This window comes from Sebastes umbrosus, chromosome 9, assembly GCF_015220745.1.
Source record: "Sebastes umbrosus isolate fSebUmb1 chromosome 9, fSebUmb1.pri, whole genome shotgun sequence".
NCBI classification, from domain to species: Eukaryota; Metazoa; Chordata; class Actinopteri; order Perciformes; family Sebastidae; genus Sebastes; species Sebastes umbrosus.
Genome location: NC_051277.1, coordinates 29,459,507 through 29,531,595, shown reverse-complemented (window position 1 = coordinate 29,531,595; position 72,089 = coordinate 29,459,507). Strand labels below are relative to the sequence as shown.

Genomic DNA, 72,089 nt, shown 5'->3' with positions numbered 1-72,089 from the left:
TGTGTGTGTGTGTGTGCGTGTGTGTGTGCATGTGCGTGTGCGTGTGTGTGTGTGTGTGTGTGCGTGGGAGTACATGATGCATCACAAAATATTCACAATATATGCATCCATTTTTGACATATGGATTGTCCATGTTATATTTTCATTATATTGTTACTCTGTACACACACAACATCTATTGCATGTCTGTTCATCCTGGTAGGGGATCCCTCCTCTGCTGCTCTTCCTGAGGTTTCTTACATGTTTTTCCCTGTTCAAATGTTTTTTTTCCTCATTCAAATGACAGGGTCGCACTGTAAAGGACAGAGGGTGTCGGATCCTGTACAGATTGTAAAGCCCCCAGAAGCAAATTTGTCATTTTGGGCTATACAAATTGAATTGATTTGATCTCTGCTGAACCTTCTTAGTGACACTACTGATATTCTGCTCTGACTTGAGGGTGATGATTGAGCCCAGGAAGCAGAAGGATTACTGGGACAAAACCATTTAACATGGTGTACAGGCCGGACACAAAAAGTCTTCATGCCTGTTTGGTTTTGCCACACACACCCAGTGATACCATCGGCGGCATGATGTGCATTCAATCTGAAAGTAGATAGATAAATTAGATTTGTCATAAATTAAGAATGCACTCTCCATGTAAAAAACTTTAAAGCCTTCCTACCCAATGATCAACAGGTTCCTTTGAGGGCTCTCTTTCCCCAGGGTCCTTTTCGCCACATGCCCTGCACAGGTCTGTCAGGTCGTCTATTAAGATATTAAAATTTCACAGTGGGTTAAGTATAGGCAAATGTTACAACAACTACACAACTATAACAACTGTTTGAAAGTTACCAGAATCATCCATCAGTCTTCTGGCTATTTCTGTTCTCAAAGTGTTTATGCTGTCCTCATCCACGTCAAAGTCCATGCTCCCGCCGGTTAATAGACACTCGGCAACCTTAAAATACAGCCGGTGTTATTTGAGTCCTTTTTAAAAAGTGTTTAAAGGCTTACTAGGGTACATAATCTTACTTTACAAACTAAAACTCCACAAGATGTGGAATCTTGCTGACATGGATGAGAGACTGTGTCAGACATCCATCTTGATAAATTGACTCCCTTTTTCCGCATGAAAGCCCTAAAGCAAAAAATAAAATATTTTGTTGAAAATCAGAAACTAAATGAAACACATGAGAATAAATCATGGATTTACTTACCTTGTTGAATCTCTACATTGTTTTAATTGATTAGGGGTCGCTCCAAATGGGTCGATCACAAGGGCCCGTCCTTCATTTGAATACATGGCCTTTTACAGATAGGATACGTTAACATACAAGATTCTCAGAGTTATACATTTAGTTGCATACATTTCATTAATTTAAGTGCACTTACTACTAAAGTCCAATGATGATTTTTCCAGACAGCCCCGACCAGGGTGTCCCACTCCCTTACATCGAGCTGCAAGTGATAATTTTTGTTTTTAAGATTGCATAATTGTAACTAACACCTTTAAAAGCAACCATTATCCTTACCTTTCTCATCCCCCTTGATTCACCATTCCAAATCGCCGTCATCTCGAAAGTGTCGATGACTCTGACTCTTACTGGCCTCCCAATCTGTTTTGTTACCCATAGCAGGTAAGCATTGACAATCTACACACAAAAGCTAAAGGGGACTTGCTATTCTTTGCCAGCTTCGCAGGAATCCTTTCCTCTGGCTCGGTAAATGAAATGATTTGGTCCAGGTTGGCGATGGTTTTGGTGGTATTGTTGCTCAAGCTGACTACTTTTCCCTGTATTGAGTTTATTTTGAATGGTCCAAGCATATCCGTTTCCAGCTTTCCTCCTTTTCTCTGTTGTTGTCTTATATTCTTTTTCAGGACAACATCACCCACTTGAAAATTGTCCTGCTGTCCTTTTTCCTGCTTACGCTTTCGGATTTTGTTTTGGGATTTTAGAATATTATCCTGGACTGCCTTGTAGACAGTTTTTTGTTTTTCAAGTCCCTGGTATAGCTCCTCCCTGAAGATGAAATCCTCCACTTTCTCGGTTGTCACCTAAAGTACAAAAATGCCAAGTAGTGTTAGTGTCCGAGCTATTTATCCAAGTAATCATGACCATAACCGCTTTACTCCAAACAAAATAGAGCCACTTACCTCGTACTCTTTTGGCACCTCAGATGGGTATCTGGCTTCTCTGCCAAACATCAGATAGTAAGGACTGTATTGTGTTGTTAGCTGCTTTTTTGTCCTTAGACCAAACATCGTGGCCTGAAGGTACTCGTCCCATTTTTTTGATCTGTTTCTGGCAAGTTTACCGAGAGACCTGAAAAATAACAGCAGGCATTTTTATATCAGTAATTTATTCAATAGCATTCATGTTGTGTAAGTGTATGATCTGGCAATTTAAAAATATGAATTGGCATTGGCAGAGCATTTTGGCCAATTTTTCTTGGGCGCTACCCACATAATCAGCTGTGCTGCTCATCCCACAAATGCATGATCCTTACAAGTTGGACATCATTGCAAAGGTAAATAAACATGCTTTCCAACGATGTAAAATACAATGACCATTAGCATTGGAACAACAGAGAAATAATCCACCAAACACAAGTTTCCAAACTTTGTTTTTCCAGTATATATATAAAAATATATATATACTGTAAGTCTCAGAACTTAACATTAGACTCAATGCAGGACACCACCCGATTTTGGAAAAACAGGGAAAACTTCAAAATGTGATATTAATCAATTAAGTCTTGTAATCTCAGGGTTGCTACAGAGTTCTTGGGCATAGTGTACAGTGATTTAAGTTGTGTTATGAATGAATGAATCTTGGTCAATATGCTCTAAAATACAAAGGAACGTCACTTTGGCATACCAGTCTCCTCTCTTTCAAAACCTGTCCATCACTGTCAGTATTAAAGTTTAATATGAAAACACACCTGTGCCATAGTTAATGTGCCCAGTATGTGTTTACGTTTGTTTTATTTATTATTATTATTAATGCCATTACTACTAACTTGTTTTTTAATTTTGATTTGTCTCCTATAGATATGCGAAGGACAGACAGACAAAGATTCCTTGCTTTATAGTTTGACTAGTGCAGTGCCCATTCGAGACGTGGCCATTCAAGACGTGGCCGTTCGGAGCGCGTGCCCTTTCGAAACTGGCCATTTGGCTCCCTGTATCACTGCTTGCAGCGTTGTCGGGAGGCGTGGCCATTTGGAGTGCTTGCCCGTTCAGAACTGGCCATTTGGTGTGGTTGTTCCAACAGCCCAATAGTCCGAAAAATGCACCATTGGACCAAAAGCCCATTAGTCTGACAGCCTGTTATTCCGAAAACAAACACCCATTGTTCCGAAGTCCCGTTGTTCCGAAAATACACACTCTCCCTGGCCCACCATCTTAATTCACAGGATATGGGGGCTCAAACCCCTGGGCCCGATGACGTAAAATGGTCCATGGTTGTTTGTTTGTTTGTATTTATTTATTGTATGTTTGTATGTAATATAAAAATATCCGACCCAAGGTCCAACAGCAAGGTCCGATGACATCATTCTGCATAATAAGTAGCCATGTGCTTCTGTTTGTCTGAGAAATTATGGAAGATTCAGTGAGAACAATGGACAGATGGAGAAAGATAAATCTGCTTTAGAGTAGATTCATTCCATTGTAATTAGTATTGTGAATGTTTGTTGAAATGATAGTTAACCTAATTTGTTAACTTGTTTCACATAATAATGATGTGAGGACAAATGATGGGATTTATTTAATTTTTACTTTACTTTACTTCTTTACTTTAGGATATTTCCTTGTTATTCATCTACTTTTTCTGTTTATCTCCAGCACATCAGAATGAATTGTAAATAAATGGCATGACTGCCGGCCCTGTCCATGGTGATGAATCAGCAGGGGTTTTGCCTTTGGCTGTCTTTCTGGCCTTACACCAAACAACATTTCAAGCAATCTTACTGTCGCAGACAAATTTCCAATCTTTGAATAAAATCATGAGAGTTTCACCTCAGTTGGTGCGCGCTCCCGTCACCTGAGTTGTTAGATGTAAGCTGATCTAAAAACAGCAATATAACACACTGATGGAAACGTTGATAGAATCTAGGCTATTGGAGAATGAACTTGTGAGATAAAAAAACCACCTTAGACATTAGGCCACTCTCATTCTGGCCATCATTCAGTAACCACTTTATCCTAGGCTAATGCACAAAAACGCAAAACATGTTTTATTTCATCTTTTTATTTATTAGCTATTCAAATAACATTTTCGACCCGAACATAATTAGCTGTAGCCACCTGTGTTATTTTGTGGGCTTACACTTAGAACACACCCTGACGATGAAAAGGCCTAGTGTTTTATTGATGATTATAACAAAAAAAAGCATGATATGCAAACTATGAAAGGGTCTAATGAAATGAATCTACTCTAAAACAGATTTGTCTTTCTCCATCTGTCCATTGTTCTCACTGTTCTCTCTTCCATCGTTTCTCAGACAAACAGAAGCACATGGCTACTTATTATGCAGAATGATGTAATCGGACCTTCCCAGTGCAACTGCTGTCAGACCTTGCCATAGAATATTTAATATAATAATCCTTCTTGGATGGCATCATGTAGCGTTCCATGCAGCAGTGATATTAGTGGGGGCTCTTCTCCATATTACTCAATAACATAATATCCTTAACATTCTTTAAGGCCCTCTGGCTATGGACATTTTGAAAGCCATTCCTTCCCTTCACAATATGCCACAATTAATTCAGCAGCCCCAGCTCCGCCAGCCAAATATTCCCTATCAACCGTCAGTCACCTCTCACCGTCACTCACTCAGTCAGTCAGGCAGTCAGAAAGACAAACAGATCTCAGATATACAGCTGCTAGAAAAAGTTATATTTCTCTCCTGGCAGGTTGGGTCGGAGTAAAAAACACTGCCGCCATTGCGTCTTTATGCGCAGAGCATCCCGTTGCGTGCCTGGTAACGCCTTTCCCTGTGAATTTAATTAAATTTTTTCCCACCGGAGCCTCGTGGGCCATTTTACGTTGTCGGGCCCTTGGGGTTGAGCCCCAATAAAGCCTGTGCATTAAAACAACGGTGCAGGGAAAGTGTGTATTTTGAAAACTACGGGACTTCGAAACAATGGCTGTTTGTTTTCGGAATAACGGGCAGTCGGACTAATGGGTTCAGGTCCAATGGTGCATTTTTCGGACTGTTGGGCTGTCGTAATAATGGGCTGTTGGAACAATGGCATGGCACTGGATTGGCCCCGGCAGTGCTGCTTGCACGATTGTCGAGAACCGCTCATCGCTCGTTGACTCCAGGGAAGTGAAGAAGAGTTCGGTTGCAGCGCTAATATGCAGCATCCAACGGCAAAAGTGAACAGCGGTCAATGAGCCGCGACTTGTAAAGGCCCACTGCGGACAACGTGCTCGACTCAGTCTGCAGAACCCTGAAGCCCCGCCCCTTTTGCTGCACAGAGCGCTGTTGCTAGTTTATTCAAAGTTTATTAATATTGAACGTGGACACCTGTGCAAATTGCACCAAATTCAACACAGCAGCACTCTCTGGACTCTGGGTCCACAGCATACACCTGCCAAGGGTGAAGTAGATCGGGTGAACGGTTCATGAGATATGCGAAAGACAGACAGACAGAGATTCCTTGCTTTATAGTTAGATGTGGCTGAGACACTTTAACAGCCCTGGGACTGTTCTGTGCCTATGTTCCTGTTTCAGAGCCAGAGCTAATCTGTCACCTCTGTCACTGCAGGAGCCCTGTCCTACGCTGAACTGGGGACTTGTATTAAGAAGTCTGGTGGACACTACACATATATACTGGAAGCCTTTGGACCTCAGATGGCTTTCATAAAGCTATGGGCTGATCTCATTGCTATAAGGTAATGTCTGCCTCCTTACCTCAAGTTTAGTGTTACTAACCTTAAAACTGCATTAATCAATATTTTTTTATATTAAGCCCAATAGACCTGGTACTGGGTTAAACGGGTCGTACATAGTTACAAACAAGTAGTGATGGAAGATGCTCTATTTACAGACGTACCAGTTATCTTAGCGTTAGTTGCATTCTGGTTAATTTAAGGCTAAACATCAACATTTCTGTTTGCTATCAAGTAAAGAACTAACGTTGTGTACCAGTGTCCTCTCTCCCTATTGTGTCTTTTTTGTAAAATGTTATAATTGTAGTGTTTAGTACTCATAGCTGTAGTGTTGGTTATAGATGTGTATGTAACTAAAAGAGAACTTGTTGGTGTTTTCTTGTGCTTGCATCACCTCTCTTGTGTGGCCCACAAGGAGGACTATTTCCCCTATTATTGTACGTATGTGAGTTATGTCGCTGGACGAAGAATTATATGTCTGAGTTGTGTACAATAATTCATAATTTCTTTAAACTTGAAGTATGCTAGTATTGATATGTTTGTGTGTCTGTATGTGTGTGTCCTCGAGGCCAGAAGGCGAGTCACCTCTCTGACCTTTGGTCAGTACATCCTGGAGCCTCTGTTCATGCCCTATGGCTGTCAAACTGGCCACCGCCATTGGCTTAAGTACGTATGGCGGGACTACTTTTACTGCATGTCGTCCCCTCTCTCTCCCCTGCCTTTACTGTCTGTTTTTTTATATGATTTTTTTCCATTTCTGCTTTATTTGATAGACAAAAGAAAATGTGTGTCCATTCATGAACGCTATAGCAGACGTGAGCTTGTGACGGATGGGGTTCCATCCATGGCAGGAAAATGATTGGTTTGGCAGCACGTTGGTCCGCTGTTGCACCTCAGATGATATCCTTACACTGCATTGTGCATCAGACGGTGTTGAGCTAAACTAAAACTAAGCGGAGCGCTCAAAACGACAATGGACAGCTTGATGGCTACAATTAATTTTATTCGCTCCACATCAAGCCTCCAACACCGCTTATTCCGCATGCTGCTGTCAGAAATGTCTTCAGAGCATTATGACCTGCTTTTGCACAATGACAATAACTTGTTTTTTATGCACTTTGAGTTGTGTCTAGGTCAGATATGACCAAAATGTTTTTGTTTTTTCATTTCAAAAGTGGAATTAAGTATTGCTACTACCTCAGATTCTGTTCAGTTATGGCTTTTTTTTTTTTTTTATGCACTTTTTGATGTGCCTGTGTCAGATGTGATCACATTTTAAAGGGAAACAATGAATAAACATTACTTGTTTATTAATTTAACATTACTGGAAATGTCTGGCCCAGCTAAATTTCTTGGTTTGAAAATCTGGCCCAACTGAATTTGTAATTGAGTAGCCCTTCTCTAGACCCAGACGCACACACACACACAAACCATACACATACACATAAACAGACAAGCTCACACTCCTGTGATGACTGTTATTGTTCTGCAGAATGGTTTGTCCCAGGGACAGCCTGGACCTCTGCCTCTGTGGTTCACACACTACTGTGCCAATTTAATTTTATTGTTTTTTAAATGAATTGTTGTCATAAACATCATGCACACACACTTTAATTTATATTGTTTTGAAATGTCTTTCTCAGGGTTCCCCTTGTTGAACGCACGTTTTTGTTGCTTTGAGCTCTGTTTTTGTTTCGGGTCTTTGTTGAGCTTGAGCTGCAGAACTAGGCGACAGTATGTAGGCTGGCCTACACCATGCCATTATTATTTTAATTTGACAATTGTTAAAAGCTGATGTGGACCTTGGAGGGAACAGCACTTGAAGAAGTAGAAGCCTTTACATACCTTGGCAGTGTCATCGATAAGCAGGGCGGAACGGATGCAGATGTCAGAGCCAGAATCGGCAGGGCAATACAACTTAAGAACATCTGGTGCTCCAAAGAAATCAGCCAGTGGACAGAGCTCAGACTCCTCAACTCCAACATGGAACCAATACTCTATGGTTCAGAGACATGGAGGACAACCAAGACCACAATAACAAAAGTACAAACATTCATAAACAACTGCCTGAGGTGGATCTTAAACATCCACTGGCCAGATATCATCAGCAACAATAATCTCTGGAAGAGAACAAGTCAGACACCTGTGAAAGAAGAGATCAGGAGAAGAAGATGGGGATGGGTTGGCCACACACTCCGGAAACCAAGTACCAGCATCACCAGGCAGGCACTTAGATGGAACCCACAAGGCCAAAACTATAGAGCTGGTGGTCAACTTTCGGAGAGATGGGAAGGTTCTCCCGTCACTGACCATTAATGGAATAATGGTGGAAAGAGTGGACAGTCTTAAATTCCTCGGAGCAACAATATCCTCCTCTCTGAAATGGGATGACGACTCGATCTGCATCATCAAAAAAGCCCACCAAAGACTCTTTCCTGCACCAGTGATAAAAGTTTAGGGTGTCCAGAGAGGGGATGCTGCAGTTCTACAGAGCTGCGATAGAAAGTGTTCTCATCTTTTCTATAGCTGTGGGGTATGGCAACTCCACAGCTCAGCAAAGAAAGCAGCTAGAAAGAATTGTTTGCTCCGCCTCAAAAATCATCAGCTGAAAATTCACCCCCATCTTTGACATCTCTGAGACCCACATTAAGCGCAAAGGTCTAAAAATACTACGGAACTCCACTCACCACGGATGTATGTAATGTTTTCTGGGGTATTACGTGTTACATGTTTTTATTTCTCATTAAGTGTCTTGACTGTTATGCTGTGACTGTCTGTTGTCATGAGCACGCTGAGACAAATTCTTAACATAAATTGTGTGCTATAAAATCGCCCAATAGCAACTTAATTCCTGTTTCTTTTTCTCTGTCCCTGTAGCTTCTGTTATGTACCTGAACAGTATGAGCGTGACATGGACAAATAGGATTCAAATCTTCCTCACCTTCAGCAAGCTGCTGGCCATCGGCATCATCATAGTGCCTGGAATGTACCAGCTCTTTAAGGGTAAGACACCTTCATCATCACCTCTAATAGCCTCTATTATTATGAACTATTATTATGAACTGTTCTTCCTGAGGAGGCTCAGGTCCTTCAACGTGTGCAATAGGCTGCTGCAGATGTTTTACCAGTCTGTAGTAGCCAGTGTCCTCTTCTTTGCCGTGGCATGTTGGTGGGGGGAACACCAACACAAAGGATGCCAACAAACTAAACAGGCTGGTGAGGAAGGCTGGCTCTGTGGTTGGATCTGAACTGGAAGATCTGGAGGTGGTGGCAGAGGGGAGGATGAGGAGGAAGCTGGACGCTATCCTGGATAACCCCTCCCACCACCTCCATGATGAGCTAGTCAAGATGAGGAGCACCTTCAGCCACAGACTCATCCCCCCTCGGCACAACACAAAGCACCCGGGTCAGTCCTTCATGCTGGTAGCCATCAGGCTCCGCAACCTAGGCTGACCCCCATATGAGAACTATGAGGATTTTAATAACTTTAAACATGCACTATCTACCTTTTAACATGCACTATCTGCAACAATCTTGGACTCTAACCACTGGCGCACTTTACACTAACTTTACACTATACATCTTACACACACTTACTTACACTATACATCCTAGGATGTGCTGGTGTTGTCAGAGTTTGCTGTGTTGGAGTACAGAAAGCGTAGCTTAGTGTTATCTAAAAGATTTTAGATGTCATGGATGAATATTTAGATCATTTCGACAATGTGGATGCAACATGAGATTTCAAAAAGAGACGTTTCCAGATGAGAATTGGTTAGACATTGCAGCCCGTTTCACAGCTGTCGGATGCAGCGCTCTCGCCACTCAACATGGTGGTTGAGCCATTGAACCCAGTTTCCCAGGATCCTTGAGCCCTGGACTCCACCCATGGACTCATTGTTTACAGTAACTATAGGCTAATGTATCACATGATGTCACAAGGTGAAGAAAACCCAGCGCAGCGGTTATGTTCCCTCTCTTTTCACATCGCCTCGGCTCTGCTCTCCACGCCGGTGGAGCTCTGACCACCGTGCAGTCTGCTTGGAGCAGACGCACCAAACTCTCAACTCTCTTCAGCCTGCCTGAAAATGTCATTTTCAGTAGCGGCTACAATAAAGCCTGCCAACTGTCTTTTTCAAGCAACAAGGAACAACAAGCAAGTTAGCATCGAGCTTCAAACTCAAGGAGAACAAAGTCTGGAACAACTACTTTTCCCAGCCTGGCTTTCCCAACACAGACGGAACCTCTGGCTAACAAAGGAATCCTTTTTCCCCTATGGACTTGGTAATGCAGGGATGCAAACACGCAGGCTATGGTGAAAAAAGAGAGAGCTATCCGAAGTCGGTAAAAAAATGCGGAAGCGTAACATCATACATCCGTGTGACGAAGGCCTGTGATATACAGGTATGTAAGGGATAATGTACAGCGTACAATCCGTCTTCATTTAGAAGCTTCAAAATGTCAACAAGAAGAAATGTGTGTGTGTGTGTGTGTGTGTGTGTGTGTGTGCGTGTGCATGTTTGTGTTTGCAGGAGAGACCAAGAATTTTGAGAATGCCTTTGAGCTGAGCCGTGTGAAGCTGTCTGGTATGCCACTGGCTTTCTACTCTGGGATGTATGCATACGCTGGATGGTAGGTATGGTCCTCACACACACACACACACACACACACACACACACACAAAGACTGTGGCTCGGGAGGTAGAACGGTCGTCCACTAATCAGAAGGTCGTGGTTTGATCCCTGGCCCCTGCAGTCTACATGTCGAAGTGTCATGCTTATTGCTCCTGATGAGCAGGTAGCACCTTGATTGTAGCCTCTGCCACCATTGTGTGTGAATGTACAACAGGTTCTCGCCATCACTCACTCTGACAAAACACTCAGTACAGAGTGAGAAACATGGAGAAACGGGAGAGATCCCGCAGTTAGAAATGCACAAAGGAGCAGGGGCAAGACCAGGATGCCGACAGTTCAAATGTCCTCCACTCTCATTCCTCTGTGCAAAGCCGTTGAGAATGAAATCCCCCTGATGGAGTGCACTCTGATGCTCTCTGGGGGATCCACGCCAGAGGAGAGATATGCCTGTGAGACAGCCTCACGCATCCAGTGTGACAGGCGCTGTGTGTGCAGACAGAGGAAGCCCCTGAGATTGCTCTCTGCAGCGCACAAACGGGCGCTAGGAACGATGCATGGCGGCGACTGCAGTGTGTAGCCTCTGCTGATCAACCCGCTCATCCAGCTGTCCATTAGACATACGCGCCGCCACTCTGACTTAAATGCTCTGAAAGCGGGCGGTTGTTATAGAGGCAAGCCAAGCCAGAGCCCTCGCCACCGTTGCTTGTGTCGGAGTGGTCTCCAATGCAACCCATGAGGAGCTCCGGAGCTCGGGCCTAAAGGGTATCCGTTACGCATGAGCTCACAGCCGGGGTACGGATTTGTAACGGGCGGGGGCATCAGTCTCATAAAGCCGCCGTTTAGAGAGGTGAGGTCCGTAAACGTGGCTTTGGGGTGCATCTACATTCACACATGCAGAGGAATGAGCAGGGGAGACATAGAACACATTCAAAGAAGTGTGGCTGTCCGCACGAGGTGTAAAAAACAGCACTCGTGGACTTACACTGACACATTTCTTTCGGGAACACGTGTAAGAGAAGCCTCTGGCTGTGTGTCAGAAGAGATGCACACTTTCTCCAAGTGTTTACTATTGCCGTGAATGGTTTTACATTGTAGTTAATGGAAAGCCCGGTGCTTCTCAAACATGCGCTAAAGGGTACCTTGTTCGGCGGTACCACATGCCGATGGCAAAGCCTCTGTATTTGACACCCTGGGAATGAGAATGACTTTTGTTATTAAGTGCTTTGAGTGGTCGCTAAGGCTAGAAAAACGCTATATAAATGCAGTCCATCTACACGTGTAGAGGAACATGCATATTTGCACATTATTTACCATTCATTAATCATTGGAGGTTATATAACAGTTGTTTCCTTTTGCAGGTTCAATTTGAACTTTCTGACAGAGGAGGTAGATAACCCTGAGCGGTAAGTTTAATTCATGTGTCTTCTGTATCAGCATAGTTGATCTCTATTTGCTGAATTTAAAACCCTAATGCTGGGCACACACTACTCGAGAATCAAGCACTTAGTTTCCTGCATTCTGGTGATTTTTTTTTATGCACCAATTTATGGTTGGAAATGTCTTTATTTATGTAAAGTAAAAATTCAGGTGGCAGGTGACAATTCAAAATGTAAAAATATAATGGAATATAGTGCAGTAAGGCGCTCAGGCATTCTGTATTGCTTGAAAATAAGTAGGCTTTTCTCCTGTAGTATCCAATTTTGTAATTTAATGTTATCTCAGCTGAGTCAACACACATGTGGGCATTATTACTCTTCTCTCATCTTTTGTGTCTTTTGTTTGGGGAAGTAACCTCTTGAAATGAGCATGTGGCACCTATTCACCTCCATAAAAGCCTACATCAATTAATTATACCCTCGCGTCAATTGAGTACAACTTGAAAATTATTTAACTTAGGAACTTAAAATTTGGTATGATGGTTGACAGTGTGGACTAGTTGTGCATTTTGGGAGTTAGAAGTCCAGGGTGCCCAAAATTTTTGACATTTTGGCCAATTTTTTTTCGACTTCAATTTCGTTTCCAGAGTTGAACTCGTTCCATTAGTTCCAAAAGGCCAAAACCTTTGGCAATGAGCGGGAGTATGTGAGCCATGCTCACTTTTGCCTTGTTTTAATTAATTTATAAACCCCTGTATTTTAATAGCTCATGTGTGTTTCAGCAAACGTTCTGCTTATTTTCAAATCTTTCTGCGCATTCAAAACATATTCCACACAGCCTATCCGTGTTCTCTGATGTTGAGAATAAAGTTGTAATATTTTGAGGAAAAGGTTATAATATTCTGAGAGTAAAGTCTCAATATACTGAGAATAAATTCATAATATTTTAAGAAATATCGACCTGCCCCATATGTTGCTGTGGATTAGCCCACTTCATCACTCTGCTGATAGTACAGTATCCCCTTCAGACCGCCTGACAGACACACAACCCCCGTTTGGGACTCTGGTCTCTGGATGAGATAAAGTTTAGGGAGGCGTCTGTGCGCACTGATGAAATTGTAGTCGGTTGTAGAAATCAAAGATAGATAGCATCAAATAGCATTAAAGAATTGCAGAACAGAGCATCAATAGTTTTCAATAAAACTGTAATCTGTATTCCTAGCGCTCAAAAATGCAAAACTGATCAAACAAACCAAATGCCAACTACACAATCATCTGTACAAAGACAAGCTAGCTAATGCTATCCTAATTGCATGCTAACAAAACCAGTCGTTCATAATTAATCTACCGATAGCCGATCTTACAAAATGAAACCCAAAACGTTGGCCTATGTAAGGGACCAAGCAGTGAAGCAACGAGGAAACAGGAGTTGTGAAATAATTTGGGCTTTTTATTCAGCCAAAAAAATAACAAAACATTATTAACCAATAATTGAATACCTAGGTCTAACAAAAAAGAGGTTAAAGTAATATAACAATACTTATTCCCACTATTAAACCAGATGTTAACTGAACAAAACTAACCTAAACAATGAACCATGAGGGCAGATATATATAGGGCTTAGCCAAACCAAAATAGAACACAAAGGGGTAAACAAGATGGACACCAAATATAATTAAATACCAAGCAGAACTAACTACAACCAAATCCCCCCCATAACATTGCAGCACTTGGTCTGGCCCAGTTTGAGTCCTCATGGCAGCACTTGGTTTGAGTCCTCAGCCACGCCCCTATCTCCACCAGGAAGTCAGCTCCCCCAACAGCCAACTCAAACAAAGAAACAAATGATTAATATAACAAATAATAATATGTGTAACCTCACAGTGTTAATGTGTGAATCTAAACTATATAAGGTTAAACACAAATAAGTGATGTTAATTGTAAAGATATAGTTGGCTGCAAATTAAATGAACCTGTGTAGGTAGTAAACTAATGAGATGAGAGAGTGTGAATCGGAATGATATTACCCTGTGTGGCTGTGACCATCACCTTTGTGTCTGACTGTATACTATATATACTACATTTCATGTTTTGAATCTTATTCACTGTGTAGTGTTTTGTGTTAGTTCGGCAGTTCTTTTTGACACTTACAGTAAACAGCAAGTGGATGGGACTTTTACCCTTACCCTCCGAAAATGGCCGATTTGCTGTCTGCACCAAACTACAGACAGACACAGTTGGGGACGAGCTGGTGAACATAGTGAAGCATTTAGTAGCTAAAGAGTCAGATATTTTTCCCAGGAGTTCATGGAGACCAAAAAGACACACAGTTGCTTGACAGTGTACTGCTTCTGTTATTATCCCTCCTGCCATCAGGACTGTGCCATTAGCTATCTGTATCTCAATGGCGATTGTGACTTCCTGCTTACTGATGACCAATGTGGCATACTACACTGTAATGTCAGCAGAGGAGCTCCTGGCCTCGGAGGCAGTTGCTGTGGTAAGTAATACTAATAGGTTATTACCTTATTTATAAAGCACGTTTAAAACAAAACGAAGTTGACCAAAGTGCTGAACATGTACATTATACCACTTCCTGAATACACACACTAATTACACATCATGATGGTTTATATCATGTGTAGACCACACCATGTACTGTAAATCTCATGTAAATCAGATGATCTTTGTCACCAAAGGCTGACTTCCTGTTGTCAGTAGGTGGCGCTATGATTGTAACTCAACATGGACATGTAGATGTCTTCAGGTTTAGCGTCTTATCAAGCATGTGAAATTTGGGGCAGAATGAAAGCAAATGGGAAATGTCCGAAATGATGAGAGCAATGTTTTGTGCGTGTTTGAGTATACCAAGGACATCAAAAATGCGTTCAATAGCTAAAAGTAATTATGGGGCACTATAGAGCCGACGTGTCACACCCTAGCCCAATTGCGACATCAGATCGAAATAATTACTAGTTTACACATGGGTGCAAAGTTTCATGAGTTTTTGTGCATCCCAAAGTCCTCAAACATGGGTTTGTAAAATGAAAATGAATGTACAAAATCCAAAATGGCTGACTTCCTGACGGTTGAAAAAAATAAAAAAGTATACGTTCTTATAGGTGAGAACAATGATCCCACCATGAACATCAAAGGAACTTTTCGCAACTCTGACTTGCGTTTGGGGGAGCTATGGAGCACTTAGGCCACGTCCAAGCCCAATCACTGCAGAACTATGCACTTTTCAGCAGTTCTGAAGCGTGTGCCAATTTTCGTGCATACCAAGCCCCTCAAAAATGTGATTCTGCAACATCTTTACAAAAATGATAGGTTTCCTCTCACTTCGTGCCAGGGACTCCACTGGGCCATTGGCACTTTTGTGCTCGGGCCCTAATAATGAGCACGTAATAGCAGTAAAAGAGTTGCAGTATAACAGAAAATAAACTTAATCAAACGCCAGCAAGAAGAGATGAGTCTTAAGCAGCGACGTAAATGATTCTGTGGTCTGAGCTATGAGTCTAGTTCTGGGGACATCCAGGAGCATCTGATTGATCGATCTCAGCGCTCTAACTGGAGTATGAAGATGCAAGAGTTCTGACAGATAAGGTGGTGCCAGCCCATTTAGAAACTTAGAAACCAGCAATAAAATCTTAAAATCAATCTGGACACGGACCCGGACAGGAAGCCAGTGGAGGGAGGCCAAAACTGGTGATATGTGATCACATTTTCTTTATCCGCTGAGAAGAAGAAAAGCTGCATCTTGGCAGCCGGCAAAGAGACGACTGTTGTACACCCACATACAAAGAGTTACAGTAGTCTAACCGAGAGGTGATAAAAGCATAGATCCTATTTCTTCCGCCAATGCCCTTTTAAACATCTTCTTATTCATCGTTCTTTTTTACTGATCTATCTATTTATTTATTTACATTTATTTATTTTTAATCTTGCCTTAATTTGATTTGCACCCTGACTGCCAGCCACCCACAAACCCCCGTCAAGCACACACACTGTACACAATCACATGTACACACCTTGATATTGATCTTTGCCCAGATCTGTTCTTCTTCTTTAATTTTGTTTTTAATTCATATATTTTTTATCTGGTTTCACTTTGCTTTATTTTACTCATATTTTATTTGTTATAAGAAAAAAAAAGAAAAAAGAAAACGAGTGGGTTCCTCCTCCATCTCTTCTCTCCTCCCTCCATCGATGACTGCTTATGGATAGAAAAAGAGCAAACGCCCTGAGCTATCTACCAGGCTCACGATCTACTCCTCCTCCTACTACTACTACTACTATTAAAAACTTCTTTTAGTAGCCAGGAAGGGATACTATTCAAGGCGATGAGACCCCGACGCGTAAAACCAACCACCAACTAGATGTCAACAGTTTTGATTTTGAGTTATTCACATGTGAAGCCAGGCTTAGATCTCCTACAGTGGTGTGTGCTCCTTGAAAGCATTTAGTTGTGGTCTCACCTCTGCTGTCAGTGACGTTTACTCCTAATATGAGCACCACAGTTACCTTCGTGCACTTTGCATGTAATTATTAGCGAAGCGTCTCCAATAGCCTGGCTTCCCAGCAGCTGGTAATGTGATTGTTCCACATCCCATAATAACAGCCACTGTAATCCTATAGCTGGGGAAGACTCATTCACTAAGAGATCTCTGATCTTTTATAATGCAGTTAGTTTTAATCCCGTGTACGAAGAGTGATAGGAGAGCTTTAAGAAAGGTGTTAAGAGCATTTATCTGTTCTTAGAAGGCTGTGATGTGATAAAATAATTACACTCTGTTCTTCCTTCCTCAGACAGCTAGCTAAAGTTTACATCTCAAGCTTAATTTGTCTAGACGTTGTCTTAAGGAAGCTGGACTCAAGGCACAATTAGTAATATTAGACCACATAAATTAGGGTAATAGGTGGTCGCGGAACCTGTTGTTTTTTATTTCGGCGTCCATGTTAACAGGTTAGAGCAGCCTACACAGCATCACGCGCGGTTTTACAGCAACAACAGACAGTGAAAGTGATCTTTTGACAGTATATTGACATCATAACAGCAACATTACTACACTTTCAATGTCTGTATCTGTAGAATATGTCACGGACATGAAAAAAAGTCAAGATTTATTTTCAAATCAACACTTCCCGCGTTCATTTCAAAATAAAAGCCCTCAAGCGTTTTTTCCCCCCCCCTGTGGACAGAATTCCTTCATTTGTTAACATTTTTTAAATTCTGAAATATGTAGAGGACGGTGTTGTAGAACATGCAGTGACTTTCAGAGCTCCATGTATGAATATAGTACGGGGTTTTAACTGTGGATTATTACTATTATTTACAAACGAGCACACATTTCTTAACCTTTTCTGAAATAAGTGAATAATGTACCTTGTCATGAGTTTGTGAGCAGATATAGTGCTGGTCACTAATTACATTCTTGAAGCAACAAATACTCTTGCTCACTTTGCTTCCTCTCTGTTTCTTCCTGTCAGACTTTTGCAGAGAAGCTGTTAGGGAGATTCTCGATAGCGGTGCCGGTGGTAGTTGCCTTGTCCTGCTATGGCTCCATGAACGGCTCGCTCTTCTCCATATCAAGGTACATTCACACACACTCACATGCCGATAGGCTTCGGGAGCAATTTGGGTTTCAGTATCTTGCTCAAGGACACGTCGACATGCGGACTGTTTAAGTTTGCAACAAAGGATGGGAGAGGCCGGACAAGTATGGGATTTGGAAGACATACTAGGAACAAATGGAAATATGGTAAACTCAGAGAGGGGTAATAGATTTCTTAAGAAACACCTCTACATACTCCCATACAGTAGGTGGCAGTATGCACCTAAAAGTTGGAATTGCAATCTCCCAAAAAACACAAAGAACAAGCAGAAAAAGAAGAGGAAGAAGACGAAACATGACAAACGAACGAAGATACTTGGCTGGTATTCACCTTATGTTCCAGTGTAACCCGGGTGTCAGCGGAGCACTTCCGATTGTGTTTTACAATCACAGGAAGTTTAAGAGCATGGATGTATAATAACTTTTATTACACGGCTCTGTTGAATACTTGTTTCTGACTGGTCAATCACGGCGTTTTACGATCTGTTATTTCTTTCTAGCAGACCGTTGCTATGTATAACAGACCGTTGCTAACAGACGGTCTGATCATAGAATCTGGAGGACCACGTCCGATCATGTCAATGTGCAGAAAAGAGTCTGGTAAATTAAACAACGATAGCTGTGGCAAAAAATAGATGTTGGGTTTCCGTTACTCCATCAGAAAACACAATGGAGTATTTTTCTTAAATTAATTTTAATATATTTGGAGAGCACGGAGCTTTAGATTCGTGGCTAATGGCAGAAGAGTCCCCAGTGAAGAAAAAAAAGAGGGAAGAAGAAAACAGCGTGGAAAAAGCGAGAGGGGTTAAAAGACACAAAGAGCTGGGCGACAGAGAAATCAACACAATTGAAGAAGACAGATGTGAAGTAAACACTAAACGGAATACGGTATGGGATATTGCAGTGTTTAAAGACTGGTTAATCGGAGAGACCTTGTCAACAGATATTTTATGCATCTTGTCCGACAAGAAGGACACGTACAGATGAGTGAGGACAGAAACGTCAACATTAATATTTTTGGAGTCCCTGCGTCACCCTGTCGGGGTTCATTTCGCAATAACGACTGACTCGCTGTACATTATCCCTTACATAATACATCCATGAGTAAGAGTTTGTTAGATGTGAGTCTGTTAATGATGGGCAGGGCAGCATAAGGAACTTGCAACCCTGAGAGTATAGGTTTCATGCTTTACCGACTGAGCTAGCCGAGATTTTCTGTTTAGGCTTTCCAAAACTAGGGTTTCTCAAGATGGGTGCCGTTATGTTAAGGATGGCTCCACTGCGTCATCGAGCAATGATTTCAGCCCCGCCTAAAAGAATCCTGAACACAAAACTGGCAAAAAACAGTTTAACGGTCTAACTCCACAATCCAGTACTACAATGTTCACAGTCTTTGCACATGTTTTCAGTAATTATTTTCCAACATTTATAATGTGTTTAGAGACAAATCTCAGAATTTCCTTTACACAGCCTTTAACAAATAGGCCTGCTTCACATAAAGCCCTGCACTAAGCCACTATTTGAGACTTTGCAGTGTGTACAGTGATTCGAGCGAGTCAAACAAGTAGAGGCAGTGAACTAGTGCAAAACCTGTCTGGAGTTTGTACCCTCAATGTGCAGGTTCCTCATAGTCTTTGTTAGTGTTTGAACCTATGCACGTGAGTTTCTCTGTTAAGACAGCAAATAATCACATCACATCAGTGTGGAGTGAATGTGATCCAAGATTCAAATGAGCTAGTTTTAACTATACAATCAATTAAAATTTTTGCATGTGTATACAGTATATACAGTATGTGCTTGTGTGTTCACCAGAACGTTCTACGTGGCATCCCGTGAAGGACATCTCCCTGAGGTTTTGTCTATGATCCACGTCCGCAGACACACTCCACTGGCTGCTGTCCTCATACTGGTCAGTTTACTGCAATATGAACAATAATGACAACGATCAATAACTGTTCATTATTATACAAAACAGACAACACTAAATATCCCTAATACCCCTAACTGAAATAACAGCCATTGACAACAATGGCAATTAGCATTTAACAAAAAATCTATAATGACAGGATCAATTCTAATATTGAAACAAATAACACTCACCATATCACGTCAGTTATCATCTACTGTTGACGTATCATGAAGCATAATATTGTTGCTATGGTTACCTGCATATATATAGCATGCTGACACATGGGTAAAGGGACTATATGTAAGTTTTTACACGTATAAACGTTTTTCAATTGTTTTTTATTGCCAATGTGTGAACGGGCTGTAAACTAACCTAAAAAATGAGACCTTCCTTGAATCTCTGGGTTTCCTCCATCACCCTGTAGACTGCTTTTAATGTGAAGAATGTGGGCCGGGAAAATCAAACGGATCTGACGTCATGCACGCTCACCAAGTGCCTTTATTTTCAGCTCCGCCACAGGGCTAACAGCGTGCAGCCATAGCCAATGTTCGGTTAGAAACAGAGTCCCATGGAGTAAGTTTGTGCGGAAATAAATGCTGCAGCTCCTCCAGACCAACAGAGGTTTCCCGTGTCTTGTTTCCCCGCTGCTGAGTGGAGTGACGGAGCTCCGAAATGAGTAATGTTATCGACTCCGGCCCAGGAGACCAAAACTCCGGTGTCTCCTCTGTGCCTTTTGACCACGGTCGAGAGGCTGAAGCAGGAAAAGTTAACACTAGGATCAGCATTGATTCATGGAGAGACCTTCATCTGGTCAGCTAACATTACTGCCAAGCATGTTAAATATATAGGGATATCGTGGTTTTAGCTGGCTAATGTTGCTAACGTCAGTCACGTTCGGTCTTGTGTGCGTCACAGCACTGTTTTGACCGATGCTCGCTTGCGTCTACGTAGTGCGAGCAACAGGATGCGTTGACTTAACGGCCACAGGTGTCACTGTTAACAAGCTGTTTCTGATTCTTCCGCAGAGTCCTTTTAATCAATTGACTTATGTTTGACATAGTAATGGACACCTGCCAGCCAATCACAAACTGAGTTAAATATTTTAACCAATTCAGTCCTGATCATAACTACATAATTAACTTTAGAATTGTAACCTTTTAAATGACAGTTTGTTTACATAATGCCACTGTTGTTTTTTATGAAAAAAAAACAAGAACACAAAAATGAAAATATGTTGTGTATACTAAATGCTAGGCAGACTTGACAGTCTGGGATATGTCAATGATTAGCAAAAACACTGATTTTGATGCATTTTTAAAACTCCCACTTGTTACCTTAGATAACACAAATGTCCCCTTCCTAAAACTGCTATATGTGTGTGTGTATGTGTGTGTGTGTGTGTGTGTGCAGTACCCTATGACCATGCTCCAGCTGTTTTTAGGAGACATCTACAGCATGTTGAACTTCATGAGCTTCCTGCAGTGGCTGTTCATCGGTGTGGTGGAGCTGGGTTTAATTTACCTTCCGATATACCGCCCCTTTAGGGTGAGTGCTTCCACACCTGTATACACCTGTAGCTGCACTGAATCCTACCGGAATCTGTGCCACAATATTGTATTGTATTCCACAGTAACTCATCTTGTTCTTGTAGCTATGTTTCATTTTGCTTCATATCTAATTATAGATAGTAATAACAGATGTCTTTTCTGACTTGTCCAAAGGTCCCGCTCTTCATCCCAGTGATGTTCTGCCTCACATGTTTCTTCATGGTCTTCCTGTCTCTGTACTCGGACCCGGTCAACACAGCGATTGGATTTGCCATTTCCCTCACTGGCATCCCCGCCTACTATATCTTCATTTACTTCAACCGCAGACTAAAGTGGCTTCAGAGAGCTCTAGGTAAGTTGTTGCTAATACAATGGAACTTCACATTCAACCACACATATGACTAGGAGAGATGTTTTGGATACATGGTCATGCTAAACCTTTATGTCATGTAGCACGGATTTAAAGGAGCACTCCACTCATTTTTCACATAAAAGTCAGTTCACTCATCATGGAGAGCACCACACAGCTGTAGAATATCTTCTGTGGTTTTAATGTCTGAGAAAGTCTAGTGCATGATGAATTGTAGGATCCAGGATATTTGAAGTTTGATTCATATTAGGGACTAAAAGTCAGGAATTTCTTGATAAAAGTCCCCCGACTTGTGCAACACAAAATCCCCTTTACATTATATTGTTTGACAAAATTGTACACTAAACATACATATATATAAGGAAAGCTTACTTTCAGAAGTAACACTGTCCTAAGTTTAAAAAAAAAAAAAGTTTACCCCCGATGGTTATGCAAAGATATAAGTTCCATTATTTCTTCTTGAAATATTTTAGTCTATTTGTTAGATGCGTTCTGGAGATAGGATCCTAAGAATTTCACTACAAGTTGTATTGTGTAAAATTGTTTATGTGACAACTAAATTTTATTAGAGTTTTAAACATACTGTAGGCCTAGTGTTAGAGAGCGTTATGGTTTATGTCCTAAGTCTGTATAAGCCAATATACAAGTCTATATATAGTCAATATACAAACTTGAAACCTATTTGGTTCTTTGCTTGTCCCCACTAAAGACACTTTTAGTCCCTTAATCCTTTCCACTCAAAAGTGAAACCATGTCTGAGGCTTCCACCTAAAACTCTCACTGAAATGGATCTAAGTAGAATATCTGTGGAACATCATTAGACAACCATTTACTACCAGTGACAAGAAGAAACATTTTTATCAAAAATAGTTACTGAGTTATATAAAGAACCATTATTCAGGCGGTCAGTGTGGGACCCTTCAGGGCCAGATCCCCTTGATATGCTAGATGCTCTCATTGTGGAAGGTCAGGGTCAAATCCAGTAAGCTACCCACATTAGCCAAAAGCTAAAATTGGCTTGCAAATATCACAAATATTTTTGCAAAAAAATATAGCTGAAAAACGACACAAAAATACTTTACGTCCTCTACCAAAGTTCCAATGACTGAAAGGTCAGAACCAGCTACCATTTATTTATTTGATTTGCAGTAACATTTCAATTTAAAAAAAAAAAGAAAGAAAGTTATTTACGGGTTCCTGATGTTTGCCTTTCAACCAGCATTTGTCAGAAAAGCTGATTAATAGAAAGGGGTTTCCCTGAAGTCAGAAGTTTATAAGTTGGAACTAGGGATGTTAATAATTAACCGTTAACCAACATTAAGAATTATAACCGATTAATGCTATCGGTTAAAAGAAATATTAAAAATGAAATAAAAAGCTGAGCAAAACTCAGAGGAGTGGCTTGCCACTCTGAGCCAGAGTTGTTGCTAACGCCAGGGCTAACCGCATTCACTGTAATCAGCAGGCGGCTGGCAAGCAAGACACTGGAGCTTGGCTTGGGTCTTGAGGAGTTGTAGCATTTATTCACACACAAATACTGTAAACTGTACACACACTGCACTGCTACGTTCACAGCTATAACAGCTATACGTTACTGATCACTTCATACTCACCATCACACACACGGACTGTCGGACACTCGCTATCATCATCGAGCACACCGTCGTCACACACACGCTCTGGCTCTCGGCTGGACATTAAAGTCCTGTCGTGCTCACAGAGTAGCCAGGCAGACAAACAGCTGACAACCTTGCAACTAAACTAAATAATGTGGTGGAGACTAAAGTGGCTGCACGTTTCCTCGACAATGCACGCAGCTTCCTGGTCGCTAACTCTCCCGGACGGGTGAACTGGGGACTCACTTGTCTGCTGTGCTCAAACACTGCAGCTGGTGATTAATGATGGATTTACTCTGTTTGTGCATCGGCTTATCGTTGCACTTGGGCGGCTTTTTAGGCACTAAAACCACAGCAACGCTGCATGAAATGCACTAATCATGTCGGTTAACGGTTAATAATCGGCTAACGAGGGTCGGTTATCGATTAGAAAAAAAATCAAAATTAGCATCCCTAGTTGGAACTCTTCTTTTTAAAGTCACTCGAAAAACACATTGTTCTGAATTTTATCCTATTTGATTACTTTGTTAAATAGTTAATAGTTTGCCCTGCCTAAGAACTCAAATATAATCAGGAATTGAAGTGAATCAAACCCTCAGGTAGCAACAAAATCGTGAACAAAGCATGTTCATTTAGCAATGCTAATAAGCTCTTGCTAATGTGCTAATAGAACATTTTTGTTAATGGTATTGTAACCTTTATTATGGAGTGGACTGTTTGTGAAACACCTCAAGTTGGACTTCGTTCCTATTAGCAAATACAAGGGAGTGCTGAGCTTTTATTGTGAAGGGATAGAGGAAGTGTAATGTGTATAATGTGATGCTATTGTGACTATCACAGGGGATGTGCAGATGTGTATGGGGAACATGAATGCAACCGCATGTATGTCTAAGGGCTACGTGTATCAGCTACCTCTGGTGTATGAAAATAGTGTGACATACCTTGTTGAGATTGTGCAGTTATGTAAGGGGTACATGGAAATTGTTCACTGTTGTAATTTTTTTGTTTTAATGCTGGCAGGTTGATATAAGTCTGTACACATGGGTTTATTGCACTTACCCTGTTCCTGTTTATAAACGGGGACGTTTCTCTTTGGAGGAGGGGAGGTATGTAACCTTTATTATGGAGTGGACTGTTTGTGAAACACCTCAAGTTGGACTTCTTTCCTATTAGCAAATACAAGGGAGTGCTGAGCTTTTATTGTGAAGGGAAAAAGGAAGTGTAATGTGTATAATGTGATGCTACTGTGACTATCACAGGGGGAGTCTGGAGATGGGAATGAGTAAAGACGCCAGCATGTTCAAGCCTCCGTCTCATCGTGTCCTTATTTCACATAATAAATAAGTATAAACGCACATAAAAGACTGCTCGGTTACAGTATCTTATTCGCATGTTGTTACAATCTTGTAAATGTTTTATGAATTTAAAACACCATCATTTTTTCCACCAATTATTTTCATTAGGTTAGTATGAGTTAAATATTTACCTTCTATATAACATGAGAGATGAAGTCATACTATGGTTTACTTTGTGTCCCCAGATTCCTTCAACAGAACCTTGCAGATCATCCTGGTTGTCGTCCCTGCTGAGCAATAACAACTCACAACATCACCTCACACATATACATACTGTAGCGTCCCTGGTCAATGAAGCTACGAGGCAGGAACTCGTTTCACTGGTACTTTATTCCTCAGCTTGAACACAGGTTACTATGGGCCGTAACCAATGCCAAAACAACAAAACTATCTCCTTTACAGTGTGCTATCTGCATTAGCAACTCACTTCGACATCTCCCGCTTCTGGTCTCTCACACCCACCCACAAACTAACCGGAACAACAACAACAACCCTCCCTCCTAAAGCCTCGGCCAATCACAGGTGGCTATCTCCACAAATCACTGTCAATGCTACGTTCGCTGACATCATGTAAACCTTCCTAACTACAATAACAGAACTTTTAACTTTAGCTGAATATAACAGTTTAACAGTCATAGTATAACATAACAGCTGACCCCGCGTCACCCAGTCCGTTACACTACCCCGATTTTTACCCAGATTTCTCTGCCTAACATGAGGAGGGCAGGGGAGCACGAAGTGGAGTCCTGGGCAGCAGAGCGGTACGCCATTAACACGAGGGGTTACATGTGTATCCCAGTCACGTTGGTGTTTAGCCGTCACAATGGCCAGCTGCTGTGCCAGTGTGTGGTTAAATCTCTCCACAAGGCCGTCGCTCTGGGGGTGGAGGAGGTGGGTCTTTCGGAGCCGAGTTTTTCACACATTGCTGCAAACACACGGGACACAAAGTTTCTACCTTGTCAGTGTGAATGACTTCAGGCACCCAGAACCTGCTGAACATTCCCCCTACCAACGCATCCACAATGGTCTCTGCCTCCTGGTCAGGCAGGCTGTATGCCTCGGGCCACTTGGTGAAATAGTCCAAAGCAGTGAGAATGTAGCGGTTACCCTTGTCTGTGCGGGGAAAAACGGGCCGAGGACATCGATTCCCACCCGCACCATGGGGCACACTGCCGGAAACTGCTGGAGCTGAGCATGAGATCTCTCTGTGGGGCCCTTGCGTGTAGTGCAGCTGTCGCAGCGGCGGCAATAGTCCTCCACGTTTCGCCTATGTTGGCCCCAATAGAACCGTTGGAGGCGGCGGAGGGTCTTGGCTAACCAAAAGTGATCAGATCCGGGCGCTCCGTGCACTGCTTGGAGCACCGTCTCCCTCAGGGCCTTTGGCACCACCACCTGCCGGCTTGAGCTAACAGTTCAAACTGTGCATGAAAAGCTTCCCTGTTAGCTTTGCCATCATACCTTGGGGTCTTGATTGTGGGTGGGAGGGCTCCTACATGCGGCTCTACATGTCTGTTCATGACCGTACATTTGGCTGCCCCTGTTTTCCCGCGTTTGGTATTTCCCTCGCCGCAGCGGCTAGGTGAGCCTAAGCCAGCCTCCGCAGCCATCCTCAGTGCCATCTCTCTCACCCGCTCTCTGTGTCCAGTCGCACTCAAAGCAGTGTCCGAGCCATAACCTCTCTGTTCGTTGGATCCCTCCTCCCGTTCAATCTTGATAAGTTCCCGCGGTAACATGTTACTTGCCAGCAGAGACCCTTGCAGCAGGAGTCAGAACGTTGTCAACAAGCTAGCGAGCGGTGCAGGAACCGCGGTGGCGAAATCCGTTCACTTCTGACACCAATTGTAGCGACCCCGGTCAATGAAGCTACGAGGCAGGAACTCATTTCGCTGGTATTTTATTCGTCAGCTTGAACACATGTTACTATGGGCCGTAACCAACGCCAAAACAACAAAACTATCTCCTTTACAGCGTGCTATCTGCATTAGCAACTCACTTCGACATCTCCCGCTTCTCGTCTCTCACACAACCCACAAACTAACCCTTACAACAACAACCCTCCCTCCTAAAGCCTCGGCCAATCACAGGCTGTCACGATATCAATTTTTTTCAATATGATTATCATGCCAAAAAATATCACGATAACGATATTATCGCAATCACTTAAAATACATCTTTAACTTAATTTGGTCCAACGTTTGTTTGTCTTCTTTCCAAAACAATGCATACCAGTGTATTTCATATGTCAGTGAGTGTGTCTTAACTGAATAAACAAATAGAATATAATGAATAGGCTGAGCTGACCTGCTCCTTTTTCTCTCCCTGATGATTTCTCATGTTTCTTGGATGCTGCTGCCTGACCACAAGAAAAGTACAATCTGTCACTGTCTTGTTGATCAGACCTCAATTAAGTTAGCCAACTTTACTTAGCACATAAATTAGCTAGCTAGCTAACATAGTCATTCACTATCATGGTTGAAGCCGTTCAGTGCCGGACAGCCGGGACCCGCCGGTGGTGACGGGTGGCTCGGCTGATTGGAGCCGGGTGGTGTTGACCAGCCGGAGCCCGCCAGTGATAGCGAACGACACAGCCAGCTAAAGCCAAGCGATGCCAGCCGACCGGTTCACTATCGCTGGCGGGTCTCGGTTGGCTAGTATTGCTTGGCTTCAACTTAGCTACGTGAGCTAGCCAGCTCTTGTAGTCATTCACTAACCAAGATATGCTAACGTTATACTCATATAACTCAACTGACATGTTTATAGCTATGCTAACATTACAACTTACTCGCTCTACGGTGGCAAAATGTTCGGCATGATGATTGTGAAGGTGACTATTCAGCTTGTTTTACGTATTACCTCCTTTAGCTAATACTGTAGCTCCACATTCCCTGCACACTGGAGCAGTATCAAGAAGGACTTCATTTTTCTTGGCCGACCCAAAGCATTCCCACACTGCAGAGTTTATGTTTTTAGCAGGGCGATAAAGTATCTCCTCTTCATTCTTCGTCATTTTGACAGAATCACGTAGACAAGACGTGCGCTTGCTTGTGGTGTGTTTACTTTATAGTCTGTTTGTGGCGCGCGTGTATGATGTCATGTCTGCAACAAGCTTTTATTTACTGCGTGCGGGAGAACTCAAAAGAGAAATAGCTAAACCAAGGGCTGAATTGAGTTAAACACAATATATTGTGGCTGGATTATTTACACGATATTACTATTTTCATGTTCAAATACCGCGATTACCGCAAAACCAGTATACCGCGACACCCCTACTATACATACTATGTATACGACATATACTGAGCTAAACTGTAACTCAGAGTAAAGTTTTGATTAGTTCTTAATTGTCTCTCTATGTGTCGGTATGATTAGTTGTATCTGTTTACCTAACACATGAACAAATAAATAAAGAAAGAAAGAAATACACTTTTCACCCATGTAACTCCTGTAAGACTTTATCATCTGCCCAGCCGCTATTTGTTAATAAAAGTGTAAATTGTGGTGAAACTGACTAATTCATGTAATGATGTCTGATGTGTGTTGCAGTTTACAGGGCTAGGGTTAAGGTTCTGGGGAATTTCATCAAGGGCACCAAAAGTGCTAGAGCCGGCCCTGGTCGCCTCACTGTTTTGACCGATGCTCGCTCGCATCTCAGTAGTGCGAGCACGATCAACAGGACGCCGACTGTCGTTGAATTAACGGCCACAGGTGTCACTATTAACAAGCAATTTCTGATTCATACGTAGAGCCCCTTTAATTTGCTTATTTAGTTTATGTGGTCATTGCTAATATCAGCTAACTTTAATGTAAAGGAAAATAAGGCTGAACTGGTGCTTCCCAACATAATGCCGCGGGCATTTAATATGGGAAGGAAGGTAACGTTAAAGGCCTTTCACAAAGGATGCAACAACGACACCACAGCTGCGTCGAGCAAAGTGTGGGTTGACCTGGTTGATCTTCGGGCGCAGTGCACTGTGATGTGCGCTGAAACCAGTGGCGAGCGCAGCGAAAAGTTGACATGGCACCGTGCAAGCCATTGGAAATAATGGGTTTCAAAGCGCAGTGGTGCCATCATTGCAGTTGCGTTCTGTGTGAACTCTATGTAGTTTGCTAAAATTTAGAGTTTAGAGTTTAGAGGCCAACCAATATTACAAATTAAATAGTTAATACTAAATATTTCTGAAGTGGTTTTCTGCTACGCATCCTTGGGGTAGCTCTGTTCTCTTTGCCATCTAATTGATGTAACATTATCTTACCTCTTAATATTAAACCTAGTTGAGATTGATGGACATCACTGGATGATTATGTACAGTATGTAGGCTACATACTGTATATAGATGTCTATATAGGCTACGATATAGACGGCAAATTGATGCTTTAAAAACTGTAAAATTAGGCCTATAATCTAGGCTACAATGGCAGCAGTGAATGTTTTGGTGTTATGAGGGTTATTGGCAGTGTATCACTGAACAGTTTCTCGCAGGCGGCCTGCGGAGAGAAACTGTATAGCCTACTTGAGGTGTAACATTATTTCTATAAGTCTAACAAAACTATATTGACATGGAGGATAGCTTGCTATAACCAAAGCAACCATATAGCTATAACATTGTTGGGCTATTTAGTGATAACTGGCAAAATAAAGTTACTGCAGACGACACATCGCAGACGTCACAAATCTTCTCCTGTAGTTTCTCGGCTGAGAGGGGCGACGACGAGAGTGTCACGCTTCTTTATTGGTCACGGTGTCAGTTCACGGCAAGGTAGGCGACGCTCGACACGATTGTCTGCTCAGTTAGATAATCTCTGGTATAAATAACGCCCCACATTGCTGCAAGCTAACAAACACACATACACATTTACACACACTAGCACTGATGCAGAGAAAATGCCAGGAGGTGGCGCAGTACCAAAGGCTAAGGCTCACTCTCACACACACACACACACACACACGCACACACACAAGTGAATCCAGGCTGCAGGCCAGGAGAGGCAGAGACAGAAAGAGAGAGATAGGAGGCAGAAAAAAGAGCTGGATTGCATTCTGAGGAGGCATCCGAGGAAGCACACCGACCTGCATTCACAGTGAAAGTCGGCCAGTATACAGCCTGTGGTGTGACTGAGGTGTCTAACTGAGACACCACACACACCCAGCTGATACTCTGTTGATCAGAAAGCATCAAAGAGCAGAAAAAAACAGCATCTGATCACCAATTCAAAAAAGAATTTAAAGGATAATTCAGCTTTCATACAACTTATTAGCAGCCTCAACAGCTTACTTTCACAATTGTGGGCATCATTCCTATCTGTGATGTAACACTGTACTCAAATTGGAGGGATGTGTGAACACGGCAACATCACTTAAAATAACTGGTAAGTCTGGAAACAGGTTAGTCAAAAGTCTGATCTGACATGTCTATGGTTAAGTTTTAGTTAGGTTTAACACTAGGACCACCATAGATCATACCATTTAACGTTGTGTTCCAAAATTTGAATTATTCCCTCAATGTATAGGCCTGTGACATGTTTACTTCCTGCCCTTACTTTTACAAAATTCGTATTCTGCACATACCTTTATGTAATCTAGACTGTTCTGTGAGGTGTCCTATAACTGCCGTATTTATGCCTAAATGACGTTATGTTGAGTGTTGATGGCATTGATCAATCCGAACTCCGTTCAGAAAACAAGCATTTTAAAAGTTGTTTGCTTGTTGTGTGAGGCGAAAACTTGCTTTGCGCTTGGTGTGAATGCCGATAACACAATACGAAGCAAAACATAACGTAACTTAAACGAACATAAACAATAGCACATGCACAACAACAGCACTATGTAATGATACATTGAACCGCTGACGCTGACGCTCCCCAGAAAACATAAACACGGAACTGTTCCAACCCCCTTTTCATTTAGAAAGAGCAACGGCCAATGAGGACACTCCAACAGTCGGCCGACCAATCCTGTAACTTCATCACTCAGTCAGTCAGTCACTCACTCAGTGACAGACTTTTGCGTTTCTAGGGCTGGCCCTCTGCGGTCCAGCTAAAAAAGTATCAATTACCATTTATAAATGATGGTCATTATAAAGTGTTGCTATTACACTTGTCTGACAGTTAGAGTTAATTTGCATATTAAAGGGGCACTCTCTCGGTTAACACACAAAGTTCAGTTTACTCGTGACAGGAAGTTCTTCTCAGTCTGTTGTGTAATGTCTTATGAGCTTTCCAAAGTTACAAAAAAAATAACCCTGATGATGTCAGAATCAGAATCAGCTTTATTTGCCAAGTACATACATAGAAGGAATTAGACTCTGGTTATATGCAGCTCTCTAAATGTACTTACACAGAAATATGAAAAATATAACAGCTAGGGACAAGAAAAACAAAGCTGGACAAATAAAGGCAAGGAATAGACGGCACTGTTATGTACACGAGTGGCGATAATGTAGCTGTATATATAAATATTATATGTACATATTTTGACAGTGACAGATGATATGTACATATTAAAAAAAAAAGTAAAAACAGAGTGCATTAAAGAATGTAAATTATAATCTATAACAGCAGCGGATATTTTGGTGTAACAGGGTAAGAAACTTGCGTGACAAACTGGAGGTGATGTGTTTTAAAAAGGTGGGAATTGGTATACATATCCTATACAATGAGTACTTTAATTTTTGTATATTTAAGGGCATTTTGCTGGTAATATTTCTATAAAGTTTAACTTTGATAAAACTTTAAATTCAGGACTGGTAATGGCACATTTTTATGTTGTAGTGTCGCTATTTAACTGAAGTAAAGGATCTGAATACACATTTACAATGATGATGTAGCACTTTTAGTGCATTATTACAAGCAATATATATCATATATACATATTATACAGTATCTAAACATTATACTATATTTATAGCTACTAAGGCCTCTCTTAGCTGGGGGCTCCAACCAGTTCCCTTCTTTGCCAAATGATAAAGCCCCCACCTGCAAAGTCAACCATGAAAGTAAGGTAACACTTCATTTTACAGGTTCGCAAATTTCAAGGTAATTAGGTGATAATTATCAAGTAACCTATATGAAATTTCTTTGGAATAACTGTCAAATTACCCCAATATTGACCTAAAAAATTACTTTATCATAAACATTATTTAATAATAATTATATTCCGCTATTTCCCAACAGCTATTAATTTATCTAATACATTTCCAGGAAAAGAATACAAAGTTAATTGATATGCTTTATTTCCATGTCTGCTGATAAATAGATAATAATGAGTAAATAACTTATTTGAAATTTCTTAAAAACACTCCCTGAATCATTACATTAGCTACCAGGTTACAGTTTCACATCCAAGATGGCGCTAACTACGGCAGCCTCGGCGAGTTGGTGCGCTCTGTTTTTCTTGTTTTTTTGTGTTTCATTAGTTTTTGGCGAAAGTTCACGGATTGTCTTCCCTAGAGAAGACATCCTTAACCTCAGGGAATCCACCCCAGCAGATCTTTTCCCCAACTTTCTGGCACCTTCAGCAGATTTAATGCACTTTTTACTGGGAGCTGTGACCCTCGGCCAAGCGGTGAAGCGCAGGAGAGGAAAGTGCTCTGGAGCGCTGGTTCGCTTCAGACAGAGAGGACTAAAAACTCTGCTGCCCGCGATATTCCTCTCCAATGTGCGCTCACTGTGCAACAAAGTGGACGAGTTGCTGCTGATGGTCAGTACCAACAGAGACTTTTCCCTCTCTTCTGTCTTGTGTTTTACTGAGTCGTGGCTGTGTGGAACTATACCGGACTCTGCGCTGCAGCTGCCTGGCTTCCAGCTGTTCCGAGCCGACCGCGACCCGGAATTATCTACGTTAACGACGGCTGGTGCAAAGACGTGACAGTGCTTCAGCGGACATGTTCTCCGGATCTGAAATCCTTTATTATCAACTGTAAACCCTTTTATTCCCCCCGTGAATTCTCCTCCTTCATTCTGGTCGGTGTTTACATCCCGCCGCAGGCTCACGTGGAGCTCGCGCAGCGGCAGCTTGCCGACCAGATACGGGAGGTGGAGAGGAAAAACCCGGACTCTCTAGTTATCGTTCTTGGGGACTTTAACAAAGGGAACTTATCACAGGAGCTCCCAAAATACAAACAGTTTGTTAAATGTCCGACCAGAGAGGAGAACATGCTGGACAAATGCTACTGTAACATCAGTAAGGCATATCACACGGTTCCCCGCGCTGCGCTGGGAAACTCCGACCACGTCTTGGTCCACCTCATTCCCTCTTACAGGCAGAGGGTCAAACTGGCTAGACCGGTTGTGAGGACGACCAAGAAGTGGAGCAGCGAAGCAGTGGAGGATCTGCGTGAGTGCCTGGACTGCACGGACTGGGAGATGTTTAGGACCGCCACTGACAGTCTGGACGAATATGCAGAGGCTGTGACGTCGTATATCAGCTTCTGTGAGGACAGCTGTATACCGACGCGCACCAGGGTTCACTATAACAATGAGAAGCCCTGGTTCACAGCCAAACTCAAACAGCTTCGTTTGGTTAAGGAGGAGGCATTTAGGAGTGGTGACAGAGAGGGCTTTAAAGAGGCTAAATACGCGTTTGGCAAGGCGGTGAGGGAGGCCAAACGTCAGTATTCAGAGAAACTCGAAGAGCAATTCTCAGCCAATGATTCTGCATCAGTCTGGAAAGGGCTGAAGCAGATCACAAACTATAAGCCCAAACTGTCCCACTCCATGAATGACCTCCGACTGGCAAATGAGCTGAATGAGTTCTACTGCAGATTCGACAGACGTAGTTCCGGCCCTGACTGCATCTCCTCACCCCCCCGCCATCAGCCATCAGCAGCTAACACCAGCACCCCCCAGCTTTCTCCACAAGCACCGAGCCTGTGCGAACCCCTCCCCCCCTTCACACCTCTTTCCATCCAGGAGGGGGAGGTCAACAGGCTCTTCAAAGGACAAAACTCCCGCAAGGCAGCCGGCCCAGACGCTGATTCAACTGCAACCCTCAAACACTGTGCAGACCAGTTGTCTCCAGTGTTTACAGGGATTTTCAACAACTCCCTGGAAACCCGCAGGGGGCCTGCCTGTTTCAAAGCCTCCACCATCATCCCGGTCCCCAAGAAGCCAAGGATTACAGGTCTTCAGGATTACAGACCTGTCGCTCTGACCTCTGTTATAATGAAGACTTTTGAACTCCTTGTGCTCCACCACCTAAAGACAATAACCAGCCCCCTGCTGGACCCACTGCAGTTCGCCTACAGAGCCAACAGATCTGTAGACGACGCAGTAAATTTAGCCCTCCACTACATTCTCCAGCACCTGGACTCCCCTGGCTCCTATGCCAGGATCCTGTTTGTGGACACTGTATCTCCCCCTCTCTCATACACTCTCAATATTTGCACTATCTGTTTATATCATGTTTATTTTTGTTTATAGCTTATTTTGTAAATTGTACATTTTTATTCTTATTTTATTCTAACGTTTTACCTATTCTTTTGTTATTATACTGTTTGACTTGCACCAACAAAACCAAAGAAAATTCCTAGTGTATACCTCCTACACCTGGCAATAAACACCATTCTGATTCTGATTCTGATTGTAGACAATAAGTCACAAAATGGTGAGATTTGTGCCTCATCAGAAGTTAGTTTTAGTTTTTCACCTCCGATTAAGAGCAGCGCACAGCCGCTTCTCAAGCCTAAGGGCCCTATTTTAACCATTATATGCTATTTTAGCATATGATGATTAAAATATGTTTTTAATAAGTAAATATTGGGGTAATTTGGCAGTAATTCCAAAGAAATTTTTAATAAGTTACTTGCTAATTATCACCTAATTACCATGAAATTTGCGGACTTGTAAAATGAAGTGTTACCGAAAGTATAATAAACGGTATTTGTAATGCTCTTTTCAAAAAGCTCAATAAACTGTTGAGGAAAAGTGGAAGTTGTCATGTCGAACATTATCCCGAACATGCAAAAACACAACTCTGGAATCTGTTTCCAAGTGATGGCAGATATTCAAGTATTTTTGTAATTGGCTGCAGGTAGCAACTGTGGATGTAATCATAGCTCTCATTTCAGAGCTTTAATTGCCCAGGCTGGAGATGTTGGTGCATGCTGCTGTATGCATTCACCTCAGTCAACATGTAAATGACTGATGGGAAGGATTTTGATTGGGTTGTTACCCAGCTCAGTCTGAACATGTACCAGCATTGTTTTTAGCATTGCATCATGAAATAGCCATTTGAATAAAGGCTTTTTATTGTTTTGCCAGAAGAGTGCCTTGGACTCCTCCTTCTTTGAAATTTGAGTAAATGTTAGCAGAGTGTGATTCCAGTCATTTGTACTACCACACTCCCCAAACATGCACTGGGAGATAAGAGAGCCCAGCTGATTCCTAGAGCGGTTTCTGCTGCTGTGGCTCAAATGTCAGTGATAGATACAACATATCAAAGAAAACCTCATATTATAATCTGAATGTAAAGCTTAAAACTGTTTGCAGGAGCATTCATCACCCTTATCGTTGCACCTTTTAGCAGGAGACAAACTTTGACAAAATGTATGACAATTGATTACGCCGCATTATTTTGCCCCCCTGTAGCTCTACTGCAAACTCCCAATTTTGCACCTTTTTCCCGAAAATTGCTGAGCACTCTGTTGTGTAATGAACTCAGTATTTATCACTGTAAGTGTGTCCTGGAACCTCCAGTGTGTCAAAACAGAGATATATGACTTTGGCCTTGAATTCCCTCCAGTCTCTTTATCTCAAACTTGGTTTGACAAGCTATATGGTCTGTTTTCACCTGACTGTTACACCTCCTCAACTGCTGTCTGGTGGGAGGGGAGCAGATCCTGTATGTGCTTGCCCCCTCAGCAGTATCCAGTATAACCTGACTTCTAATTACATAATTAAAGGAACGTCAGTTGAGGTTCCCACGGTCCCTGGAAAACCTAGAGAGAAGAATATTTTTTTCTTCCACAAAACACCTTCTTATAGACAGAAAAACTTGTCACAACAAAACACGTGACAAATGTCGCTAACGTAACTTACAAAACAAAACGCCGGCCTCAAACATGGGTCTCCCGTTTGAAATTCCAAAAATTGACAAGTATGGCAAATGTCACATGAAAACTGGGCTGGAATAACATTATATATTATTAAAAATATATATTAACTATGCTAATTGCTAAGCTTAAGTAATAGCAGATCTGAATAGCGTGTAGGTTGTCTTTGAAAAGCTAAACGCCAACAAATATGGATTGAATCAGAATATTTTGTTAGATAAAAACATGTTGTGGATTTTGGAAATTATTACATATACATTTTTACAATAAACCTTGACTATTGGACATTACAACGCTCTGGAATTATTGGAAATGTTTGGATCACTCGAGTCGGAAGCAATCACGCAGCCACCGCTGGAATCTAATGGAGGATGGTCCATAGAGGCAGAGGAGGAAAAAAAAACATTATTTAAATCCTGATTAAAAAGCCTGTGTGTGTGAAGTGGTTGTGGGCATCTTGGGGGGTAGAGGAGAACAGGCACCTGCTGTCCTCCCTTGAGGCGGGACCTCTTCCATCAATTCAATGCATTTCATTTTTTTCAAGCTTATCTGTGATTTTGCCAAAACACGTCAAATGACGCTCCAAGGGAAATTAGCCTCCCTTGGCTTGTTACCAATCACCAACCAGAAGAATACATTGCGTTGGTCCAATGATGATTTCCAAATCTCATCTTCCATTTCTATCACAATGTACTGGACCATTATGGTTAAGAGGGAGCTGTAAAGCTCTCGATTTACTGGTCCACCTACGTTCCAACCCTCACCTATGGTCATGAACTTTGGGTAGTGACCGAAAGAATGACATCCGGAGGGAGCTCGAAGTAGAGCCGCTGCTCCTTCTCGTCGAAAGGGGACAGCTGAGGTGGTTCAACATCTGATCAGGATGCCTCCTGGACGCCTCCCTTTGGAGGTTTTCCGGGCACGCCTAACTGGTAAGACGTCCCGGGGTAGACCCAGAACACGCTGAAGAGATTATATATCTCGGCTGGCCTGGGAACGCCTCGGGGTCCCCCAGGAAGAGCTGGAAAGTGTTGCTGGGGGAGAGGGATGTCTGGAATTCCCTGCTAAGCCTGCTGCCCCCTGGACCCAGCCTCGGATAAGCGGAAGCAGATGTATGGATGGATGACAACCATATTGAAGTAGACGAAGTAATTTATAAATCATGTAGCGCTGAAATGATTAACCAAACATTATCTGGTTCCAGCTTCTCAGCTGAGAAAATGTACTGCTTTTCTATGTGTTATGTGATAGTACACTTGGGTTTTACACTGTCGGTTGGACAAAACAAGATATTTGAAGACATCACTTTCGGCTCTGGGATATTGCTGTGTATCTTTTTCAATACTAGTTGTTGATTATAAGATAAGTTGATTAATCAAGAAATTATCATATTAATGAAAGTTTTCATTTTAATTGTTTGTTGTAGCCCTTATGTGTTGACGATAACTGTGCTTATACATTTTGAGCCCGTCTAACACCAGTTAAAAAACATCTATATCGAAGAAACATGACTTGGTACATATCCACTATTATATCACATTGAATAAATACATGCTGTCAGCAGTTTGTGCCAGATTGAGTGCCTTCCTGTAAAGAATTTCAAAAATACTTCCCTTTTCCATTTTATTTGGCTGGGGACAGAGGCATCACATGCGTAATATCAAAACCACATCAGCAAACGCAACTGCAACTATGCACAAAGAGGTAGAGGAGGAACAAAAATGTAATTCCGTGATTAAGAAATAGAAATATATTTTTTCGAGCTTTCCTCTCCTGTTCTTTCGTTCTTACAATCCCTCATCTTGATCTATTATCCTCTTAACAAACATGGAACAAGCAAACATGGATGTAAACAGACAATATAAGATACATAAAGAAATCTGCTTTTCTATGTTTTTTGAGGAAGGTAACTTGTTCAACATATCAGACTTCAAGGGTAAAGACAGGTGAATAACAAGAAAAGCTTTAACGGAGACACATTATGCTCATTTTCAGGTTCTTGTATTTTGGATTTCTACTAGGAACCGTGTTTACTAGGGATGAACGAGTACGAACGAGTTTCATCATATATGGTGAAAGTGAAACTAATTAGCTGGCATCGTGATGAATGGCCATTGTTTAACGTAGCGCGATCGCACAGAATCAATTCCTCAAATGATGTCTGGAGATGAATGAACTACAAGCAGTCCACTAGTAAAATTATCACTGTACATTTTTTTTTCTGGCAGCAGAGACGCCAGCAATATACTGTAATTCTACAGTATTTAAACTTTGAAATTACTTTACAGCCTATTACTGTAAAAATGAAATACGGTATGTATCTGTATTTTAGATTTACAGTATAATACTGTCAGCAATATACTACAATTCTACAGTATTCATACTGAACGATTTCACAGTCTATTACTGTAAAAATGAAATGCAATATATTCATGTGATTATTTTAATTTACTTTTAATTCTCACTGTTTACTGTAGATGGGCACAATCGATAATACAATTACTCAATTAAGCAGCTTTCTAAATTATCAATCTTCAATTCAATTAACATTAGAACTGCTAAAAAAATATGCATTATGCAAAAAAAGCAATAAACAACTTAAAAATTATATAAATTTAACAATTATCAAACTATCATTTAAAAGGGCTGCATCAGCATAAATACTGCTACTGTAAAATAAAAGAAGAAGAAACAAGCCAAAGAGATTCTGAGTAGAAAATAAAAAAAACTGCCTAATAGTGTCTGCTCAAAACAATGGCAATAAACTAAACATTCTACATTATTTAATTGTTTGTTGTAGCCCTTATGTAATGACGATAACTGTGCTTAAACATTCTGAGCCCGTCTAACACCAGTTAAAAAACATCTATATCGAAGAAACATGACTTGGTACATATCCACTATTACATCACATTGAATAAATACATGCTGTCAGCAGTTTGTGCCAGAGTGAGTGCGTTACCCCACACTGTATCAAATGCCTTCCAGTAAACAATTTCAAAAATACTTCCCTTTTCCATTTTATTTGGTTGGGGACAGAGGCATCACATGCGTAATATCAAAACCACATCAGCAGACGCAACTGCAACTATGCAAAAATAAGGCAAAATACATCCTTAAGGTCATGGACTAACTGTAAAAAACCCACTTTTTTCCGATCGGAGTGACTGCTGACTGAACAGATAAGACACCAGGATAAATCAAGCCTGGCTGTTAGACTGATGTGGAGCAGGCTAGCTGCACAGAATAAATCTCCATGGTAACTTATGTGCCACTGCTTTCATGAAACCGAGTCAAGGCTAAACTGAGACAGGATAATGGGAAAACCCCAGTTAATCCCCTATCGAGGTTTTGTGAAACAGGCCTCTGGTGAATAACACTGAGTGTAAAATGACTAGCTGACCGTCATACCACTAAGGATTTACATGAGTTGTCTACCGATACCTAGGTTTTACAACTTCTATAAAGAAAATTATTCGTAACACCGTAGACACTTAAATAGATGGAGCGTCTGCTGCCTGACATCAGGCGGAACTTTCCCTACCGGCAGTTACTTTCAGTCAAGACCCAGGCGTTGATCAGCGGAACGTCCATCCCATCCTCGTCGCCAAAAATGTGGATACAATTCTTCTAAAATATTGAGAGTTGCTAGTTCTCTTAGAAACCACAGACTCGGTATGATGAATCAAATCTCTTTACTTCATGCAGCATATAGAGAACACCCATGTGGAGTTCTTTGCCTTACATACTGTATCATCAGGTAAGCAAAACAACAGTTGCTGACCTCATAACAAGGTTGATTCAATCATTCACCTTAGGACTTCCTCAGTACAGTTGACTGTCAGCTGATTCACATCTGACTACCTTACAATTTTAACACAGAGAATCACACAGGCATTCCCAAATCTATACATTGATTATTAAATCTAAAATGGTCATTTCCCACAATGGACACATATTTATGTTGAAAAAGTGCATCTAGCATAATATGTCACTTTTAAGCTGCCGCTATTAGAGTAACATTTGCTAAAAATGACTATTCAGCTGTTTTTTTTCTCAAAATAAAACTATATATTTGTGAGGTGTTTTTAGAGCTGACCTGCAACGAATCCTGGTTGAGGAATGGAACACCATCCCTCAGCAACGTGTGACCAGGTTGGTGACCAGCATGAGGAGGAGGTGCCAGGCTGTTGAGGCTGCGAATGGATCTTCCACCCGCTACTGAGGCTCCTGACGGTGGATTAAATGAATAAAGTGTAAAATTGCCAATATGTGTTGTTTTTTCCTTGTTACTGATAGAGAGTTCAATCATCCAATCCACCAAACAACTCAAAACAAGAGTCATTACCGACCGGAGAATACACTGTTTACCATTGGCAGAGAATTTTGGCAAATTTTTCTTGGGCGCTCCCCACATAATCAGCTGTGCTGCTCATCGCACAAATGTATGATCCTTACAAGTTGGACATCATTGTGAAGGTAAATAAACAGGCTCTCCAACGATCTAAAATACAATGCCAATTAACATTGTAACAACAGAGAAATAATCGACCAAACACACATTTCCAAACTTTTTTTTCTGAGTTTATTTCAGAATAAAAGCCTTGTGTTAACAAATCAAGGAATTCTGTCAACAGAAAAAAAAATGCTTGAGGGCTTTTATTTTGAAATGAAAGCAGGAAGTGTTTATTTAAAAATAAGTCTTTACTTTTTTTCATCTCCGTAACATTTTCTACAGATACAGATAGTGAAACCGTAGTAATGTTGCTGGTGTGATGGCAAAAGTCAATAGATCACTTTCACTGTCTATTGCTGCTGTGAATCGTGTGCGGCTCGCATCAAAAATAGGCGAGACCTCAAATCTCTAGAAGAGACTGCTGACATGCAATATAAGCATGTATAAGCATGTGTTGCTGGAGGGGATCTGCTCCAAAAAATCAAGTCAGGAGGGTTTACCAACACTGTCTGTTGCTTTGAACTTACTGTACCACTACACCCCACGACAATACAAAGTAGAGAAACCTGTTAAAGTGGCTGGTGTCCTATTCCAATTTATTCCTTTTAGTTGCCAAGGACGAAACTATACCAGGACAGAAATTATACAGCTATTGTTACTGTTAACACATCAGTACTGAGCTGGGACTAAAACTGGATTGTGAAGAGAGTCAGATATTGAATTGAACCAGTAAAACTGGACATGCAGCAGACACCCAGAAGATGGTGAGGTGACTTGCCTGTGAAAACAGGCATTAAGAGCGCTGTCATGATTACCTCGCACAAAAAGAGCCCCTCAGCGTAGTGAGTCCCCAAGGATTTTAGAGGAGAGGTTTGAGAAATAATCAAAGGGCTCAACACAAACAGAGAAAGGAACAACAGAAATCCAGACAAAGGATGACACAGCAATGTAACTGAAGAAAGAGTAACTGAGAAAAGAGGAACGAGAGAAAAAAGTCAGAGAGGTGAAGCGCGGGCCTCCCTGGCTTTACAGTGAGAGATTAGTGAGTGGAGCATGAATGACAGAGAGAGAGAGAGAGAGAGAGAGAGAGAGAGAGAGAGAGAGAGAGAGAGAGAGAGTTTTGTAACTTTGCCTGCACAAGTCACACAGCCTGAGCAGGTCCAGGCAACACCAGAGAGACAGATCCCTGGTGAAATAGTAGTTCATTCAGAAAAAAGAGAGACAGTGTGTTGTTGAGTGTTAGACAGTGTTTAAAAAAATGACCAAAAGGTCTGCATCTACCCAAGAAGATGGAAAAGTTGCAGCAAGTGGACACAAAGTTTCCCAAATTGGGACTCAGCCAGATCCTGATGGGAAACTGCAGGATGAGGACGACAAGAAGGTGGCACTGGGGAAGAAGGTGACCCTGCTCAGAGGGATCTCCATGATCATCGGCATCATCATCGGAGCCGGGATCTTCATCGCTCCTAAGGGAATCCTGCAGCACTCGGGCAGCATAGGAATGTCCCTGATAGTGTGGATCGCCTGCGGTGTGCTGTCACTCTTCGGTGAGTGGGTTCACATGTGGATCAGCAGATGAAAAATATGTCTTTCCTACTTTGAGAGTAGCTTCATTGAATAGGATAGGTGCTGGTGGAAGTTACAAAATATGTTTACTGTCACAAATTAAATAACTCCTGAGAACAAATGAAGAAAATGATAGCAACCGAAGTTCATATGTATACCAATGTGACAAACCAGGAGAGGGTGCTTTTTTTATTACTAAGAACATAGGTTACGGTGCTTTTATGTGCTATTTATGGACTAAAGTACTCAATTATTACTAAAAACTAAGGTTAAACTTCATCTTTATGAGCAATGTATGTGCAAATAATACTGATCTTGTCTTAGTGTCCAACTTGTGCATAAAAACAGAACTTGGTTTTTACGTGCAACCTATGCACAAAATATGTTTTTTTTTAATACTAGAAGCAGAGGTTAAGCATGTTTTTTTTTATGTACAACTCATGAGCAGAAACTACTCTTTTATAACTATAAACCAAAGTTATTTTATTTTGAAGCTTGATTTATATGTGCAGCTTATGTTGCTCCTTGGCTGTCAAAAACCCGGATTAAGTTTGGTTTTATGCTGCACAACAATATTTATTTAGTAAAAACAAACAAATCTGCAACTAATGCACACAAAAAAACAAGTTTTTTATGTCCATCTTGAGTGCAAAAATGTTCTTATATAAGAGAAACCAAAGTCAAGTTCAGTTTATGTGCACAAAAAATACTTATTTCTACAGAGCAAGTTTTTCTTTTTAGTAATTAAAGTGTAATCTTTGTAAATAAATTGTTGTAGTTCATTCTGGGGAGTTGCTTTTTTGTTTTTTGTTTAATATTTTGAGCAATAGTGTTGTAGCCTAAAGATACTATTTGTGTCCTTCTACATCCTTATAGTGAGATAAGATTGTCAGTTTCAGTATCACGTCAGTCAGTGTAGTTACAAATCTTATGTTAAAAACATTATATCCTGCTTGGTAGAAGTGATTAATTTATATGTTATAAGGAAGTGAATCACTGCCCCCTTTTTTTAATATTTTTACAAAAGCTGTATAACATCAGGGTACAAATATCTTTTTTGAACCAACATTTATAATATTATTTTTTTTCAGGTCGGTGACATATTCTATAGATACAGACATTAAAATTCTAGTAATGTTGCTGTTATGATGTCAATATATGTGTCAAAAGATCACTTTCACTGTGGTCTTGCTGTGAACCGCTCGGGGTAAAAATAGAAAAGACGAAGCCGAGCCAAAAAATCAAATCTGGGGGGTTTGCCAACATTTTCCTGGTTTCTTTGGCTTTTAACCTACTGTACCACATCCCACCACAATACAAAGTAGAGAAACCTGTTAAATTGGCTGGTGTCCTATTCCAACATGTTCCTAGTTGCCATGGATGAAACTATCCCAGGACAGAAGTTATACAGCTGTTCTTACTGTGGCTGAGCTGTGCTGCTCATGCGCACAGTGTGGCTGCTCTAACCTTTTAACATGTGCGCCAAAATAAAAAACAACAGGTGCTGCTGACGTTCCAAGTGTGTCCCAACCGCAAAGCAAAATATCTGCTGGGTCCTGCATTATAATATAATCTTGTGGCCCTGTCTTGTAGAGGGACTCTGTGTCTAAATCTAGTTCACTCTAGTACACTTTAGTTTATGTATATATTGTGTATATATATATATTATATAGTGTTTCATCAAATTACCACAAACTAACGCACATGCAGAAAACCTGGTGAAATACACTGGTTCACGGGAAAATCACCAGGAACAGACTTTACCATCAGGCAATGTAGGCAACTGCCTGGGGCGCCAACTAAAAGCCCCCCAAACAGCTATAGATTTGTTATGGTGTTGAGATATGGAACATACTGAATTATGTTGAATTATTCAAAGTCATTGTAGCCCAAAGCACTTAAAAAAACATGCAACTCAACTGTATACTACTTACTGTGTACTTCTACTTCAGAAGATAAACATTGTAGTATGACATTTACCTGACAGAGACATATTACTGGTTATGTTTCAAATTCAGATTTCACTCAAAATATAACAATTAAAATGCGATGCATTATTATTCATTAAACTGTCCAGCATCATATTAGAACTGAAAGCTCCACCTTGAACAGACATTAAGTACATTTATATGTACATCGTGTGGATAATACCTCCTTCATTCTTCACTTGAATTAAACATTTGAATGGAGGACTTTCACTCTGTTAATAGTTAATAGTTTTACTTCAGTAAAAAAAGTTTTGAGTAGCCTATTCTACCACTGCCAATAGCCCTACCAACATTAACCAGTTAGAGAAAGGTAAAGTAAAGCTAGACAACGTTGGTGTGGGGTCCCCAAATCATTACGTTTTTTTTTCCATACACATAAATCTGCCCCTGAAAACACACAAGTCGGTTACCTGCAGTCAGAAACATCAGTGAAATATACTTAGCTGACATCATTTCTAAATAGGCGTAATAGTCACTTGCTTTAAAGCACTGCAGTTGTAAAGTAGAGCTTGGATTTAATTAGCAGATTTAATTTGCTGGCGGTAGTGTTATTGTGTTATAAGTTAGTATCGAGTTTTACACCGGGGAAATACAGTCTTACTCACAGGGGGAAAAAAACCCTGGTTGGTTGCAAAAAACTGATATGGTGACGGCCAAATACCAAGATGACGACGGCCAAAATAACGAACTCGAGGCTTCAAAACGGCAGTCCACAAACCAATGGGTGACGTCCTGGTGACTACACCCATTTCTTATATACAGTCTATACCTAAACCTAACCACAGACAGGAGTGTGGATGTGAACCCTGGTCTCTGGTGTCATTTTAAAACCTCCATCCACCCCAACCTCCTCCCTGCTTGGTACATGAATGTATAATTTTTAGTCAATCAATAAAACAGAAGACAGGCAGCAATTAGGTTTGTCACCACAGCGTAATTGGGAAACAAAGTATAGAACTATATATGTAATTTGGAGGAGTCAGGGTTGAAATACCAGCGCTGCAGGAGGCAGTGCTGAAGTAATGCTTTGCACATTTGTGTATTCTAGCATATATTGTTGCAGTATCCTTAAATCCTTCAGTTGCTGTGCAGTAATGAAAGGTCCAAGCACATTATCCCTGAATACTCTCCCTTAACCCCTTTCCTGGTTCCCTTAATTTGCATTCCCTAAACTTGTAATACAATTTGTCCACCTAAATCTGTTTTTCTTAAGTTAAGGGTTGGAGGTCCTGAAAGGCTCCCACAGTCATATATCTGGGTGATCATGGGGCCCAGTGAAGGGCTGTCCATTTCTATAGTTGTGGCTGAGACACTTTAACAGCCCTGAGACTGTTGTGTGCCTATGTTCTTGTCTTCATAGCCGGAGCTAATCTGTCACCTCTGTCACTGCAGGAGCCCTGTCCTACGCTGAACTGGGGACTTGTATTAAGAAGTCTGGTGGACACTACACATATATACTGGAAGCCTTTGGACCTCAGATGGCTTTCATAAGGCTATGGGCTGATCTCATTGCTATAAGGTAATGTCTGCCTCCTTACCTCAACTTTACTGAACCTTACCTTAAAACTGCATTAATCAATATTTTTTTATATTAACAACGGATCCAATCAATCCGTTCTCACTCCCAACTCGTCACATACGGATGCCCGATCAGTACATCTTCCTGTCACTTTTAACGCACTGGCTACCACTTTAGCATAACTTTTTAACGTGCAGGGTTGTCCGAACGTTGTAATATTCAAACAAAACTACTTGGTTAGGTTTAGGAAAAGATCATGGTTTAACATTTGTTATGTAACTTTTAAGTTATGTACATAAGTGAAGTAACGTTACGTAAGTTAACCTACGTACATAAGTTAAAGTAAGTCAACTTTGACTTTTTGTTTCACACGGGACACTAACACCAGTCTCCTGGGTAAAAGTCCTGTGTTTTTTTGACCCATCCGTCCAACTCGACCTCCTCCCTAAGTGGTCTGAAGGACATCTGATACGCTGATTCACTTCATTCATTCGCCACCAGCACAAAACACTTTACGACAAACAAAGTAAAGTAAAACAGAGATGCATTATTTAAAGATCAATTGTGGCAGGTGATTGCAGAACAGCTTGGATGCTAGGTACTGATTGGAAAACAAAGGATGTACGAAAGATTAGACAGTAGTGATTGTGCTCTAGGCAGCTAAACGTTAGCTTCTTGCTAATGTCATTCATTCATTAGTACATTTTTGCAACGAATTGAATAATGAAACGCATCAGATTCATGGTGCAAGGTTTCAGTGTAACAATTTTTATCAGATGATGGATTAAAGACTTGGTCCGCAAAAGCCTAAACGCTAGAGGGGTCCGTGGAGCATCATAGTTTGACAAGTTGGGAGTGAGAACGTGTTAGTCTAATCATTGTGTGAAAAGGGGTCCATTGTAGGGATGTCTTCACAGAGAATTATCACCCAATTCTGCACTTTTCCTCAGTTCTATGGAGCATGTTAACATTATATTTTTCTCAGGAGTTGGTGAAGACCAAACCAGAGCTAAAAGAGTGATTATTGGATATATATTTGTCAGGTGGCCATTAGCACAACTCCAAATCGGATGCATGCATACAGGATGCATGAATAGACAACTGTTTGCTAAAATGTTCACTATACCAACTTTTGCATGAACAGTGGATGGCTCATGGTGAAGTGAATCAGTACAAAGCTTTCTTGTACAGTTTCAACTCTGGTAAAGTCACACAAATCACAGGAATTTACCAAATTGCAAACTGTCTCGACAGTATTGACCTTCGGAGAGAATAGAAACCTTGAGAGTTCAAAATGGAAGAGGCTATTCTATAAGCTATGTCACGCCATGCAATTTTATACAACCTTGCTCCACAAAGGTGTACAGTCAGTCGTGAGACAGGAGTCAATGATACACATAAATTCTCTCCCTCTGGGACCCGAGTGAAGATGCTGATATCAAATGAAACTAGAAAAACCCAAAGTATCCATTTGTACCAACCATGTCATGTTAGCTTGTCGGGAAGGAGGCTAAATAATGCTCCAAAATTGGGTTAAATTTTGGCAAGGGAAAACTTGCAAGGTGATTTTGAAAAGGGTCCCTTGACCTCTGACCTCAAGAAATGTGAATGGAAATGGGTTCTATGGGTACCCACGAGTCTCCCTATTACAGAAATGCCCACTTTGCGCTAATCCCATGCAGTTTTGGGCAAGCATTATAAATGTGTAATTTTTGCCTATCTAAAAAATGGTGTATTTTTTTTTAATATTGCTGCATACTGGGGTCCCTAAACAGTCACATATTGCATAAATTGGGTAAGACTGAGACTCTTGTGGATCCAATGTCCCCATAGTAACCATCCACATAGTGTGTCACTTTATAAAATGAACTGTTGCGACCTCTAGGATAATCACAGCCTCATTAATGTGCTATTTTGGAGGGATTATTGATCATTTTTATCAATTCTCGAATGGTAAAAAATGGTTAAACTTAGCATCAAATCTGTTTAACAAATGGTTATCAATCCCAAAATTGCTGCAGCAATTTATGAGACATAAGTGAGCATGTGAATGGCCGTCATATACTTCTATCATAATGTTCTAAGCTCTGATACACTTTCACCAAGTATCTTATTTAATTAAACCAAGTTTATTTCTGATTTATGACTACAACAACTTGACACACAGTGCTGAGCTGCATCTCAAAATTAATCTTCAGGTTCCCAGCTTTCCGATGACATACACTATTTTCTATATGACATCTATTGTTGACCTGCTACCTCCCCCTAAATTGTCATTACATCCCCACATTAATCATTAAATCAAATCCGGTCTCTGTGGCTGGCCCGAATGTATTGATTGGACGGCCTAACAGCCTGTTTACCTACTTGCCTGCGCGCATGTCAGAGCAGTCTTCCACAAGCTGCTAGTTTGACAAATGTGAGTACTAACAATTGTTGTCACGTAAATTATATGTTCATATTCGTAACACTAATTGTAGGGGAGTAAAGCCGTGGGCACACTGCCCGCATGAGGCTCGCGTGGCGTCTGCGTCGCGTGGTGGCTGCGTGATGCAGGAGTCTGGTGTTCACACTAGATGCCAGTTGGCTGCGTGTCAGCTACCTGTCAGCTGTGTTTCTGCTGCTGCTGTCAGCTCTTTCTTTCTGCATAGAGTTTGCCTTTTAATGGCCATTTAACTTCATGATAAATATAATTAGGGCCCGAGCACAAAAGTGCCAGGACCCCAACGGTGTCCTGGCACGAAAGTGCAAGGAAACCTATTGTTTTTCTAAGGATTATTATTTTTCTGCTGGAATATCGCGTTTTTGGGACCTTTTCCATCCCCAAAAACTCACCAAAAGTGGAATATGCGTCAGAAGTGGCGCGAAATTCAAAGTTCTGTAGTGATTCGGATCGGGTGTCGCCAGCGGGCGAGATAGCGCCCCCTAATGTAGGCTGTTTTTCAGGGAAAGTTTCTTCGATCTTCATGAAATTCAAGTATGTCATTGCATACGTCTTGAAGTTCGTGTTAAATATTTTTGAGATTTTTTCAGCCAACAGGAAGTCAGCGATCTTGGACTTCCTGCATTTTTTTTAAATTTACGAACACATCTTTGAAGACTTTAGGATGCACAAAAACTCATGAAACTTTACATGCACATCCAAACTAGTAATTACTTTGATTTAGTGGTGAAATTTTGCAAGGGCGTGGCATGTTGGCTCTCTAGCGCCCCCTTATGTCTTTTAGATTTTGAACATACCTTGAGGTACTCGAAAACTCATGAAACTTGGCAAAATGATGGATACCTGTGAACTTTATGTAAATGTACAGTTATTGGGTTCAGCATGTTTAGCCGGCTCTATAGCGCCGCCTAACGCGTGGAAGGCCATAGTTTGGTCAAAGTTGATCCTATATTCATAAAATTTGGTAGGTACATCCTGCTCATTATTTCAAACATATTCCTCATCGGGTTTCATTAGCTCCGCCCACCGGGAAGTCGGCCATATTGGAATATGTGCGTTTTTCATGTATTTTATGCATACTTTTACGAACTCCTCCTAGAGGGTTTATCGGATTCGCGTCAAATTTGGGTGGGATAACCCTCCCACTACTGCGATGCTAAATTGCGAAGGAATTTTTGATCGCTCGAACGGTGATGTCATACATCATGTGCGAAGACGCCATTTTGTCACGTTTAAGGTATGGAACTTTGCGATACTCCTCCTAGAGCATTCAAGAGATCCATCTCAAAGTCGGGCAACCGAATCTCAACACCTTCAGGATGCTAAATTGCGAAGCTTTTGTGTTTTCGTGAAACGGCGTTCTTGTGGCGGCGCGTTGAATTTTGATGTTTCGCCAAGACACAGGAGGCTGTTGTAACTTGACTTTAGGCCGTAGTTTGGTCAAAGTTGTTCCTATATTCATGAAATTTGGTATGCATATCCCACTCATTATTTCAAACATATTCCTCATTGGGTTTCATTAGCTCCGCCCACCCGGAAGTCGGCCATATTGAATTTTGTGTTTTTCATGTCATTTATGTATTTTATGCATACTTTTACGAACTCCTCCTAGAGACTTAACCCGATCAACTTCAAATTTGGTCAGTAGTATCTTAAGACCTTTGTGATGAAAAGTTATCCAAAGATTAAAAAGTTATCGAACTATGTTGCCGTGGCGTGGCGGCGAATAACCGCCTTTCGCCAAAAAACAGGAAGTTGTTGTAAATTGACTATACATAGTCCAATCTGCTCCAAACTTCACAAGCTGGATAATAGTCCAGGCCTGAAGACATATATGTGGTATTATGAGTGAACGTCATAGCGCCCCCTACAGGAAACAGGACGTTGTTGTAAATTGACTATACATTGTCCAATCTTCCCCAAATTTGACATGTTTTAAAAGAGTCTTGGCCTGAAGACATGTACGTGCCTGGACCCCCATGGCCCGCCCCTAACGCCGACACTGCTGACCAGACGAAGGTCTCCCATGAATCAATGCTGATTCTAGTGTTGGCTTTTCCTGCCTCAGCCTCCCGCCCGCGGCCGGAGGGAACAGGGTATCTCAGAGTTTTGGTCGGAGACGATAACCTTTCTCTCTGTGGAGCCCCGTCACTTCACAAGACACGGAAAACCTCTGTTGGTCTGGAGGAGCTGCAGCAGTTATTTCTGCACAAACGTCCACTGTACATTCATTAAATATTGTCAGAGCTAAACTAACTCTTCTGCAGTGTGTAGTGTGCGCGCATGCATGTGAGAGTGGAGCGAAAGAGTGAGAACAAGCGCGGTGTGTGAGTGAGGGCAGGCAAAGCAGGCAGAGGAGCAAAGGAGCAGAGACTCCGGTCCTGGAGACCAAAGCTACGGTCTCTGACCGCAGCCAACACTGTTTAACAGACGGGCTTCACTATATAGAACTTTGTGGTTTTGGTGCTTCCGTGTAGTTTCTATTGTAATCTGAGTTCACATCAGTGAAAAATGTGTCTGAACTGGTCTGACAGCTTGGATCAACTTGACTGAGGTTTATTTTTAACTGTTAAGACTCAAGAGTACGACAGAGTATTAGGGCCACAATGAGGAAACAAATAAATCTTAGATTTTTAGAATAAAGTCATACGTTTACGAGAAAAAAGTCGTAATATTACGAGAAAAAAGTCATAAGTTTAGGTTAAAAAGTCATAATATGAGAAAAAAAGTTGTAATATTATGAGATTAAAGTTAAAAGATTAGAGATATTTGGGTAGCTGGTTTTGCCACACCTGATGTGTTTAGTTTATGCTTCACATAGACAAGGTCTTGCATGCAAACTAACCATCTTTTCTAACCCACTGCATTATCTGACACACATTAAGATCAAATACATAAAGTTGAATTAGTTTTAAATATAAACACACACATTCTCAACCCCCACATCACACCCCCCTTTGTCCTTTCTGAGCACATTTGCTCCAAAAAAACAAAGAGGCAAGGAAATAACGTCTAACTTGTGCGTGCAGTGTCCGATGGTCACTGAAATGTACGGGTGTGTCGACCGGCGTCTCGCCAGTACCGCTGACGTGCGGGAAGGTGCGAGGGCCCGTTCATCGCTGCTTGCAGCTTTAATTTATATTTATTTTAGACAGAGAAAGTTTAAGAAACGTGTGGTAATTAGTAAATAATAGTAATAGTCCACAATTAAAACTCCGTATTGTATTCATTTATGATGCTTTCCAAGTCACTGCTTGTTCCACATCACTGTCCGGCACATATTTCAGAATAAAAGCCTTGTGTTAACAAATGAAGGGATTCTGTCTATAGAAAAAACGCCTGAGGGCTTTTATTTTGAAATGAAAGCAGGAAGTGTTGATTTAAAAATAAGTTTATTTAACTTTACTTTTTTTCATCTTCGTAACATATTCTATAGATAGACCTCGAAACTGTAGTAAAGTCTTGCAGGTATGAAGTTAATATACAGTCAATAGATCACTGCCCGCATGAGACGCGTACGCGCGTCTCATGCGGGCAGTGTGTCCACTCTAACCTGTTAACATGGACGCCGAAATAAAAAACAACACGCCACGCAGCCGGCACGCGAGCCTCATGCGGGCAGTGTGTCCACCACTTAACTTTGGAAGGAGGCCTGAAGGGACGGACTGTCAATGTTGCTGACTTGCCGACTTTCTCACTAGATTTAGGGCTAGAGCTGCTAGCAATTATCATTGGAAAAGAGTTGGCAACACTGAGATTGGGTTTTTGGTTGGATTATGTGGTTTAGAGATAGAGCGGGTCACCCACCAATCGGAAGGTCGGCGGTTCGATCCCCGGCTCCTCCAGTCACATGTTGTAGTATCCTTGAGCAAGATATTTAACCCCAAATTGCTCCCGAAGGCTGAGCCATCGGTGTGTGAATGAGTATTTAGATTAGATCTTGATGGGTGGGTGGGCAGTCTCTACCATCAGTGTATGAATTTGTGTGTGTGAATGGGTGAATGCTGACATGTAGAGTAAAGCGCTTTGAGTGGTCGGAAGACTTGAAAGGCGCTGTATAAATCCATTTACCATTATTTTTAAAAGATCTAGTGCTGGTTTCTCAAGATCACTGACGCTGCCTTTAAGTTTGTTAACTTTCTGTCCATTTGACTGTGCAGTACTACATCACTAGGCTTCTGAAACCATCACAAGGATGTGCAAATGAATTTCACTGTGCCACTTTCTGATCTGACTGGGCACTGACAATGGTTGTAGGAATACTCCACCGGAAATCTATTATTTAAGTCTTAAACACTCTCTGGCTGTAGGCTTGAAAGGTAGCTCTGAAAGTTTGAAGAACAGATTTCATGAAGAACCGCCGGCACATGTGCATGGTTTGGATTCGCGGCAGTTAACAATGGATTCTAATGGCAGCCCAAAGACATTGAGAAGATACGTTTTAAAATGTTCACAGAAACTTCTCAAAGCCTGCAGCGTAATTCATTTCTAAATATGTTTTCCGAACACAGTTTCTCTACACCGGAGCTGAATACACTATCTGTGTCACTCTTGCCTGCTCATAGCTCCGAAGCGCTGCTACAAATAGCACATGTAGTTACTAATTGGTGATTGTTTTGAACATACAGTTAGACAACAGAGAAGTGGATTATGATGCAGGAGGGGTTTGGCATTTCTATACATTTTGACATGTTCTCGTGCCAATATTGTCGGCCTCCATTGAAACCCATTGCACGTGCTGTCAATCCAAGTTGACTACAGTTGCCATTCTCCATGAAGGAGCGAGCTGCAACCTTTTCAGAGCCACCTCTCAAACCTTCAGGTAGAGAGCGAGAGTTTCAGTCCAATCTAAGCAATTTACACAGAATGCAATTAATGATGGAAGATTATTTGTTTCGCTAACACATGATCTGTGTTTCAGAACATTTTTTGACCAGTGTTGGGTGACAAAATTAAAAACCCTTTCTGGCTGTGACCTCTTGAGGTGAGATACTCAGTTCAGTATGGGCCGGTGAGGTGAGAAATGCTCCGTGTGCAGCTGTCTATGTACACAGCCAAGGCAAATAGTATAAACAGTCTAGTGGCTATCCTGAGCTGCCCAATTTTATGCTGGCCTCGGGCTAGCGGGACTCGATGGAAACCATGGGAAATGAACAGAGACAGAGGCAGAGAATGAAAACAAGAACGAGGGAGACAAAGAGAGATTTCCCTGGCTTTAGCAGCTCAGTGGCTGCTGTGGGAAATGAAGAGGGAAACTGATGAGCCATAAGATTAGCCTGTGGGACCAGCCAACCTTATTTGATTCTTATTGAAGCCAAGCCTATAGCTGCCCATCAGATATTACACACAAACACACACACAGACACTATGGGGGATGTAAAGGGACACAGAGGACAAGACGCACATACGTATGTGAGTGGGATTATTTGTGTGTGTCTGTGTGTCATTAGTACAACTCAGCCATGCAGAACCAGTGCGTGTGCACGTGTAACTCCAACACACTGGCATGCGTGCGTGTGTACATACGTCTTGTGTGTGCAACCTGCAACTGGAAATGATTACATAGGTCTCGTTTCAATATATTTTGACTTTAGGACTTTACAACACTCTGGAGTTATTGGAATGTTCGGATCACACGAGTCGGAAACGTAGTGCCTTCAAATGAAACTCGTGAGCTTGTGTTTACCACATGGGAAGTCGTGTACACGATATGCTCGGCGTTCGAGTGGTTAAGTCGTGAGAACACCGCTGGATTGGATACTGGATTCAAACTTAATGAATAGACATGCAAAAAAAAGAAAAGAAAAAAAAAGCTGTGCAGCATTCTAATGTTGATTTACAATTCTTATGTCAACGTTATAAATAAAGCTTTGGACTATTCGTTAGCCTACTGCCCTATGACACAACACTATTCCAGCCAGGACAGGGGAAAGGCCATGGATGTATAAAGAGAGAGAAAGGCAGTGGAAATCTGGCACATGCTAATGTTCTGAGGGAGCACTGACACCTTTAATTATTATGGGTTATTCTCAGAGGGAGCGTGTCTGTCTATCGATCTTCTACGCTCTGTTTCAGTACCCAGGACAGCGCCGCTCATACTGTAGCTACACCAGCACCCTTTACACACAACACAGTATAACTCATAATAATTAAAGGTGGAGTCTGCGATTCTGGAGAAAGATAGTTGATATTTGAACTCAATACCCAAAGAAATACACCTCTCCCCTCAGTGCTCCTTCAGAACGTTAGCCATGGCCGTAGCCAGCTATGAGGTCACCGAGGTCTGGACCTTGGTAAATATTTCCTAAAAAAAACACGTCTCTCTTCATCTGAATGACATGAAACCGCTTGAAACTGAAATTGAGGTGAATAGGTGCCACATGCACATTTAAAGAGGTTACTTCCTCAAACAAAAGATGAGGGAAGAGTAAATCATGCCTACGCGTGTGTTGACTCAGCTGAGATAACATTAAATGAGAAAAATTGATTCTACAGGAGAATAGCCTACTTATTTTAAAGCAATACAAAATGCCGGAGAGCCTTACTGTGATGGTATTTCTGATACACAAGTTAACTAAGGAAGAGCCCCCCGAAGCTGTTGATGTCTTACACAGAAGGTTTATTGAAGCTTGATCAAGGAGCCATTGTCAGGTCTCAACCATTGAGGTGCTCTCCGCGTGAAGGCCTCACAGCTCTGCCCTTCCTCCCTGGTGCTCAGTGTTTTACCCTCATCATGTTTTGACTTACTCCATTCCTCTGGCATCTCTGACCCTGGTTGCCCCAGCAACTGGCTCTACGGCCCCTACTGCAGACACAGCTGTACAGATAACGGCGGTTCCCCTAGACAGGACTCCAACCCAATAATGTCAACAGAGGGACACTCTGAGAAACACTCTGACCTCCCGCCCAAGAAGAGAGGAATTAATAGAAAATTCCATCCGATTACTGGACTATATTCCATTATAATTTTTATAGTTTGAATTGTCAACTGCCACTTGAGAAAAAGCACCATAATGTTTACATTCTCAACCGGTTTTGAAAAATAATTGCATTTGTGGATCGAGCAACATCAGGGGAGTCTCAAAAAACACACATACAAATGCGGTGAAGTTCACACATGACAAGCAGTTTGTAAATGCAGGTTCAACAGTTTGTATATAAATGTAACAACATCCAAATATGTTTTTGACAAAAATTGAAAATGCTTTTAAATACATATATTTGTGGATTTCTATTACATTTATTTAAAACAAGAAACCTTATTTTTTTTTTTACATTTACATACAATGATAACTATTTTTTGTGTGCAGTGAAAATATTTTTTGTGAAGAGAGCCATTTATATATAAATCATAAAATACATTTGTGAATCCTTCTGTTTGCGTTCATTAATATTGAGACTGATCTGACTCCATAATTCAACGGCTGTGTGTCTCAAATACTGGCTGCCTTGACAACCAGCTGCACACGGACCACAGAGAGATGTGCTGAGGCTTTTCAGGTCCGGTAGAATCTAATGTTATGTTGTCTCTGTTGATCCGGCTCGTTTGCTTGCTTCCATGGCTGCAGACGGCTGTGTTGCGTGCCAATTTGTTTCATATGCAGCAACAGAGTGTCGAAATGGGCAGTGGACGGTACCACACAGATCCAAAACAAAACGTTTGACCAAAGTTTGACCACATGTCACAGTGTTTCAGTGGAGATTGCTCCGTTATCATGGAGATAGCTGAGTTGACCAAATTCCCCTTCTTAGATCATGTGATAACAAGTGGTCACATATTAAATACTGTTTACTATTCCATAGCCTAGTATTTTCCACATTTACTTTACTCTGTAAAAAGTAAACGTTGAGTTACTTTTTTTTGAAAATGTAGAATGTTTTATCAATATCAACAATTCAGAAATCAGATCAAATATGTTTCAGCATTATCTTTATTATGCTTGACAGTTTAATATAAGTTGATTTCTGTATTGTCCATGTATTTGATTAATATAGTACAACATATTTAATTTTCTATATGCATGTACAATGTATATTATACAAACTGAATTATTTAATGCAGAATTAAAATGTTTAATTAAACATGGAAAAGTGTACAAAAACGATTGTATTTACACAGTATACTTTATATTTATGCTGCGCACATGCAGTCATTATTTTCAATGTTAAAGTTAAACTATTGATTACAGGATCTCTACCATTCCATTTAATGTAATATTTTATATGTTTGCGCTAAACTTGTGGTATGCTAGTATTGATATAGTGTGTATGTATGTGTCTTTCCTCCAGGCCTGCAGCGATGGCAGTCATCTCTCTGGCCTTCGGTCAGTACGTCCTGGAGCCTCTCTTCATGCCCTGTGGTGTCCCCCAAATTGCTGTTAAACTGGCCTCCGCCATCGGCATAAGTACGTATACCTAGACTGCCATTACATTAATACATCAGTGTGACAATTTGTTGTAACGTGGTCTGTAAATGACAGGAGATGTACATTAAATTAGTTCAGACTTTGATACTTGGACCTTGCATGTGCAGGTGGGGTGAAAGGGTGGGGTAACTGAGCAGTGGAAACTCAACGGGTGGCTGGGCGTTAAGGTGAATCGCAGAAATTTGCCGCGTCGAGGGCACCCCAGTAGGTACCCTGGTTGAACTGCTGGAGGCGGCCTGCAGCCTGGGATGCAAAGAGGATGTGGTACTTATAGAAATAGGGCCAAATCCAAGAATGTGGATAGGCAACCATCTGGATCAGCCCTGCGCTCGGGGAAGGTGGCACAAACTGTTCCACGAGATTGGGAAAAAGCGAAGGCATATTGCAATGCCGTGAGTACCGTGGAACGTGGGGGCGATGGTTGCCCAAGCTGGGCTGCCCCATGGGATGTCAAAGGCTGCCTAGGACTGGCGGTGGTGCGGACGGATAGCTGGAAGAACGAGATCGATATAATTACCTGCCAGTATTTTCTGTCTGAGGGAAGGTGGGATGTGGGAGGTCATGCGGCTGGAAGGGGACGATTGGGGGGAATGGATGAGGCCATGGGTCACTACTGGTGGTCGTACGGTTAATGATGGGGGGAGCGAGAAAACCGGTGGCGGGGGGCGCTGTAGGGACAGAAAAAAACCGGTGGGATGATGTTGGAGGTCATGCGGCTGGAAGGGGACGAATGGGGGAATGGCGGAGGCCATGTGCCAGTGTAATTGCTGGTGGTCGTGGGGTTAATAATGGGAGGAGAAAAAAATGGTGGGATGGTTGGAGAGGGAATGGGAGGGAACGGAACGGGATACAACAAGCGGAAAAATAGGAGGTCCAAAAGGGGGCTTGTTGTGGCTGTGGCAGTATGAATGGCAGTGTTGGTAGTATAGTATAGTATAGTCCTATAGTATAGTATAGTATAATAAAGTCCTATAGTAATTTCTAGCATAATAAAGCCACATTCATGTGTATTTTTTATGTTTTATTTGGCTCAATAATGATGTAGTATGTACCAGTGTCACATGCTTCAGAGAGGTATAGGTATGTGCACATTCTGTCCTACAGTTAGGTCAGGTGCAGGATAAGAACTTCATATGGACAGTATTCTCACACTGGATTAAAGCTCCCGAAACTTTATGGGACTGAAAAAAGGTCTGTGTTCATAGCCTACCAGAACTTCATCAAGGCAAATGGCCAACATGGCAAAAGACAAGTTATCATTTTAAACAGGCACAAGACTGATTACATCCTGCTGACGTCCTCAACAACCCTTAAAATACAGCCCTCCAGACACATTTTCCAAAACTGAATTGGTTGCAAAAAAAGTTACAGAAATCACAAAGATTATACAACGTATTTGAATACAGATATTTTTCAAAAGAGTGACACATTATAAAATGACAGACCCACTGGTGTGGGAGATTTAATCCCATGAATGGATACATTTTATTCCTTCAATGTTCACATTTTCTAAGCTCCTCTTGATTCCAGCGGTCTGGCCAATTTAATTTTTTAACAGATCTGAGATCTGTAGCACTGACAACCTGGCAAGCTGTTACAGTCAGACCCAAAACAAGAAAGACAAGAACATGTGGACCCAAGTACTGGTTGTGGTTTGATCAGGTCTTTAGATTTTCAGTGGTTATATTTGCTCAAATCTCAACCCTATCGCTGGACAAGAAATCAATACAAAATTCTGTATAGTGACAATTTTTTATCGTCAGTGTCAATTTTTTTCTACAATATCTGCACACGCAGCTACACTATTGTTAACATTATGGAAAGAGCATTCTTATGGCGGTTAAGGTATGTGTAAGGTGAGGCAACTAAAGCAACTGGTTAAATTGAGGCAAAGATAACGGTTACGGTTAAAAAGATGCAAACATTAACTGTTGAACTGTGATGAGACACAAACTCTGGTCTACACATTTAAGTCAAATGTGCCCCATGTCCATCCACCATCCTGATCTCCACGTCCTAACTCTCTGATTTGCTCCATGAAGGACACACTACTTGCTGCATTGGGGCTGAATGTTGTCAAAGGACATACTGTACATTGTGTGCTATAAAATTGTTCAATAGCAACCTAATTCCTGTCCCTCTTTCTCTGTCTCTGTAGCTTCTGTTATGTACCTGAACAGTATGAGCGTGACATGGACAAATAGGCTTCAAATCTTCCTCACCTGCAGCAAGCTGCTGGCCATCGGCATCATCATAGTGCCTGGAATGTACCAGCTCTTTAAAGGTAAGACACCTTCATCTTCACAATCATTATCATCACCTCTAATAGCCTCTATTAGTACTATACTAGAGTCCAAATACCCCCAAGAGTCTGTTGGACATATATGCTGCATTTCTAATGCATGGTACGGCACGGCTCTACTCAACTCAATTTGCTCTTTTTTGGTTTTCCATTAGCAAAAGTTTTGCATAGTACCTGCTATGTTTTCTGGTACCACCTTGGTCGAGGTTCCAAGCGTGCTGAGCCCATACTAGAAGGTGGAGTTAAAACACCACAGACCACAGATTGGTAAGAGAGAATCTTCACTAGTGTGACAGGGGACATCCTGCACAACCCCGCCATTATAGCCACCAATAGCAACCACATTTGTTTTTATTTATTTAACCCAGATTTTAAAAAAATTAGCAAAGTACAGACGTTCCTTTGTTAGGTTAACGATGAAAGGATTCAAGAAGGGGCGCTCTTTCTTCACGCTACGTCGCTATGGCGATCAACTGAGAATCCCGTCTACACTGGGGAGTACTATCTGCAGGGGAAAACGAAATAGAGAATAGAACCCAGTACCAAAAGTGAGTCGAGTCGAGCCGAACCATGCAGTGGAAATGAGGCATCAGTGTTTCATCCTTGTTACTGCTGTTCACTAACATTCTCCGACTTCACACAGAATGTTCAGCTGTAACAATTAACATGGCCTCCTTTGTCTCACACAACAACATGCTCTGTAAATATAACCTTGAAGCCTTGCAGGCCGTGATACACAGCTGCTTACAGCAAGCAACAACTCAGGCATTTCACAATGTCCTCACAGCTGTTGTTATAAGAGGCCCTGCAGCACACCGATGTGATGGAGACAGTCTCCCCCTCAGCTAAGGACCTCACTTTAAAATGTGGCCATGTGTGCATAAAGCATTACTACTCATGCATTATTGGTGAATGTTGAAATTATTATTACATAACTAATATAATGTTACCCAAAATGACCTTGCTTAACATTCACATTTCTTGAACTGCAGACCAGTTAGAGACAATAACACTACCAGATCCTGATGATTACATCTTCTGACCCTCCAATGTAGGAAGGATTATAGTGCAAAATGGGTTATTTCAATTCTGCATCTAAAAGTAAACCCCGTCTCTGTTTTGGGAGGTTGCTTGGCATTTAATTAGATTTTATCCCCATACAGAATCCTACATGGATCAGACCCATGTTGGGAACACTTGGCATAAAAGAGTTGGATCTCTCTTACAATCAGATATTTAGACCACTAAACAAACTAGAATGGCACTCGGAGAGCGCAGAACTGCGCCAAGATGCCCGAGCACGATTGCCCCCCCTCTCCGTTCAGCTTGCGCCATCATCCACGTGTATTTCTGTTTATGTTGAGATCAGCTGTACGTAGCATCATAAAACACTTCATTCAAACTGGACAGAAACAAAATAAAACTCACCTAAACTGTCGTCGTTACTCTTTCCAACAATCACCAAGTATTTCACTGAGTTTAATGTGAAAAAACACAGAATCTACAGTTGTCCCCCCCGAATTGCCACCAAAATCTAATGGATTGTTCATTGTGCCACACTACATCCCTCCAAAACATTTCATTCAAATCCATCACAGACTTTTGGATTAATTCTACTAACAGACAAACAGAAAAAAAACAACAAACAAACAAACAAACCAACGCCAGTGAAAACATAACCTCCTTCCTAGGCCGTCAGCCTTGGTGGAGGTAATAAACCATATATATATACACTATAAAACATAGCATTAACTTGTGTGTATGAATTATTAATTTGACTTATCAAATAATTGTACTCCTGACAGACTCCAGTCTCATTTTACTATTGAAACAGCCAGCTCTTTTTTAACACAACTTAAGAAAACTACATTCATAACACTGATTAGGAATAATGTTCAGTTTTGTAATTATATGTGTTGTACGTTATTGTTTTATCTGAGGCTGGATTACCCGGGACCCCCGATTCCCTTGAAGGCCCCGTATTCACTGTGTGTCAGTTGGTTTGTGATCATTTGATTGATTGCAAATTTGATTGGGAATATGCAGCATAAAAAAACAATATCATCTCAAATGATAAGGCCATTATGGAGAATCTTGCATGGTTACTGGTGTTGTGTAGTACATGGTGCATATTCTTAAATAAATTTGCGTTTACCCAAATTACCACAAATTGAGGGCTAATGGGGGGCCCCTTATCCAATTTTTGCCCCGGGGTCCTCCCTATCTGATTAATACGCCCCTGGTAATATCTGTATTCACCTCTGCATGTCTTCACACAGTAATTATTACACACAATTCACGGCTTTCGACAATTCAGTGCAACACTATTGTCCTATTAGATTGTTTTATGTGTTTGTATGAGCAGTTTCCCCCATAATTATGAGCTCCTGTATAAAACCGAACACTGATTACATGGAGAGTGATTTAACCTGTCTGAAGTACCTGTGTTGTACAGAATAATCCAAGCTAATAAGGCAGGGAACTGCTCCATTCATCTGTTTTATTGTTGAAACTACTATTATGACTATTATCATTGTTATTGTTATGGCTATATCACGCCTGGTCTTGTGTAAGAACTATTTGCGCAGATCATTCAATTGCTGCAACAAACCCCCTCTTCATTTAGGAACAATTACGGTGCTTCAGAATGTCACCAAGAAGAAATGTGTGTATGTGTGTTTGCAGGGGAGACCAAGAACTTTGATAACGCCTTTGATTTGAACAATGTGAAGCTGTCTAGTATGCCACTGGCCTTCTACTCTGGGATGTATGCATACGCTGGGTGGTAGGTATGGTCCACACGCACACACGCATGCACATGCGTATATGCTTACAATACCAGTCGTCAAACATCATTACTTTAATCATTGGAGGTTGGAGGTAATACAATAACTGTTTCCTTCTTCAGGTTCTATTTGAACTTTGTGACAGAGGAGGTGGAAAACCCTGAGCGGTAAGTTAAGTCCATGTGTTGGCTGTATCAGTATAGTTGATCTCTATTTGATGAATTTAAATCTTAAAGGAGAATATTTTCTCGAGTAGTTGCACTAAGGTAAATTACTCCATATCACTGGGTCATAATAGAGGTGAAATGAAGGAGAGTGAGACACACAAGTGAATGACAGTGTACTGCTTCTGTTATTATCCTTCTCGCCATCAGGACTGTGCCATTAGCTATCTGTATCTCCATGGCGATTGTGACTTCCTGCTATGTGCTGACCAATGTGGCATACTACACTGTGATGTCAGCAGAGGAGCTCCTGGCCTCGGAGGCAGTTGCTGTGGTGAGTAATTGTACTAGTTCTACTTTTTAACTAAAATAAAAAGCGCTAAAGAATATTGCCCTAAATTCAAATAATATTTACTGTCTAACTTCTATTTAATCTATTTTAGTATTGTATTTCTATATATCTACTATATTTACTGGGGGAAATCTAAGATGTTCCAGTTAAACGCAGGATTTAGATCATTAAACTCTATGATGTAATCAGAAAAAATGCACCATTTAGTAAATATCGGAAAGACGTGACACTGTAAGAGTAGAATTTCGACCAGGAAACATAGTACCAAGCTAGCAAGAGATTGGCTGTGTGACGATTCACCATCATGTACATACAGTAGCGGCTTTCAGCGCTCCCTGGTCAATTCTTTGTCAGTAAGCCGCTCAGAATGCATGAAAATTTAATGGAGATTTATAAAAGTATGTGGCCTTTATAAAAGTAGGGTAAAATACATTTCATGGAGCAGAAGCTTGTGGCTTTTACTTTCTTTTTCTTTTTTTTCAAAGTCTCTGTATATTGTTGGAGCAGCTGATAACGGCAAAGAACAGCAAAGGAGTGCAGTTGTCTGTTTAAACGAGACAACATTTTGCTGAAACGTTTATGGTAATTTTGGTAGATTATAACAGTAATTTTAATGGCATCTGATGACCATATTTTCAACATAGATTTTTTTGGCAAAAGCACTTGAAAAGTGAAATCCTTTACATACATTACAGTGCAGATTTACTATAGAGAGGTGTCCCCGCAGTGATGGCGGCTTGTCTACTACAACCGAGTTTCGTCCATATACAGATGCCGACTGCGGCTGCAACTGTATTTCTCATGTCACATAAACCACTGAGGGAGATTCTTGTGTTGTGGATGTTATTATGTGTCAGTGTTTTTGTTTCGGTGCTCTGCACAGATCTGACACCTGCCTGCCTGTCCGCTCTCATCCCAGGGATGCTGGGATGTGCAGCGGTGCACAGTAACCTTAGATTTTTAGGTCCATAAAATGTACCCAAATTCACAAATATGTAGGATATTACTACAAACATTCCTGTATTCTTGTATTGCAACATCTGCTGTATTAGCCATGTGCTTTACTACATGTTTATTTGCATGATCCGATTAGTGGTCACTCAAGGCACATGTGGAGACGCATTCTAATGCCAGGTGTGAAGTGACTTACTAAGAGCTGTTCTCTTGCGATCGGCTCACCCAAGACGCATGCTAATGCCAGGTCTGAACAGGGCCTCTGACAGCTCGGCTTCCTACCAGCTGGTAATGTGATTGTTCCAGCCCAGCCCTGTTAATGCTAATCGCATCACGGACATCCCATAATAACAGCCGCCATTGCTTATTAGACCGAGGACTGCTATCAGTGCTGTTGTAAGCCTATAGCTGTGGAAGACTCATTCACTAAGAGATCTCTGATCTTTTCTAATGCAGTTAGTTTTATTGCCCTCTGTAGGATGAGTGATAGGAGAGCTTTAAGAAAGGTGTTAAGAGCATTTGTCTGTACTTAGAAGGCTGTGATGTGATAGAATAATTACACTCTGTTCTTCCTTCCTCGCAGACAGCTGGCAAAAGTTTACATCTCAAACTTAATTTGTCTCGAAGTTGTCTTGAAGAGGCCGGCCTCAAGGCACAATTAGTCATTTTAGACTGCACAAATTAGAGGTATGTTCAATACATGTGTGAGTGTGAAGGGTAATAGGTGGAAAGAGTTGAAGAGTTGGAAGAATGACATACAGATAATTGTCATTTTGTTTGTCTCTCAAGTCATCACAAGTTAGTCATCACCTAAGTTTGAGGCATTTTGAAGATTTTGAATGATGAGTACCAAATAAGTATTCGAATGAAAAATATAGCCCAGCCTATGGCCTGGGCCTCCAGCAGCGTGGTGTTGGCTCCCAATGGAGCAGCGACGCATAGCTCTGCTCCTGACCGGAGGAGGAGCCGCTGCCGCCGGTGAAAGTGCGTTTTTATTGAGCATCAACCTTGCATTTATGCACGTATTGTTGAAAAAAAAAAATAGACGTGAAGCGTAAATAAAGGCTTCAGTTCAGGTTGCGGTTACGTGAGACACAGCTGAGGTGGAGCCGTGCAGACAGCTGCTGACCAGATTAAAATGAGAGCGGATCTGTAGAGTAAAAAACATTTCTGACTCCTTCCAGTCTGGACATCCATGGGGTGGACGGGAATGATTGTCTTTTTTACCGTACTGCAATATAGGGGCATTTGCAGGGATACAGTGATTCACGACCTTAGAATGAAAGTGAGACAGGGCTGCAGTGTGTGTGTGTGGGGTGGGCAATGGCCCCATACTTCTGGCGGAGTGGTGGCTCAGCACACAGCCATGTGGGACGCCGGTAATCAGGGTGCGGGGTAGGATGTGTGCTTGTCCAGTCTGACAGTCTGGGGATGGTTGATGAGGAAATCTAGTATCCAGTTGCTTCTGGAGGGAGTTTGTCAACCAGCTTGTTGGGTATGTTGGTATTAAAGGCCAAGCTGTAGTCAAAGAAAGAGAATCCTGACATGCAGTAGGTGTTGTATCTTTCCAAACGTTTTCTCAGTTATATTTGCCCAGTATAGGACGTCACACTTTCCATGTGGCTTCCTTACAGATGGGGTGTTATTGAATTTATAGCATATTTTTTTAGACAGAAGTTAGTGTACTGTTATCTTCTCAACCTGAGCAGAAAGGAGTTGAAATCATTGTGAAAGTATTTATTTTTATTCTTTTGTGGCCATAAAGGAAGTGATGCACTTCCAATTCACAATTGTGGGTACCCTAAATGAGTCTATTATGTGCCTACTGACCTCTGTTGGTATCAGGTGGGATTGCACACTGCCTGTAGGCTACAGTATACATGTACTTAAAATAAGATAATAACCACTTCAGCCTTTTCCATCACCAATCCAGATCATGTGTTCCACTTCTGTGTTGCGCATTGTAAAAGACGGAGACAAAACAAAACAAAAACAAACATCTTCCTCAGTCTCATGGTGGAGACCTGTTTCAGTGTATAAATCCCTAATCATAACTGCACACATTGTTATCTTTGTACATATTAAAACACATAATGTTTCAGGAATAATCCTATTTCAGTGCTGTAGGTGGAATGCATGAATCTTGGGTTGATGACAAATTATATGTCCATTTTTCTTTAATGCTTTCAATGCCTCACTGCTCTGTTAGGGAGTATTAGTCATTTTTTAAATAGAAGTCAATCAAACTAAACAGTATTGCATCATGATAGAGTGGTTGCTTAGAAATGAGCATAACATCATTTCAGTGTCCATTTGTACGAAACTGGAAATACACAAGACAAATTCCGATTTTTTTTTTGTCCCCTTATAGCCTGCGCTTGTCCATACAAGTGTGGACTGTGATTAATCAGCGCTGAATGGCTTCATGAATATTAAGCAGCTTTTGCTCCCACTTCTGCATGACCCATTTATGACAATTACTGCCAGCAGCCCTGTCAACTGCTCTAATTTCATCTAACCAGCTACGGTTAATAAAAGAAGAAAAAAAGCCATTCAATATATTGATAGCTGAAGATACATTCACAGCAGAACCCTGCTTCCCCCTTTTAAAGGAGAATCTAACGTTTTGGGAAAACAAAAAAACACTTGTTTGCTTTCTCTCCAAAAGTGTCTGTGGAAGAAGAGAGAAACAGCTAGCCTGGCTCTGTCTAAAGTTCAGAAATACTCCTACCAAAACCAATAAAGCTCACTAATGTTGATCTGCATATAAACAGAAATGTAAAAAATGACAATTTGTGGTTTTAGTGGGAGTTTCATCTTGGACGAACTAGCTGCTAGCAACAAGCTAATTACTTTTTATCTGACTCTATAAGATGATGATGATTTAAATAAGTGTATTTCTCAAGTGTGGAACTCCTCCTTTAAAGCTGAAGTAGGCGATATTGGAGCAAATATGATTAAAAAAGTTATTTTTATAAAACGGTCACATTAGTACTTGAAACAGGTAACATGAAAAAAAATCATGTACCTCTGTGTCCAAGCAGTAAGAGCTGAACTGAGGTCCGCTGTCCAGCTGCCGGCTGTCAATCACTCGCGAACTCCAACCAAACGGTCAAACTAGGCAGCGCTGATCTAATATGAATCAATATTATGTTACGTTAATGTCTATTTCTCTCCTCAAATGTTTTCAGAATCATCTTGTAGTGTACTGTTTAGCTGTAAAATGAGAAAGTTTGTGACGCCGCCGCCATTGTAAAATCTGGTGAAGGAACGCCAAGTTCCGGTCACATGACCGGAGCACAGCTAATAGGAATGCTCTCTCTCTGAAATGACCTGTGATTGGTCAAAGTCTCCTGTCACGTGCTAGATTTTCTTAAAGCCTGAAAACAGAGCCATGAGGAGGAGCAGAAGTCTAGTTTTCTCTCAGAACATTTGAATTACAATATGCTGAAAGGTTATTATGGAATTTTTGCCCATTGATGCCAAAAATATACTGACTACTGCCACTTTAATAAAAACTGTGTGATACATTCTTCACTCTGTAATGGAGGCCTAGAAGGTACAAAAACAACTAAGTTAGAGTTTGTCATTCGACCCAAAAGAAAGATCTAGTGAATAATGTTATATCTTCATCTTAAATAAGTTAATACTGTATAGGCTACCTTGTAATGAGTCACTTGTTCACTTATTACATCCTTAAAGCAACTATACTCTTGCTCACTTTGCTTCCTCTCTGTTTCTACCTGTCAGACTTTTGCAGAGAAACTGTTGGGGAAGTTCTCGATAGCGGTGCCGGTGTTCGTGGCCTTGTCCTGCTTCGGCTCCATGAACGGCAGCGTCTTTGCCCTGTCAAGGTACAGATGCTTCCTCTTTACTGGCCGTTGTCTCACACCTATGTACAGTCACTTAACAATGACAACACACTACATCATTATTTTACATAAATAGTCAGTAAAGTGCTACATAGCACTGATGATTTGTTCAGTTGTGGAGAGCTATAGAACGCATATTGACAGTTCCTGGTAGTTAGTATACTGCAAATGGCCTGAGGGAACAAATAAAGTGAGTCACTAGTAAACACCCACTAAAGGGGAGAAATTATCTGCACTCTAGTAGCTCACATGGTGAAATGTACATTTCCACAGACAGTACTAATTCCATCAGCACAACAGCAGTTATAACAATCTACTGCACTGTGGAAATGCACGTCACTTACTGATTTTTTTTATCAACGCTGTCAATGAAAATTTCCTGCAGATTCTTAATTTTGAAAGCCTACCAGGAAATGGAAGGGATTATGCCGTTTAAACCACATTAAGGCTGTTATTGTGAAATATCTGTGTGTTGAGTTTCATCGAGCTTAACCCCTCGTTTCCACAAAGCTCTATGTATGTATGCGGGTCAATCGGAAGTTCATTCATTCCTATGGTAACCTCCGTGATCTCCTATATCTTTGCGAAACTCCTCCTTCTCTTTATTTTCGGTCCGTAATTTGCTTCGAGCGTGTAGAACATTTTTCTTTTTTGCAGCAGATTATGGACAGACCGTATGCACTGTGTGCCACAGGAAGTTATCATGTTATGCAAGTTTCCTGTGGAATAGAGTGCTGCAGGAAAGAGTCCTAAAACCAGAAATGAAAAATTGTGGTTCCCTCGTCTGGAAGTCAATGTTTTTTTTTTAATGGGTTTTTAGTTAGATGCCTGAAATAAGGTCTGTGGTTAACACAAGCTGAAGAGATTTTAACGTTTTGTTCTACGACATAAAATGCATCAATAAATACCACACTCGTGAATTTTGAAGCCTTTATGTGTCTTAAAAAAAGCGGTTGCTAACAAGTGGCTAAATAAGACTACTAAACGTCATCACGTTGATTCGTCCTCCTCTACAGCCTCGTTGTGTCTACTCGCGTTCCGCGGCCGTGATGTAGCTCGTTTACAGCCTAACGCTATCCTCTTACTTCTGGCGATTGCATTCACACTTCAAAAATCATAAAAGTGGTGTTCATTTGTGAAGATTCTCTTGCTGAACCAAACTTGTAAGTATCATAAACGTGTGATCTTATTTTCTGCAGTAATTCAAAAGCCAATGGAAAAATCCCACTTTTTGTTGAGGGAACCCAGGGAGATACTAACTTCCTGGTTGGCCTACAACAATACATCATCCCTGGAGCACTCTATTAGTTACCACCAACTCTCTGCGTGTGGCTATTAGTGCTGATCTTTGTGAATTGGACTGTTTTTTGCAGTAAAGCTCATTTGCATAGAAAGGGGCCGATTTTGCACTAAATGTCTGCATATTTCCTCATTTAAATACATATCACAGGAGGACCGACAAAATATTTGCTTGGCAGCGCAGTTGAGGGTGAATAGAGAATTACACGGTTTCTTTTTGTTTTATTTTTGCATGTCAAATGTCATTCTTGTTCAAATTTCTAGATGTGTATATTTTGCCCATGTGTTCACCAGAATGTTCTACGTGGCATCCCGTGAAGGACATCTCCCTGAGGTTTTGTCTATGATTCACGTCCAGAGACACACTCCAATGGCTGCTGTCCTCATACTGGTCAGTTTACTGCAATATGAACATTTTATTGGACACCTGCCAGCCAATCACAAATGAGAACATTTTCTATGGCTGTGGTAGAAATAAGACTGTCTATACAAACCACTACAACTACCATATTGGCTACAAATCTTATTTAAACGTCTTAAATGTGTCTCTGTGTGTGTTTGTGTGTGCAGTACCCTATGACCATGCTCCAGCTGTTTGTAGGAGACATCTACAGCCTGTTGAACTTCATGAGCTTTCTGCGGTGGCTGTTCATCGGTGTGGTGGTGCTGGGTTTAATTTACCTCCGATATACAAAACCCGACCTCCCCCGCCCCTTTAAGGTGAGCGCTTCCACACCTGTACACACCTGTACACACCTGTAGCTGTACTGAATCCTACCGGAATCTGTGCCACACTTACAGGCTACTCACCTTCATTGTATTCCACAGTAACTCATGTTGCTCTGCTATGTTTCACTTTGCTTTGAAAATCTTTAGTGATGTTTTAAAGCAACATGTGAATTAGTTAATTCCACCAAATAGTTTGCAACTACTTAAATATGCATGCATATGTTTGTAGTTCAAGTTCAGGTTTATCGTCATGTGTATTAAATACAATGAAATGCTTGTGCTCAGTGCCTTACACAAAGGGGCATGTCTGCTTACAGACAGTATATGGATAGTAATAACAGATGTCTTTTCTGACTTGTCCACAGGTCCCGCTCTTCATCCCAGTGGTGTTCTGCTTCGTATGTTTCTTCATGGTCTTCCTGTCTCTATACTCGGACCCGGTCAACACAGGGATTGGATTTGCCATTTCCCTCACTGGCATCCCCGCCTACTATATCTTCATTTACTTCAACCACAGACCAAAGTGGCTTCAGAGAGCTTTGGGTAAGTTGTTGCTAAAATAATGGAGCTTCACATCCAACAGCACATACGACTAGAAGAGATGGATGATTTTTTGGATACATGGTCATGTTGAACCTTTATGTCACGTAGCCCTGATTTAAAGGAGCACTCTACTCGTTTTTCACATAAAAGTCAGTTCACTCATCATGGAGAGTACCACACAGCTGTAGAATATCTTCTGTGGTTTTAATGTCTGAGAAATCAGGGTTATCTTGACTTCAAAGATCAAATCTATCTATCTATCAAAGATTTGATAGATAGAAAACTTGTGTTCCATATTGGGGGCATAGACTTTAAAAGGTATTTAACAGGCAGGGAAAGTCTAGTGCATGTCTGTAGTTTGATTCATAATAGGCACTAAGGGCCCTGCCCTTTCAGCTAGTTTCATACTGACTGACGCAGTTGTCATTTTCAAGTCCAGCGCCCACGTTGTGTAAGTAGCACATTGTTGGTGCATTACTATCTTGAGTTATAACCTTGTAATGTTCTTTGTGAATTTAAAACACCACTCATTTTTCCACCACACATTCTCATTAGATTAATACGAGTCAAATATTGACCTTACATATAACATGAAGTCATAGTATGATTTTTCTTTGTGTCCACAGATTCCTTCAACAGAACCTTGCAGATCATCCTGTTTGTCGTCCCTGCTGAGCAATAACAGCCCACGACAACACCTCGCACACGTACATGTATATACTGAGCTGAACTCTAAGTCAGAGCGTGAAACTGGTGTTGTATTCTCCAAAATGCATTTAGTACAAAGGTTTAAAGTTTTATATGTGTTTTATTAAAGGATACAGATTTGTATTGTGATTTTATTAGTATCTGATTGTTTGTAGAAAAAGGTCTGAGTAAAGTCTAAGCAACCACAGACTCAAATTTGTTATTTATGTAGCTTTGTTAATTTTTTTTATATCATATCAAATATTGTGAAATGAGCATCATGTAGCTGGTTCTGATTTGGATCCAGTTGCAGCAACCGTACTTGGCAAATAGCCAATCAAATTGCAGCGAGGAAATGTGCAATCAGCCCCACTAAATTTATACCATTTGGGCACGCGTATTGTTGTTTTCCCACACTCGGGGCACTTGACATTGTAAGCGTAGGGCTATCCAAACATAGCGGCCTCTGAGCCATATATAATTAAAACACCATTTTAAAACTATCAGCCACAAACTGTAGAATAATGATAAATAACAGCAGCAACCGTGGATGTTTTGTGTCTGTCACGTTTCAGGAATAACAGGTTTGGACCCAAACGCAGATCAGGATGAGGAAGCAGCAGGCAGAGTACAATGATTTAATAAAGCAATGATTAGATACAGGTGGAACAAAGCAGGGCGGGGCAGACAGTCGCAAAGGCGGGAAAACACACAAAGGCCGGAAGTGAAACCAGACATGACACATATGGTGAGTATATCAAAATAAAACAGGAAACACTAAATGTGACTAAGAAAGATGAATGAAACAAAGAACATAACAAAAAACACCAAAACCTAGAAATCAAAATCCTCGAAACAAATCACAGAACTTAAGAGGACATAATGCTAGATAGTCTTTAAAGGGAAAATGTGCTGATATTCAACCTTATCTCTACCTATCTGAGTAAGGGATATAGTTTGAAAAATGCCTTCAGTTCTTGCCAATGTTCTCTGCGTCTCTGGGGCGCCAACAGAAACAGAACCATTCTGCTGTAATGAATGTCAGTGTTGGCAGTTTTTGTTGGATGCTGTCGACGACAACCCAGAGATTTTGTGTGTTACTATGCATGAATGTTTTCCTCCTCACTGGGACAGCGGTGTGCTGGAGACCTTCATCAGCATCGTGAAGATAAAAAGACAACCAAGACCAGCAGGGTGAATTTGGGGCAATTTTTATCAGTAGATTTTGCTAATTTAATGGTCTGCCTCCGAAGAAGAAGGAGTGAGATCCACCGCCGAACCGTTGCAGCGGGGCAGCTGCTCCACAGGCAGACACAGCGGGGGGAAGACAGCATGTAGAGTCGGCATATTTTCACATTTTATTCTGTGAATTATGTATTTATTTTGACCAAACCAGAGTTGCTGATTGTTGGAACAGTGGAAACACTAACGGACTAAAGGTTTGGTGAGTTTCCTTTTGTTTCAGCCCAGAATGAAGTGTGTTTTCTGATGAGTTAACAAGGCATGTGAGTTTATTTCATTTATTTATCAGATGGAGCAAACTCACCGCTCGCACACAATGCATCCTGGTACATGTAGGCACAGGCAGCACATCTCATCACAGCTGCAGAAAGAAGTGGACTACGTTTACTATCAGCACTGATTGGACATCCACGTAAAAGGTGGAACATCTTCTTTTCTTTAAATCTTAACAAAAAGTCGGCGGGCTTCTGGACACAGAGCCAGACTGTAACAATGTCATGTGTTCCAGAATCCTGAATTATATACATTTATTACACGGCTATAATACTCAATTCTGATTGGTCAATCACGGCGTTCTATTGCCTGTTATTTCCTCAGCAGTCCGTTGCTATGTATAACAGACTGTTGCTATGGCGAACCGTTATTGTGTCAAATTATTGAGTTTTAAGTAAGTAGCCGTGTAATAAGCCAGATAATGTACAGCTAGCGGGTCAGTGTTGTGAGATAAACCCCTTCAGGGCGATGAAAGAACCCTCCGTTCTTCGCTGGGGTGCGGCAACACCCTGTCGGGGCTTATTTCACAACAATGACCGGCTCGCTGTACATTATCCCTTTACTTAAACTACTCAGTACCCCACACACCACACATTTTGCTGTCAGCAGGTGGAGTTTTGGCTGACCTGTCCCCTTTACAGCTTTGGCTAATTAACGTGAATGCTGTGAGTACTTGCCAAAAGGCCAGAAATGACCTCACAGGCCACAAAACCAAAACAATGAGCTGAAAGGTGCTAAAACGCTCAATCAAACTGAGGGAAACTGCATAGATTGTGATAATTCTCCATGAGTTTGTCACCACCAGAAACATTTTTTTCACATCACATATAGTCATTTCATCCATTTGTAATATAAAGATAATCATTAAAGGCAGTTTTCTGATGTGACATGAACATTAGAGGGCCACACCAGCGCTTAAATATGAGACAATAATTACATTAGCATAAATATATATTTCCGATTTCTTTCTGAGCTCAGTAAGAAGATTACATGTGTTTTATTTCAGATTGGTGTGTCTCTCTTCCAGCCAGGTTGTAACATGCAGATGGTCCAGCCATTACATCACGACCTTTGTCATTAGCTTCAATTGTTATTACGGCTCTCCATCACCTCCCAGCTTTATGTGGACTCTCTGG

At 41.3% G+C, this 72,089-nt stretch overlaps 1 protein-coding gene and 1 pseudogene across 1 annotated transcript; both read left to right on the top strand.

Annotated features, from left to right (window-relative positions):
* Positions 1-5,168: 5,168 nt before the first annotated feature.
* Positions 5,169-24,545, top strand: LOC119494933 (annotated as a pseudogene).
* Positions 24,546-40,887: 16,342 nt separating this feature from the next.
* Positions 40,888-69,648, top strand: LOC119494901 (cystine/glutamate transporter-like). The gene is made up of 12 exons (XM_037781126.1): positions 40,888-41,355; positions 44,755-44,881; positions 55,614-55,729; positions 57,909-58,034; positions 60,738-60,837; positions 60,961-61,005; positions 61,213-61,336; positions 66,059-66,162; positions 67,774-67,870; positions 68,050-68,199; positions 68,574-68,751; positions 69,378-69,648. Exons 1-12 carry the CDS (start codon positions 41,067-41,069, stop codon positions 69,431-69,433), a joined length of 1,512 nt encoding a protein of 503 aa, XP_037637054.1. The 5' UTR covers positions 40,888-41,066; the 3' UTR covers positions 69,434-69,648.
* Positions 69,649-72,089: the final 2,441 nt, after the last annotated feature.

What these genes read in the sequence shown, in the direction of transcription:
- LOC119494901 (XM_037781126.1), top strand. Translation starts at nt 41,067, where the DNA reads ATGACCAAAAGGTCTGCATCTACCCAAGAAGATGGAAAAGTTGCAGCA. An exon ending in AATGTACCAGCTCTTTAAAG is followed by an intron (nt 58,035 to 60,737) that starts GTAAGACACCTT and finishes GTGTGTTTGCAG; the next exon opens with GGGAGACCAAGAACTTTGAT. An exon ending in ACCTCCCCCGCCCCTTTAAG is followed by an intron (nt 68,200 to 68,573) that starts GTGAGCGCTTCC and finishes ACTTGTCCACAG; the next exon opens with GTCCCGCTCTTCATCCCAGT.